At 45.6% G+C, this 72,089-nt stretch overlaps 1 protein-coding gene across 1 annotated transcript; it reads right to left on the bottom strand.

The window, feature by feature from the left end:
• Window positions 1–17,043: 17,043 nt before the first annotated feature.
• Window positions 17,044–51,738, bottom strand: Klhl6 (kelch like family member 6). Its single transcript, XM_042259083.2, has 7 exons — window positions 51,383–51,738; window positions 36,321–36,486; window positions 31,300–31,749; window positions 26,404–26,641; window positions 21,099–21,301; window positions 19,877–20,090; window positions 17,044–18,655 (listed from the first exon to the last, which is right to left on the bottom strand). The coding sequence occupies exons 1-7, from the start codon at window positions 51,670–51,672 to the stop codon at window positions 18,354–18,356; spliced, it is 1,863 nt and encodes a 620-aa protein (XP_042115017.1). The 5' UTR covers window positions 51,673–51,738; the 3' UTR covers window positions 17,044–18,353.
• Between the last annotated feature and the right edge of the window lie 20,351 nt (window positions 51,739–72,089).

Raw genomic sequence — 72,089 nt, 5'->3', positions numbered from 1 at the left:
CAGTAGAAAACGTACCATTGCCTCTTTCAGATACATCATTCATTAACTGTAAGTATTTGAGATGACTGAGAGGATACTTAAAAAGAAAAGGGGGCCTATTCTGGCCACAATGTGTTGGAGGCACAGGGTAACGTAAGTTCCCTTCGGGACTCAATAACTATCTAAAACTTTTTCAAGTGAAAGGACCCACCATTCAGGTCTAGTAGTGCCTCTTTTGGATATATTGCTCAAAGGATGCCTTATTATTTGGGGCATTATCTCTGTACCCATAGGTAAAGGGTTGTGTACAGAAATGAAACTACCAGGAATTGAGAGGGTAACAGGGGTGCAGGTGGTTGTCTAATGGATTGCCAAATTTGTTCTCTGGCACAGACAAAAATCTGAACATCTGGGAAAGACAGAACACCAAGTCCTGAAGAAAAGGAAAGAAGCAACTTTAAGCTTCGGGATTGGAGAGGCCTAATGTAAATTCATTAAATGGACTCTGCCGTGGGTGTTTTGTTTTGTTTTGTTTTGTTTTGTTTGTTTTGTTTTGTTTTGTTTTGTTTTGTTTTGTTTTGTTTTGTTTTGTTTTGTTTTGTTTTGTTTTGTTTTGTTTTGTTTTGTTGAGACAGAGTTTCTCTGTGTAGCCCCGGCGGTCCTGGAACTCACTCTGTAGCCCAGGCTGGCCTCAAACTCACAGAGATCCACCTGCTTCTGCCTCCCGAGTGCTGGGATTAAAGGCATGCGCCACCACACCAGGCCTGTCGTGGGTGTTTTATAGAGCTCTGGGGCTCCCTTTTTACATATTGGTCCTGTTTAGATACCCACACCCAACCCTGTGCCTTCATGTGTTCTTGGAACAAAAGGCCACCACCTCAAGGAGCCTGCTTTCACTTTCCTTGTTTACTTTTGTCCTTCAAGAGCTGTTAGAATAGACAAGAACAAAATAAAGCAAGGAGTATAATTAACTAGGAGTCCTGAGAATGGAAAGAACTTACTGTTTTTATCATATGGGTCTTTCACTTGCTTGGCTAGCGTTCCCCCAAGATATTTCATAATATTTGAGGTGTTGTTTCCCTGATTTCTTTCTCAGTTTGTCATTTGTATATAGGAGGACTATCTATAAATTTTGTGATTTGATTTTGTGAGTTAATTGATTTTTGTGAGTTAATTTTGTGCCCAGTTATTTTGGTGAAAGTGTTTATCACCTGTAGCAGTTTTTGCATCTATGTTCATGAGGGAAATTGGTCTAAAATTCTCTTTCTTTGCTGAGTCTTTGTGTAGCTTGGGGATCAGGCTACTGTGGCCACATAAAATGAATTTGGCAATGTTCCTTCTGTTTCTATTTTGTGGAATAATTTGAGGAGTATTGGTATTAGTATTGGTATTAGTTCTTTGAAGGTCTGGTAGAATTCTGCACTAAAACCATCTGGCCCTGGCTTCTTGTTGTTGTTGTTGTTGTTGTTGTTGTTGTTGTTGTTGTTGTTGTTGTTGGGAGACTTTTAATGGCAGCTTTTATTTCACCAGGGTTATAGGTCTGTTTAAATTGCTAATCTGATCTTAATTTAGCTGTGGCAAGTGGTCAGATACAATTCTTTGCATTGGTTCTCCATTTCCTCCTGTTCTCTTCCTACAATGCTTTGTAGCCCCTGTTAATTCTGCTCGCTCACTTTGGTACAGCACTCCTGGCACTGAGGCTAGCCACTGTCACCTGAATGGCTGGACCTGGAGGAAAAAACTTCTAACATTCTTTGACCTCTCTTGTGTTACAGTTCCTGGCTTCGTCCACTGCTGCCCTTACCTCACCCCTGCTGGGTGCCCCTCTGGTTCTAATTTTTTCTCAGTAAGTGCTTTGGGACGCTCAGCTAAGAGCATAGAGGGGGCACCTAAGGCAAGGGGGGTGCGGGTGTTGGCTCTCCGGGCAGTTGGTGTACTGCCTGCCTGCTCTCAAGGTCCAGCTATGTTCTCTAATTACCCAATTGAAAATATCTTTTTCACTGGCCACAACCCTCCTCTTTTTCCCTCTTCTGGCCACAGTTATGATCCTCCTATGGACTCTACTCTTACCTCTCCCCTTAATCTCTTGCAAGAGAGAGCTGGATACCCCTCTTAAACCAAAATCACCAGCTTTTAAAGGCTTACTCATCCAACTGCTGGGTCTGTCTGCCCACTAAAGTCCAGTGTTCTTGGGCTGCCCCTGTCTCCTTATCACTGTGGATCTACACCCCTCTCAAGCTAATTTTTACATAATGACCAATTCTTCCCAAGGCTCTCTACCCATAACAGACCTCCAAAATCACTCTGCTTTTTCTGACCCCTCTCCATCCCTAACTCTGAGCTATTACTCTCTTCCTACTTATTAACTCTACCAGTATCCTTCCCATTCAGACCCCTGACTCACCTCTGTCAAACACCTCCTATTCCCTGAGACACAATTGCAGATCTTTCCCTGACATTATATGTTCTTACAGGCTGCAAGAATACATCATAGAGATTCAGCTGTGTATTAAAGCTATACCTTGACCAGCCAAGGGTCTGTCAAGAGGCAAGCCATTTATTATGAATATTTGGTGCTATTTCAGCTGTCTTCTGCTATGACATTCCTGCGTGCTCAAATATTTCCAGACCTGCTGAACTTCTAGGTAACTAACTCCCCTGCTGAGCCTAGGAGACAAGCTGGCTGGAGATGCATAGCTTTGCTTCTTGTGCAAAGGAAGCTCAGACCAACCCCCTGACCCAAGACCTAGTAGCTCTCCAGAGCAACTGACTGAGAACAAGAGAGGTTTTTACATATCAAGGTGAGGGGTAGAATAACATTCCTGAGGAGGCAGAGAACCCAAGGGAAGAAAGGGCAGGCATTTTCTGTAGAAACAGACAGAATGGCATGGCCAGAGAGAAGAGAGGATGACAGAGGTTCTGTAGAGGGTAAACAGATCTTGGGTAGAGTTTTCTGAGTGCCAGGAGTAGAGAGCAGCAGAGATGGAGAAAGAGGATTGTGGGCGCCATGGGCCCTGACCCCCGACTGTGAGTGGCTGCAGCCTTGCTTGCCTGACCAGGTGTCCTTCCTATTCAGATTCCCTGCCGGTGTCCTTCTCACCTTAGGATCATCGGAGAGCTTACCGGAGGTTCTTTGTTCCTACATCCTGCTTGTGATGTAAACAACTTAGGTGCATCCTGTATTTGGTGTAAACAACTTAGATGCAAGAATGCAGAACTTTGGGTCTAGAATGTAGATCATTGGTAGCGAACTTCTGCCCTCAGGGGATCCTCCATTTGTGTTGTAAGCCTGTATTTAAGGTTTCTTCCCTCTTGCAATAAATGGCATTCGACATCCAAACGTACGAATGACTCGCTGTCTCTTGTCTCTATTTTTTAATCCGCAGCCCTTCGCTCAGACATGGTGAACGGTTAGCGGTAACGCAGGCGCTACTGCTACAGATGGAGGTCCCACCGAGATTTGAGTAAGAAGGAACAGCTGACGGACGCTCTTGGAAGGCCGGCCGGCATTTTACGGTAAGAGTGGATTGAAATGGGTACAGCTAGCTCACAGTCAGTTAATTGGACTGTTGAAGCAGGAAGGTACCAAAGTTAAGAAAGGGCAAGACAGCTAAGATTTTAAATAAAAAGAAGGAAATCTTCCCAAAAGAGAAGAGGGAAGGAAAGGAAATTTCCCGTTAGAAATGGGAGAAAAATTTTAATCAAGAAAAAAGAATTTTCCCGGTAAAAAGGGGAAAAAATTTTTAAAACTAGGCCTAAAGATTGGGGCCCTGTAGAGGAAAGATAAAGGAAAGAGAGAAGCCTCTTCCAGTGGTAATGGAGAATGTAAAGACTTTTTCCAGTTGTAGAGTTTTCAGGATAGCTGAAAACTCTTGAGTTTTTTCTTCCCGCCAGTGCAGAGCGGCAGCATCTGAATTACAAAGAATCGGCAGGTAGGCCTCATTGTTGCTGGCTGGAGAATAAGCAAGCTTAGAGGTTAGAAGTTTTGCTGTCTGTTTGCTTAATTTAGGTTCAAATGTTTTTTATTTTTTCCCTCAGAGTGGGAATAATTCAATATTTAGGATCCCTTCGTGGGAAATGTTTTTCTGTTTTTCCCTTATGGTGGGAATAATTCATTATTAGGTAGTCCCTTCATGGGAGTAGGAAGTTTAAATGTGAGTTTGTGTGTGCGGGGCACGCCCAGCGGCTGTGGCGGACAAAGGCGTGCACGAGATAGCCCGAAGCAGCGGGCAGACAGGTTTGCGCCGATGGGAGACAAAGCCGTGATGGAATGCGGCCCAGGCAGGCGCTGGCAATAGAGCCTGAGCACTGGGCAGAGCCAGCGAGCTGAGCCTGGGAAGGGACTAGCGCTAAAAGTTTAAACGGGGCCTAATTTCTGGTGAAATATGGTTTCGGTCAGGACACTGAATGCTAAATCAATGCTGTTTGAATAAAGGATGTTCTGTTCTTTTGATTGTCTTGATAAATGTTTGGATAAATGTTTGATTTTCATGGTAGATAAACTAAAGGAACAGGATTCATAATTTTGAACTATATATATTTGGTATGCTCTTGACTGTTGATCATTACTGAAAATTTGGTTCTGCAATTTAAGTTGCTTTCTAGAAATTCTTGGTTTAATTCTATAAAAAATATAACACCTGAAATGGTTTGGGTTATTAGCTTATTAAATAATGTTGCTAAGATAAACCCATAAATAATAATCTCTTACTGATAAAGAGGTTACAAAATTATTTTTCCAGTAAATAAAATACAGGTATATTGTTTGGTCCACATTGTTAATAATTGGCTATTTGTGCTAATGTGTTACTTGAAATTTATAAGAAAGGATCCTCTTTTAAAGATTTTATAAAAATACTCAAGAGTATTACCTAAAGTTTTACCTTTTCAAATCCTATAGAGATTGTATTTAATGCTTTTATAATTGACATATGTAATAAGGACCATGGAAACAAAAGCTGGTGATAGAATTGCTCAGTTATTATTGCTTTCATATTTTAAATTCAAAATGGTGCCGATATATAGAACTGGAGGCTTTGGGAGTACAGGAAAAAAGGTGTTTTAACAAACAGTTATCAATGATAAACAACATAAATTAAAAATGAAATTATATGGGATTGATATTAAAAGATTATTGGATTCGGGTGCTAGATATATCTATAATTTCACAAGAATCCTGAGATCCCAATTGGCCCCTTAAAAATTCTACCTCTAACCTACAAGGTATTGGCACAGCTCAGACGCCATTACAGAGCAGGCTACTTTTAAATTGGAAGGATGAGAAAGGTCATGCAGGAACTTTTCAACCCTTTGTGCTACCTGACATTCCAGTGAACTTGTGGGGACAGGATGTGTTAAATGGTATGAGAATAGTGCTTGCTACACAGCCTGTACAACAGATGCTAAAGAGTCAGGGCTACTGCCCGGGCAAAGGCTTAGGGAAAATGTTGCAAGGAGACCCGCAGACAAAAACTGTGTCACTAGGGGTCCTGGTGATACTAGAGGATTAGGGTCTTTTCCATAGAGGTCACTGCACAGCAGCCTTCAATAATACAACCGATAAAAATCACTTGGAAGAGTGATGACCCTGTATGGGTGGAGCAGTGGCCCCTTGCTAAGGAAAAATTGGAGGCTGCGTATGCATTGGTTAAGGAGCAGTTAGATGCTGGACATATCATTCCTTCCACTTCACCTTGGAACTCACCTATATTTGTTATTAAAAAGAAATCAGGAAAATGGAGGCTGTTACAGGATCTTAGAGCTGTAAATAAAACCATGCTTCTCATGGGAGCAAGCCTGGCTTGCCTGCCCCTGTGGCAATTCCTAAGCATTGGCACTTAATTGTGGTTGACTTGAGGGATTGTTTCTTCACCATTCCTTTGCATCCCGAGGACAGTCCTCGCTTTGCTTTCAGTGTTCCTTCAGAAAATCTTAAGGAACCTTATCAGAGATATCAGTGGGTGGTATTGCCTCAAGGAATGGCCAATAGCCCTACTATATGTCAAATTTATGTGTCTTTGGCCCTAGCTCCAGTTCAAAAAGCCTTTCCAGGTGCTTATATAATTCACTATATGGATGATATATTAATGGCTGCTAAAGATAAAAAACTTGTTTTTGATGCCTTTTCTTATTTACAAGAGGTTCTTAGCTTGGCTAATTTACAGATAGCCCCAGAAAAGGTACAGGTATCTTTTCCCTATCATTATTTAGGTCATGAATTGTTACGCACGGGCATACGCCCACAAAAGATTACTCTGCGTATGGATCAGCTACGCACACTTAATGATTTCCAAACCTTTCTGGGAGATATTCAATGGCTTCGGCCCACTTTAAAAATTCCAACAGGTCAGCTTCGCCCCTTGTATGATGTCTTAAAGGGCGACCCTGACCCTTCATCTCCCCGTAAATTAACAGCTGAAGGACGTGTAGCCCTACAACGTGTGCAAGAGGCCCTGGAACAGGCTCACGTACAGTATATAGATCTTAATTCTCCCTTATTGTATTTGATATTCTGTTTTACTCATTCACCTACTGGAGTGTTTTGGCAAACAGGTCCTATTTTATGGGTACATTCCCCAGCTTCTCCAGCAAAAATCATCACTCCTTATCCACAAGCTGTCGCTCAGATTATATTTAAGGGAATCAAGATCAGTGTTCAAACTTTTGGTAAGGAGCCAGATATTGTGGTGACCCCATACACCCAGTCTCAAGTAGCATGGTTGCAAGCTAATGATAATGATTGGGCCATATTGACATGCTCCATGCAGGGTCAGTTTGATACTCACTACCCCTCCAATGATGTGTGTCAATTTTTTAAATTGCATCCTGTTATATTTCCCAAGATAGTACAAATGACTCCTATTCCTCAGGCCCGTGTGGTATTTACTGATGGCACTTCACGTGGTTTTGCTGTGGTGGTTTCTGGTAACATAGTAAAGAGAATAAAAGTCCAGGGCACTTCTGCCCAGGTGGCAGAGGTACAGGCGCTGTTGCTTGCTTTACAGATGTTTTCTGATGAGAGTGTAAATATTTATACCGATAGTCAATATGTGGCACATGCCATTATGCCTTTGGAAACAACAGCCTACATACCATCCATTTCTTCCATTCATGAATACTTATTGCAAGTGCAAGGACTTATATGGTCTCGCTCTCATAACCTTTATGTGGGCCACATCAGAGCTCATACTCAATTGCCTGGACCTCTAAGTGAAGGTAATCAGAGGGCTGACGCCATTACTCGTATGGCTGTCACATTAGTCTGTTCTGCCTTTGATAAGGCTACTCAGTTGCATCAGCATTATCATCTTAATGCTGGATCTCTCTGTTATCATACAGGCATAACCCGGGAACAAGCCATCCAGATAGTTAAATCATGCCCTATTTGTATGGAATTTTTACCTGTTCCTCATTTGGGAGTTAATCCTCGAGGACTTTTACCTAATCATGTGTGGCAGATGGACGTCACGCACGTGCCTTCCTTTGGAAAATTACAACATGTCCATGTGTCTATTGATACATATTCTTCTCTAATTTTTGCTTCTGTCCATTCAGGGGAAAAGGTTAAGGATGTAAAGAATCATTGTCTTCATGCTTTTGCTTACATGGGAGTGCCAAAATGCATAAAGACTGATAATGGTCCTGCCTACAGTAGTATGGGATTTTCAAAATTCTGCCAAGATTTTTCTATTGTTAATAAGACTGGTATTCCTTATAATCCTCAAGGGCAGGCTATAGTAGAACGCTGCCATCGTACCTTAAAAACTTATATTGCTAAAGTAAAAAGGGGGGAGTTAGGGGCTCATCTCTCCTCTCCACATTCTATTCTTTCCCTTGTTTTATATATTTTAAATTTTTTATCGGTGGATTCTGCTGGAGTATCTGCTGCAGATAAGCACTGGAGGGCTCCTGTTGCAAATCATCCTCTGGTGCGATGGAAAGATCTTTCTACTGGCACTTGGAGGGGACCCGATCCAGTGTTGGTGTGGGCCCGGGGATCTGTTTGTGTCTTTCCACAGGACAATGAAATTCCTCTGTGGGTTCCTGAACGCTGTGTACGCTCTGTGGCTGCTGCTGAATCCCAACATGGCAGAGACCTATTGGGCCTTCGTAAAAAACTCTCCCCTTCTGATGCCAATGGGGATTGAGAGCCCAATATGGCCAGCCTTGGCAAACATTATTGTAAGCCTAGGAACTGTAGCCATGTGGTTGGATTCTTCAGAAGGTAATGTATGGTAACTTTTTTCAAAAAACATTGAGAATGTATCACACCTTGGAGATCAAGGATAACTCTGAAGGTCAATGAACTTCATTTGCTAACAGTAGCATGCCAGCTAAGCTTTTCGCATTTTGCAACCCCCCTCAAGCTGGTGTAGTACCTACTTTTCAGGAATGGCTCTGTGCAACATTTATTTGCCTCCTGAAATTCATCTAGCCTTTCTGAAGATACCTCAAAATTTGTGAGCCTGAATGTAGCCATTACTGAGGCCATTAGTTCTGCTCCTTGTTTGCTGTTTTTGTTTTCTGTTTTCTTTATGTTTCTCAGTTGTTCTCTTGCAGACCTGCCAGCCTAAGTAGTGCTGGGATCAAGAAAAATGGGCCTTGGTGGTTCGTGTTCCTGGAGCCGTGTCCATGCCAGTGGACTGTGGCAGCTAGACACAGATGATGCTCACACGCTCCAGAAGAGACTCTGACATCGCTGTTGCCGTTGCTGCTGTTATAGCAGTGGTGGCCACTGCTGCTATTGTTTCTGGGATTGCTATTTCATAATTGGTTACTACAGCTAGCACAATGGAGACCCTGGCAGCAAAAGTAGCTACCACAGTTAGTTAATCTTTCTTCTTATTGGGCATGATAAATTTAATTCCACTTTTATACATTATAATTGGCTTTGTAAGTTATAAATTATTTAAACTCAAGTTCCATTTGCTCGGGATACCACCTTACAGGACTCCTATTTGCGGTAAGGCTCGTTTAAATAGGGAATGGTTCAATTGCCTGTAGCCCTCTGGCTATGGGTGGGTTAGGACTTCTGCTGGTCTTTTCTGTGTCGCACAGATTGCAAGCCCAGTGCCACTTTGAGATCTTTGGCGGCAGTCACTCTACAGCTCACATGGTTGAGTCTGTATGATAATGAGTATTCAGAGACGGGTAATGCTTGGGCCGCTGCCTCCAACCTAAGACAGAGCACTTGTGTGGCCTGGGCAAGTGTCTCTATGACGGGTAAGGTGGTCTGCTGGTCCCACGCAACCTAAGTCAGAAGCTCATTTAATAAAAAGGGGGGACCTGTGGGCGCCATGGGCCCTGACCCCCGACTGTGAGTGGCTGCAGCCTTGCTTGCCTGACCAGGTGTCCTTCCTATTCAGATTCCCTGCCGGTGTCCTTCTCACCTTAGGATCATCGGAGAGCTTACCGGAGGTTCTTTGTTCCTACATCCTGCTTGTGATGTAAACAACTTAGGTGCATCCTGTATTTGGTGTAAACAACTTAGATGCAAGAATGCAGAACTTTGGGTCTAGAATGTAGATCATTGGTAGCGAACTTCTGCCCTCAGGGGATCCTCCATTTGTGTTGTAAGCCTGTATTTAAGGTTTCTTCCCTCTTGCAATAAATGGCATTCGACATCCAAACGTACGAATGACTCGCTGTCTCTTGTCTCTATTTTTTAATCCGCAGCCCTTCGCTCAGACATGGTGAACGGTTAGCGGTAACGCAGGCGCTACTGCTACAGAGGATACAGAGGACGAAGATGAGGCTGGAAGCACAGGAGTTTAGTTGTTATCAGGACTGTGAGCTAGGGAGCTGGACGGAACTGAAGCTATAGAAACAGGATTTCATCCCAGAGAAATAAAGTAGATGAATATAGAGCTTGGTGTATCTAGTGTTATTCCTGCCCTGAATGCTTGATGCAGCTATAGCTCTATTGATAGAATTTTATCTTAGAGGAATAAAGTTAACAGACATAAGAACATAGTGTATGTAGATTTTTTTCCCTCAGATATCCCACGCCAGACATAGCTAAAACCCTGGGACCCCTGGGCACTCCATAACATGTGACCCCATATCTACAAATAGCCACCTCTCTCAATGGCTCCTTTCTGTATCTCTCCTTCTACTCTTCCTCCTCTACCTCCACCTTCCTGGGCAGTCTCTCTGTTTTGCTCTGTCACTGTGGTGGTTTGAATGAGAATGACCCCAATAGGCTTATATATTTAAATGTTTGAGCAGGATAAGGAGGTGTGGCCATGTTGGAGGAAATATGTCATTGGGGGAGGGCTGAGAGGTTTCAAAGCATGATGGCCATGGACTCCAACTCTCTGGAACTGTGAGGTCCAAATTAAATGCCTTCTTATATAAAAGTTGCCTTGGTCATGGTGTCTTTTCACAGTAAAAGAACGTAATTAAGACAGTAACCAAATCATCCATTTTCGGCCCTCTAATGATTATTTAAATACAGACCTCTCCAGAGACACCAAGTTTTCTGGCCCCCTGAAACACCAAGATGATATATGGAAACCTCCCCGCTTAGATTCTTTGCATGTCCCATGATGTCTCCCCCATGACTGCCACTTGTCCTTGTATGACAACCTTGACCCGTTATCAGACCTCCACAACTGCACCCTGGATACACTGTCCTGATATGGAACAGACGTCAAATTGTTGGGCCCTATCCATTTCTGACTCCTTTACCAGTGCACTCCAGAACTTAACTCTCTACCCTATTCGTTTACAGCTAAAGTCCACCCACAACCAAGACCTTCCAAACCCTCCTTTCTACTACCAACCCCGTTAGCCCTTTTACAATAGCCACAAATAATATAAAATATCCTGGGGTAACTCTAACCAAGCAAGTAAAAGACCTATATGATAAAAACTTCAAGCCTTTGACAAAAGAAATTGAAGAAGATATCAGAAGATGGAAAGATCTCCCATGCTCATGGATCCGTAGGATTAACATAGTAAAAATGGCCATCCTACCAAAAGCAATCTACAGATTCAATGCAATCCCCATCAAAATCCCAACACAATTCTTCACAGATCTTGAAAGGACAATTCTCAACTTCATATGGAAACACACACACACACACACACACACACACACACACACACACACACACACACCGGATAACTGAAACAATCCTGAACAATAAAAGAACTGCTGGAGGTCTCACCATACCTAATCTTAAGTTATACTATAAAGCATTAGTAATAAAAACAGCATAGTATGTGCATAAAAATAGACAGGCTGATCATTGAACGGAATTGAAGATCAAGACATAAAGCCACACACCTATGGACACCTGATTTTTGACAAAGAAGCCAGAAATACATGCTGGAAAAAAAGACAATATCTTCAACAAATGGTGCTGGTATAATGTGTATAGAAGAATGCAAATAGATCCAAACTTATCACACTGCACAAAATTAAAGTCCAAGTTGATCAAAGACCTCAACATAAAATCTGTTACACTGAACCTGGTAGAAGAGAAAGTACCTTGAACACATTGGCGCAGAAGACTTGCAGAACACTGAGAACACAGGCTCTAAGATCAATAATCAATAAATGGAACCTCATGAAACTGAGAAGCTTCTATAAGGCAAAGCACCCCATCAATCAGACAAAGAGGTATCCTATAGAATGGGAAAGGGTTTTTTTTGTTGTTGTTGTTTTGTTTTGTTTTTTGTTTTTTGTTTTTTGTTTTTTGTTTTTTGAAACAGGGTTTCTCTATGTAGCTTTGCGCCTTTCCTGGAAGTCACTCTGTAGCCCAGGCTGACCTCAAACTCACAGAGATCTGCCTACCTCTGCCTCCCGAGTCCTGGAATTAAAGGCATGCACCAGCACCACCAAGAGGGAAAAGATTTTTATCAACTCCACAAGAAAACTGATTTCCAAAATATATAAGAATTCAAGAAATTTGATATAAAAAACCAAATAACCCAATTTTAAAAATGGGGTACAGATCTAAACAAAACTTTCAATAGAAGAAACTCAAATGGCCAAGAAACACTTAACGAATTGTTCAACATCCTTAGCCATTGGGGACATGAAAATCAAAACTACTTTGAGATTCTATCTTACACCTGTCAGAATGGCTAAGTTCAAAAACATAAGTGATAGCTCATGGTGGTGATGATGTGAAGCAAGGGGAACACTCCTCCCCTTGTACAGCCACTATGGCAATCAGTATGATGGTTCCTCAGAAAGATGAGAATTCATCCACCTCAAGATCTAGCTATACCACCCTTGGACATATACCCAAAGGATGCTGCATTCTACCACAGGAACATTTGCTCAACTGTGTTCATTGCTGCTCTGTTCATAATAGCCAGAAATTGGAAACAATCTAAAAGTCACTCAACAGAACAATGTATAAAGAAAGTGTGGTATATTGGCACAATGGAATATTACTTGGCTTTAAAAAAAAATAATGTCATGAAGTTTGCAGGGAAATGGATGGACTAGAAAAAAAAATGATCCTGGTTGAGGTAACCCAGACCCAGAAGGGTAAATATTGTATCTATTTATTTGGTCATATCTGTATATTAGCCATTAAATAAATGATAATCAAGCTACAATCCACAGACCCAGAGAGGTTAGGTATAGAGGAAGGAACTGGGGAGGTGGGGAGAACAATGTATCTCCCTAGGAAGGGAAAATAGAATCGATTTTACTGGAGCTGGGTAGGCAGGACAAGAATGGGAGGATCAAGTGGGAAGAGGGAGGGGATAAGTTCAGAGTCTAAGCTATGGGCCACAGTAGAGACCTTTTTGTTAGTAATTGGAAAAGCCTCTACCTATCCTGAAAATGTAGCTACCATTAATAAAAGATATTTAAACTTTTTTTTTTTTTTTTTTTTTACAGGAGGCATATGGGTAAAGTCCAGTTGCCAGACCATGGCAGGCATTTGGTGTGTAGGAAATGGTAGTGTCTAAGGTTTGAATTGGGGTGGGTTCTCTTGCAGGTATCACGGGAGTTAGATAAGTCCCTTTGGAGCTGTTTTTCTGAAGGTTGGAGGGGAGAGTGTTCTTGGAAAAATTGGGGTAGAACTTGGTTAGAGGGCTGAAACAGAGAGTGTAGGTAGGTGAAGATGTCTTTGGTCAGAGGAACACTAGGGAATGGGGTGGCTTGGGGATGGGAGCCTGACAGGTGTGAGTGATGAGATTTTGTGGTCAGAGGTGGAATCAGTAAGGTAGAGATGAGTGAAGGCAACTTCCTTGAAGAGACTATCAGCGTAATTGTCCTGTGCCAATGAACAACTGAGGCTGTCTCAGTAAAGCAGCATTTAAGAGATTATGGATCTGGGCCAAATTAAAGATGGGAGTTCCCTCTTGGTTGAGAAATCCCCTCTGTCTCCATACTAGGACGTTGGAGTGGATAACATGATAGGTGTGTTTTCAATCTACATGGATGTTGACTTGTTTACTGCAGCCAAGGTCAGGTCTGCAGTTAGGAGTGTGAGTTCTGCCTTGTACAAGGTGGTGTGATGGAGGAAGGGTCTAGCCTCAGCAAGAGTGTAAGATTGGCCCTAGATGATGGGAGAGTCAGCCACAAAATGGGGTGTCATGAGTAAGCTCCCATCTATGAGTGAGCTGAGGGCGACATTTGATGTGGCAATGAAGAGGGGGCAGAAAGAGGGCCTTGGAGGAGGTGGTGGGTAGTAAGATGGTGGGGTTGAGGATTTGGGGAGGGTTAGGAGGTTAGGTTGGGGTCCAGGAGATAGGCATGGAGACCCTGAACTTGTGAAAGTGCTAGGGTTAGGAGATTATCATGGTTAATGGGATCTTTAATCGACTGTGTGAAAAAATAGTGAAGGGACTGTGGAGGGATGTTTTGTTGGCCTCGGGGATGAGAACGGTGGCATTAGCCATGGTCTATAGGAAGGACAAGGAAGACACCCATTAACAAGTCTAGTTGTTTGGATTCAGTTGGGGTTTAAGTGACAGAGGACAGCAAGGGCATGGCCCTGGGTAATGTAAAATGAGAAAGAATGGCCAGGAAGGGTCTGGGAGTGGGAGGTTAAAGACTCTAGACAGAGACTGTTTTCAATTGTCAGTAGTATTAAGGACAGAGGAGGAAGAGGGGAGAACTTCCTTGATAGACCCTTTGGTGGGGATGAGTAATAAAAGATCCCTAACTTAGGGATCCAGATTTAGAAAATTTGAAGAGGCCCAGAAAGACCATAAATTCCCTCTTGGTGTGTGGCATGGGGTAGTTAAGGATTTCCTATACTCACACGAGTGGGATGGACCAAGAATGACAGAGAGGTAGGCTACAGGCAGGACTGAAATCTTGGGCAGAGGAAGTTTGGGCAGAGGGGACTTCAGACCATTTGCCATTTTGCCTGATGAAGTCTGTGAGGACTTAGAAATCAAAAATTCCTAATTCAGGCCAGGTATGGCCATCATCTCATTGATATTCGAGCCAGATATGGAAGGAGAGCAGCCTAAGTCATGAGTCTGAGGCCAATGAGATCTAAAGCTTCAGGGTTTGATTTGAGGCATGTCAAAAAGGTATCCCTAGGCACTGACGATTTGGAACCCATCTCAGAAGGCAAGAGAGGCTACAGACGTTCCACAGTCACCACCTAGGTTCAGACAGCAGCTGGAAGAATGAGCCTGGTTTGCACAAGAGGGCGTCCCCCGCTTGCTGACACCAGGTGGCAAAAGCTGAGGAACTCCTGGGGTTCCAGAGATCTTTGTTTTTCCATACCTTCATCCTTAGCTGCTGACCTCCACCTCCTCTCTATCAGGGATGCTCGGCCACTCGGGATCTGCTTCAGCATGTAGACTGCAATACTGAATGTCTTGTGGCATCCTCATTGAGACCTGGGGTACTCGGGCTCTGAGGTAGTCCCCAGCTCTCCCCATAGTGGTAATGTAGGTTAGAATAGTTAATTTGCTGATGATTTTGGTAGTTTTGTTAGTACTGTTTGGGGTTTTTGTTTTATTTTAGTTTGGGTTTTGCCTTCTGTGGCAGTTTATGTAAGAAATACCCCCCCCCCATAGGCTCTGCCAGGTATTTGAACATTCGGTCCCCAAGCTGGCGGCACTATTTGGAGAGATGGTGCAGCCTAGCTGGAGAAAGCACATGAATGGATAGGCTTTTGAGTTCATAGCCTTTCCCACTCTCTTTTCTGCGTTTGTGGTTAAAGATCGGGCTCTCAGCTTCTGGCTCTGGCTACCTGTGCCATGCCTCCTCACTGTTAAAGACTTCCTTTGGAACTGTAAGCTAAAAGAAGTTGATTTGGGTCGTGGTGTATGTATCACAATGTGCTATTTTATCACAACAAAAGAGCAATGAGACCTCTTAGAAAAGAAACCCGGTTAGTACGGATGTGGCAGGAAAACAGTGTAAGAGGAAATTCCAAAGATTAACAAAGGCTGACATCAGGGGAAAGCCTTTGGTCTAACTTCATTCAGCCAAGAAAGCATGCTGGGAAACCTGTGTTGTGTGAACTTGGGTGATACCGGTACTATGGCACTAGCTCCCTGGAGCCTCACTCCAGCCCTTCTCTCCCTTCCAGCACTCTTGGAGGCAGGTCACCCGCACACTCCAGGCCTTTCTGTATCTCCCTTAACAAGCCAGCTCTTTTCCGGAACCATTCTCGTGTCTCTGTAGGATTCACCATAAAGAGGCACAAGAACCTGAAAGCCTTAGCGCCTGCCTTTGAGAACCACGCCCACACCTCTGACACCTGGAAACCCACAAAACCTGATTGCTCTACAAATTGTACTCAGAGTGACAATGATTTTTCTTTTTTCATGAGCTGGGCAGCTTCAAATGTAGAAGGCTAAATCTTTTTCACAAGAATGTGTGTTCCCACTCCCATGCACTCCTGAGGATCCTTGTTTCTTGAGTACAAACAAGTACCTGTGACTTTGCTACAATTCACATGCTTTTCTGGTAGTAGAAAAATCACACAGCCCTTCCTTAGGAGCTCCTATGAATTCTGAACTAGTCCTGAAACTCAAGACCTCTGCTTTGAGTGAGATCTGTAAGTCGGATTCAAAGTCCGTACCTCCTCAGTGTGCTACAAACTCAGAACTGTGTACCGATCAATCTCATCTAAAGGTGGACACCAGCTCTCCAGAGGTCTGAGGGAGAACTCTCTGTACATGCTGATGAGGTTGCCATGGCATTTGCTCTTCAGCAGCTCTTCCCTGGACCGGTCTTTGGACCAGACTGACTTTTCCTGTGCTCACAAATGGATTCCACCCTCAAGCTCAGAGAGAATCACATAAGCAACTCGACTAGCTAACTTTAATGCCTGAATTCCAGAAGGGACCCACAGAAGGCAGCCAAAACATGGGTGCAGCCTCATGAGTTCATGCGCCTCTCACTTTCAGTTAACTCAAGGAAAGGGTGAATTAGAATATTGTCTGGTGAGCCTTTTACTTATTTTTTGAGTGTCTCTAGGGAAGGGATTTGTCATTCACTAGTCAGACCTGAGTCTCAACAAGCATGGAAGACTCCATGAATACTTGATGAGTTGAACTACAGCGAACTGTTTCAGTTGAGAATACTGTGGATGTGGTTAGTGCTCATGAGTGACAATGTGTTCTAAATGTATGAACATGGAGGAGAAAGAACATACAAAGGTATTGTCCCATCTTCCATCCCATAGCCAGGAGCAGAACTGTCATACTTGACGAGAAGATAGAGCAATGCACACACTGATGTGATTTCTGTTTATCCTCAAAAATCTAGGTAGAAGTAGAAATAACTGGAATTTCCAAGGTTTCAAAATCTAGTTTAAACAGTAGTTTCTTCCAGACATAACTTTTTAATAAAAATTAAATTCACTATCAACTCTAATTCCACTAACTTCTCAAACTGCTGAGGTTTGAGCACAGTATGACCCTCTGACATGAAGTGCAACTCTACAAAGAGAGCTTCTGCCATGAGAATAAGGCATCTTGGATAATGGAGCACTGTTTAGAAGGCGTGGCCAGTAGTCTGAAGGTGTTCCCGAGAGCTGGGGAGAGAAAACACAAAACAGTATTTGCACCCTGAGAGGCCAGGACACCAAACCATTGAGAAGGTAAGGTAATACTTCAAAAACGTTTTTAAATTTTTAATTCGATTTTATTTTTTTAATGTGTGTGTGTGGTGTGGGTGTGTGTTCACAAGTGTGAAGACCCCAAGTTGACGTCAAATGACTTCCTCAGTCACTCCCCACTTCCCACGGCTGAGCCCTCTTCCAGGCAATCACACTCGGTTTTCATTCACGGACACGGTCTCCTGACTGACTGACCTGCCCAGCTTGCCCTAGGGAAGCCCTGGGTGTGCTTCCCAAGCACTGGGACTTCAGGCAGCCACGCCTGCTCTGCTTCCACGTGTGCTCTAGGCTCCGAACACTGGTCTTCAGGCTTGTACAGCAAGAGCTGTATCCACGGAGCCAGCCACCCCCAGCCACTAACTGGCTGTGATAGTTCTAGTCCAAAATGGCACACACATCCTGTAATCAAAAACAACAGTTACGATGTGGGGGAAACGGGACATGTCTTTCCCTTTTTTCAAAACAAATGGGCCTTCCCAGGCTAGTCCCAGCAGACGTGTCCGGTGGGAGATCGTCAGAGATGCTCTTGACCAGCGGCCCAAAAGGCTCCAAGACCAGTGTCTCCTACGGACAAGGAATAAAAGGAGGACAGCACAGAAAAACTCCGTTATTCCTTTGTCTTCAGCCACGCTGCCAGGAGACACCAGCCAAGTTTAGGGTTGGCTTTCAGTTTTCCCGAGTTCAGCCGTGTGGTGTGAGAGACGCCGACTGACATGGAAAGACCTGGGGTTTATTCTGGCTTAGCTGCTTGCTCTCTGAGTGAGCTGGTGAAAGCTGGCCTGTCTGAAATTCCTTTTCTTCACCTCCAAGGCAGGCGTGATACTATCCAGCAGCAGGTCATTACCACGGTTCAGCGAATTACCATGGATGAGTGGCTGGCACAGGCCAGGGCGGGTAGGCATGTATGGAATGTTAAACATTACCCTTCATCCTGAGGTAGGTCGGTCACACAAGCATTCCCGGCTGGTCTCATAAGGTGCCCCCACGATAAGCCTTAAACCCAAGCCAAGCCTAAGGCTCGCAAGGGACCTGAGCGAGCCAGGGTGCTGAATCCAAGCCAAGCCTAAGGCTCGAAAGGGACCTGAGCAAGCCAGGGTGCAGAATCCAAGCCAAGCCTAAGGCTCGCAAGGGACCTGAGCCCTGAGCGAGCCAGGGTGCAGAATCCAAGCCAAGCCTAAGGCTCGCAAGGGACCTGAGCGAGCCAGGGTGCTGAATCCAAGTCAAGCCTAAGGCTCACAAGGGACCTGAGCGAGCCAGGGTGCCGAGTCAGCGCTCAGAGGCTCCGAGGGCACCTCCTTGAGGGTCCCCTGGCAGTCACACAGACACGGCCCCCGGCACAACCCGCCGGATGTGGGTATACGACTTCCTGATGGTGACGCTGCCATGGTGGGACACGCCGCGCGGCAGGACACATTCCTCCGTCAGCTTCCGAGCCTCGGGGTCCCAGCAGAGCACGGTGGCGATGACCTCGTTCTTCTCGTCCCTGCCGCCGGTGACGTAGAGCTTGTTGTTGCAGGGCGCGATGCCGCAGCTGGCCCGCTCATGACTGAGCTGCGTCACCAGGCACCAGCTGTCTTCCAGGGGGCTGTAGGCATAGAGCGCTCGCATGGCACCGCCTGCAAGGAACCAACAGGCACGCTGGGTCTTTTCTCACTAGTCACCAGAGTTCTACTTCCGAGTAGGCCAGCTCTACCACCTCACCAGAGAAAACAGTAGACTGGCGGCTTTCTTCCCAGAAAGCCAGAATGGACCCCCCAGGTTAGTAATGTGGGAGAAACCTCATCTCCTTTAAGTTCTGACCAGGATCGAAAAGATGCCTGACCAGCACAGCTGCAAAGCACACCTTAAGACTGGCTCCCTGGAGGAAGCCCAGCTGATGCCTCGGGTACCTCAGCCTGGCTGCGTTCTGATCTGTGACCCTAAGCACTAAAACCACAGTGTTTATAAAGTAACACAAGGATCATGCGCAGAGGCGGTTCATCAATCGGGCATTAACTAGGAACAGCATCTCTCTAGAGATTACATCAATCGAAGACATCGACCTAGCAGGCCCATCCTAATACTGGACTTTTGAAATCTTTGGGAGCCTGACCACAAGCAAAACTTCAAGAGACCTGAAGCAAGGCAGAGCTTGGTTTTCTACAGTGGATCCCAGTGTTTTACCCCTCAATGCCTTCGCTGATTGGCGCTGATTAATCACGGACCGAAGCTATTTGTATTCTGGCATCTCTTGAATCAGTAGTTCTCTATCGTGGCTGCACATTAACATCAGCTGGAGTTTTAAAGAACACAGCTGTACTATTCCCAGAGACCCCTCTTCCCCTTCTCATTTCACATGCCTGCCATAGGCCTGGCTATTGTAATTTTATAGAGTGCTTCCTGGTGATCCTAAGGAATGGGCGGGACTGAATCACCAGTCTTTAACAATCACATGCCAGCTGTGGTCTTGCTGGCCAAGGGTTCCTCTCAACCGACTACATTTTCTAGGCCCCTAAAACCAAGCAGGAGAGGAACATTCATTCCCATGATGTAAACTAAAACATACGAATGTTTCCTATTTGCTGGGCACTTGTTACAGGGCATGCTTCAATTTCTGTGTATTTGCCGTGTTTGCAAAACAACTTCACTCGCTGTGACTACAGCTCCCATGCTTTGTGTGCCTGTTTCTACCTCCCGGACTTCAAGGGGAATCCCAACAAGGCCTGGTCCAAACCCACCTTCTCTTCCTTCCCAGCCTTATCCACATCACCCAGGCATTCTGAAAACGATAGTATCTTGTCTCTCAGGTGGCCACGGGGGCGAGTGGCTACAGATGTAAGAAGTCATCACTGACTCACCAACAACATAGATGTGATCCTGGAAACTCACTGCATTGATGCATTTAGCCTCTACTGGCATGGCCGACTTCAAAACCCATTTATTGGTCGAAGGATCATAACACTGAGTCTTGTCTGTGGCCAGCTTCCCATTGGGTCCTCCTCCAATGACATACAGCTTCTTCTTGTGGCTAGCAGCCGCAAAGGAACTGACATGGACAAGCAGGGGTGCGGCCTGCAGAGGCAGAGGGCACAAGAAGTCGGTGCGCTGCTCAGATTGCGGGAGAACCTCACAGAACACATGCTTGGGCATGCTTCGACAGAAATGACCAAGCCATGGCTCCCAATAAAATGCAGAGAGAAACAGAACCCACTGTCTCTACAGGCTCCAGGAAGCCTGGAGCAAGCTGTGTCCGAGCTGCTCCTGCTTGTTTACGCCAGAGCCCAGCTCTCAGGGAAGGAGAGATACAGGCCAGACTAAATGTCTATGCACACGAAGCCAGCATATTCACAGTCATTCAGTGGTCAGTTACTAGGGGCCAATGTCGGTTTAAGGTTATGCGCATATGCTGGTGAATCTGTGGGGGATGTCATGGCAACATGATGATATCCTTCCCTTGTGCTTACAGTGACCACGTTTTAAACTTTCTGAAGCTGGAACAAGCTCTGACCATAAGAAAGGAAATCTGCACTTGAGAATGGTCTGGAAACGCTGGTGATAAGGTTGTTTTCTGATCCTGGGGCAGTTTTTAACCAGAGGTAGCTTTGCTAGAGATTTGCACAAAGGCCTGTAAATGGCTGTCATTGAGGAGAAAATAAACACGCCCTGAGTTCTAATTATAACCAAATGACCCTGGGTTCACAAAAGGTGGAGGAAATGGATCCTCGGGCTTCTGGTATGAAGAGAGGGTGGACAGAAGGAGTCTGAGGAGACAGATTCTGGGCCAGGACATGCGACCAAGGGAGTTAACCATCTTAGAGTAGGCTCAGCCTCCCTCCATGTCTGGGGCTCTCGCTAGCACAGGACAATGGCCACACAGAGCCCTGCCACTTGGAAGAACGCTATTACTGGAACTGGATCAGTAATGTTGACTCATGGCTCCTAGGAAGGGAGAAGCTCAGAGCCAAGAAGATGATTTATAGGAGCAAAGTGACCAATCACTAGCCACCACCATAGGCAGGGTTTTTGTTTTGTTGTTGTTGTTTAAGCTCTGAAATTACTCACAGAAACAATCTCCCATACCTCTGACCAGCAGTTGTGGAAGGGGTCATAAGTCTCCACATTGTTGATCCTTTGTAAGCCGTCAAAGCCCCCAATTACATAGACTTTGCCACCCAACACGACCATCTTATGCCTCCAGCGGCCTATGTTTAAATATTCTATCTGAATCCATTTGTTGATTGAAGAATTATATTTCCAAACATCATGCTGTGTTTCTTTGCCACCTACAAGAGACACAAAGCATTTAAAAACATCAAGCAGATGTTTTCCCCCAGCATTCTCCAAACTCTAAAAGTACTAAGTCTTCAGCTGAGTCTCAGCTAAGGGGAGAGAGGGAAAATCCTGAAGTTCTGATAGGAAAGACAAAACAAACTCAAAAGAATGAGAAGCCACAAAAGCTAGGAGTGTGGGCTGTGCCACAAAGGCAGAATGGTGGGCTGTACCACAAAGGCTGGGAGTGTGAGCTGTGCCTCTAAAGCTCAGGAAGGGTGCCCAACCAAGTGAAAGGACCCAGAGAAGGCTTCAGTGACGTCAGTCTGGATGGGTTGGAGCCAAAGAGAGTCTAATCCAGTGTTTGTGACCCCAAGAAGCAGAGAGCAAGGCTGAGCAAGATAGGCCTTGACAGCCAGGAAGTTAGAAGGTAGTTTATGTTCTAACAAAAAAAAAAAAAAAAAATAGAAGCAGCAACAGTGTGGAAGAAATTACCAAGAGATCTTACAACATCATTTTCACTTCCATCTTCAATCTATGTAAAAGAGTGAGTAGTACAAAGAGTGGAATCTACCTCTAGGTGGAGACAGGCCTTTGCCTCCTCTCAAGGGTTAATCCAGTGGGACAGGCCGGAATCGGGCCTGGCGATCCTCCCAGGAAGGCAGGTCCACCTTAAGACAATGTGCCTTTTCCTTCCCAGAATTCCCACCCTAGTGCCCTCCCTGAGTCAGGCAGCCCCCTGCGCTGGACCACCCTTAGGTGGGGCTGCCTCTGTGCCCTTCTCGGTCCGGCTATTGCTGGTTCTTTTCTCCTGTCTTTTTCTGGCAAATGCAGGCCAGAACTTTAACAAGGTTTAAACTCCCTAACCAATGCTTTGGGAATCCACACTCTTTCTAAAGGCATTCCCCCACTCCCCACCCCCCACCCCCAACTCCAACCCCCCAACCCCAACCCCCAACCCCCAACCCCAACCCCCAACCCCCAGCCTCGGAGCTGCGTGTGCCCAGCTGGCTGACCTCCACGCTGTCTTATCCAAAGCAGTGTGACTTTTGTTTTTCTCTCCTCGGTTCCAGGCAGCTGCGAGAGTTACAGCTTTCCTCTCCTGGCTTTTTCTTTTCAACTCTAATTAACTGTTTAATGGCCTTGAGCTTCATTTGAGTCCGTTCTGAAAATCTTTTTAAGGACTCCCAAAGAGAGAACAGGCTTCCTGGGTGCCATCAGGCGGCTCTTCTGGGGCTCCCTAAGATTTCTCATCGCAGTCCTTCCTGCCTTATTACTTCTATAGCTGGCAAAGCAAAGGACCCCATTCCTGCAGCCCTAGATGGCAGTGGGCCTTGTCCTATTTTTTAATTAATTTTTATTATGGAAATGTGAAATGCTTACAATTGATCATTTGAGAGGAAAATGGCCAATGTTTTCTTTACAACTCTCTTAGAACATAAAATTATGTCTAGGTCAAAGGCACATGCTTGTGAATTTTTACAGATGCTTCCAACAGTCCTTCAAGATTGCCCACCCAACCTCCCTCCCTCCCTCCCTTCCTCCCTCCCTCCCTCCCTTCCTCCCTCCCTCCCTCCTTCCCTCCCTCCATCTCTCTCTCCCTTTTTCTCCCTCTCTCTCTCTCTCTCTGAAATAGAGAACAATGGCACAATGATATAACCCCCATGGCAAGAATGAAGCTACTCTGAAGAGATATTTGTGCCCCTCAACCTCTCTTACTACTGAATGAAACCATGGACCCCAGAAATGAGAATTTCTCCAGGAATCTCACGTTGAAAGATGAAAAAGGATGAGAGCGAAGCACTGGCTGGGAGGAGAACGTGTCTGCCACAAAAAGATTCCACAGAGTTCTAGCAACTTTTCAGACAACCTTGTCAGGTCAGACTGAAGCCCCACCAAGGGGTGGGTTATGGATGGGCAGGACCACACCTTAGTGGTCCTTAGGGCTGCTTGCTCAGTACCATGTCCTTGGGCCTCTATTCACGTTCATCTCACCAGTACGGTGGTACCATCTCTGTAATCCCAGAACTCCGCAGGCAGAGGTGGTTCGGAATCTATGAATTTGAAGCCAACCTGGTCTACACAGAGAGTTCCAAGGCTGCCAGGGCTACTTAGTGAGACACTGTCTCACCAAAGCAAATCAAGCCAAAAGCCTGTAGCTTTAGTTTGGGGCCGCAGATATGAACTTGAGCAGGGTCACTGGATCACTTTGTCCCTCTTTCCAATGTGGCCTCACATCGCCTCTTTCTGCTTTTTACTATTAATTTGGGTGTTTTACTTGGCTTTTACTATTAACTGCTGTTTAATTCCTGGGTATAAATGTGGCCAAGCCTGGCTCCTTGGCGTCTAGACTGTGTCCCCAGTTTGGTGGGTGTCACCGTTTGCTCCCATGACTGTGGAGGGGCTGTGCTTCCTTTCCTAGTACTGTGCTCACACGCCTTGAGCATTTGTCTTTGTGCTTTTCAGAGGTCTCTACTCAAGACATCGTGATAGTGATTCCATTTGGGTGGCACTGGAGATTAGAAAGCACCATGAAAACCTTCAACGAGATCTTTATTAAAAGAGAACAAACGCTATGTTTTCCTTAGTGACTTAACACCTGGTTAGTCTGGAAAGCATATTGCATGCAGAGATGAGGAGAGCTGCTGTGGCCGCTGTCCAGGCCCCTCGGGTGTCTGTGTCCTCGGTTCTCTTAAGAGTGTTTAGGGAACGCTACAATTCTAAGATTCACCGGGAAAGGCTCTCTCTGGTGCAGGTGAGGGAGCACACACCAGGCAAGTGTTCCACCACTGCCGGAAGGACTTTTGGGAAAAGCAGAATAGAGAAAGGCTTCCGTTACCAAATATGAAAATATGCTGAAAGCATTAAAAATAAAAATAGTGCGAGTCCAGGATTAGATAAACTGACCAATTAAAATTGAATACAGAAACCAACTCAAATATATAGAAATTATTAAATGTTATTTAGCAGTTGGCCATTTGGAGACAAGTTAGATATAGCAATGTCACTTTATAATTTAAACAGCTTCCCAACGTGACTTGGGGGAGTAACTAGAGAATGCAGGAGACTAACTCAGTGATTTGGAGAACATGACATGAAATTAGAATCTCACAGCAAAGAAAGTTGTTGTGAAAATATAAATCAAAGGTAAAAGACAGCCACCACCTGAAGAGGAAGTATTTACACCACAAAGCAAAGGATATTCAACAAGGAATGCAAAAAGTTAGTAAATAAAAGACAAACATGAAGCAATAAAAAAACAGCCAAAGAGTATGTATGAGCAGACATATTTTAAAATAAATCCAGTTAGCCAGTATTCTATGAAAATCAACCCAACACCACTAAAGATACAAGAGTGTAAATGTATATATTTAGTTTATTACATCAGAAATAATTGGTGATAACAACTGTTATTAGTGATATAGAAAATGTGCACTGGTTGAGCTACAAAATGTGTAATCTGGTTTTTTGTTTGTTTGTTTGTTTTTGTTTTTGAGACAGGGTTTCTCTGTTTAGTTTTGGTGCCTGTCCCAGATCTCAATCTGTAAAGCAGGCTGCAGGCTGGCCTCGAACTCACAGAGATCCGCCTGGCTCTGCCTCCCGAATGCTGGGATTTAAGGCGTGCGCCACCGCCACCTGGCGAAAATGTATAATCTTTGTAGAGGACAATATAGCAACTGACAAATCCTGCAATCACTTACCTTACGACCACTTCTAGGAGTCTTTCCACAAGTGCAGAAACTATGTGTGTGCAAATGTCTGCTAGAGTATTTTTTTTTTCAAGTAGATTACAAACAGCAAATACATGTGCAGTGGCAGAGATCAATTCTGATTACCAAACCTTCCTTCCTGGACAAGTAACTAAATGACATTGCCAACCCCACATCTATTCTGGGAAAGAAGGGCACACTGTTGGCTCTCGCCAGTGGACTATTTGTGGCCTTTGCAGGCCATGGCTTTGTGGAATAGATGTGTCTTCTCTTTCAGGCCATGTGTGGGAGATGGCAGAATCACAAGTCAGAGGGAACCCGAGCCCCTGAATGCCTAAGTTGAGTGATGGCCTCCTGACCCCACCACTCCCACATACCCCTGTGTTCATTCATTAGATGGGACTTAGGACTTGTTAAAAATAGCTAGTATTACTCATCCCAATAGAATATAAAAATATTTTATGAAAACATGGGAAATTATCATGGAACCAAAAAACTGCCATATTTTACTTTCTATTCTCCGTATTGTTCAAATCATATGGTATTTCTGTAGTAAAAAGAAACTTATAGCCTAATCAATATTAAGAACAGAACCGGAGAACAGCTAACGTTACCCTCTGGAGGACACAAATACATAGGATTAGGAAGGGAATGTTTGTCTTCCTTTGGAGATGAGTGAGAAGGACTGGGCTTAGCCCTGGATGGTGATCCTGTCCAGTACCAGGATGTAACCTACATTACCTTCCAGAACCTCTCTGAGTCCCATTTTCTCCTATTTCATCATCTGGCCTCCCCTGCTGTGACTGGTAATTGCATGCCATTGGTTTACCTACTAAGCTCTAAAGATGACAGTGACTGCATCATTAACAAACATCTACTGAGCATCTTCATTGCTAGGTAAGAGAGAGAGTGTGTGTTAACGCTCATGGAACTTCACATCTAAGGAGAAGGCGAGCACAAAGAACTGTTAATGATTAAGTTAGCAATGAAAATGAATACGTGTTCATATTACTTCAGTAGACATGTATCATAGAATGTCTAAGAAATTAGGGAAGGTTGGGTTTATGGCGGGATAAGACATTTCATTACTAGTCGTATACCCAGATCAGTGCCCGGCGCCTACAACAGACTGAACAAGCCCTGACATTACTCTCATTTTTGTTCCTCCATGAGGTCTGGAGCTGTCTGTGCTGCTCACATATCAGTATTTATTAAGTGATAATGTTTTCTCCAGGACAAGACCACCTACGCTCCTGGCCGCATATCCTGACCCACAGAGCTAGACCACGGTGAACTCAGACATTCTTGCAGGGCGGTTGGTTGGTTTCCATTTAGGAAAGTGTAGGATGCTATGGGGGGGGGGACACGGGGGGGGGGGACTGCTTTGATCCCAGCCTCCCGCTTACCTGAGATGTAGACCTCGTTTTTTAATGTCACACAGGCAAACTCCACCCACTTCTTATTCTCACTCTCCAGCTCATGCTCTGTCAGTGGGAGCTTGGCCACCTCCAGGCGACTGCGCCTCAGGGGATCCAGGCAGGTCACCTCTGCCACAAACCGTTCCTCTTTGGTACAGCCGCCAATAATCATGAACACCTCAGACTGGAACTCGTGCATCCTGGGCTTGGTGCGCTCTGAAATAATCTAGAAATCAAGGAGAGGATGTGTGGGCAGGTGGAACACAGCACGATGGAGCGGAGCTTAGGCTGCGGAACCACAGAAGGCGGGTCCCAATCCCCACCTCGACCATTGTTGGCCTCGTGACTTCTCCTTGACCATGGTTTCATCCTCTGTGCAATGGCTTTTGATGCTAACTACCCGGTGGGTTTGTCATATTAAATGGCATAGTTCACGGAATGTGTAGACCCAGGGCCTGCTGTGTAACAGGTACCGAATAAACTGTTACCTGTCGTTTTTGTTGCTGCTGTAAGACAAAAGTCTATTTACCATCAAATGCACTTCCTGCCTCTTCTCTACTGCCTGCTCTGAAACCTGAACTCGTGGAATGAAAGTCAAAGTTAACATTTACTCAATACCTATTGTCATAATGTGAAAAAGGAAGACTAGGGTGGCAGGCCCATGGGGAGGAGCTGTCACACATCACCCTTCAGAAGGTCTTCATTGGGAGAGAGAGAATGTGTGTGTGTGTGTGTGTGTGTGTGTGTGTGTGTGTGTGTGTGTGTGTGTGTGTGTGTGTGTGAGTGTGTGTGTGTGTGTGTGTGTGTGAGTGTGTGAGTGTGTGAGTGTGTTATGAGGGGTTGGGGAGACAAAGACAGAGAGTCTTTGCTTCAAATCCCAAGAAGAAAAGGTGTTTCTGACTCATGGATGTTCAGGAGCTAGGCAAGCTCCACACAGGCACTACCGTCTGTCCTATCCTACCTGCCAAGGGTCATGGAGCAGGCAGCAGGAAGGACCAGAAGCTTGTCCTGCTGGTACAAGGGGGAGGGCCTACCAGCCTGTAGCACAGAATGCTTTTTTTTTTTTTTCTTTACCAACTGTTTGTCCTAGAAAGATAGCTGGGGGCAGGGGAGGCTCATTTGGGGTGGGGGTGGGGGGAGAAACAGTAAGAGGATCTGTGTTCTAATACTCACTATACACCAAGCCCTAGGCCAAGCCCACTATATAATATTACAGTGACGAGTTTATGGAGATGCTCACTGATGCTACTAACATTCCCGAGTAGAAGGAAGAGGGGCCTTTATCTGGGAGTCCAATTGTCTCCTGCTCTCCTCCATCTGCAAGTGATCTTGGGAAACGCTACAGCAAACAGGAAGTCATTGGATAAGTGAAAATGGGACTCTATGGTGCAGTTCGCACAACATCACCATTCATAATGAGGTGAGACCTTTCAGGGATGCAGCTGCTCGGGGGTCACCCCTCACCTATGCTCTGTAAGTAAGTACAATAAACTATTAGCTCACCAAGTTGAACCTCAGTGGAACCGTTATTTTGGTCTGCCATTAGTGCCCTCTCTAGAGTGAATCTGGTAGCTTGTGTCTCCCCATGAAAAGCTCACAAAGCATCAGCCAACACCCCACCTTTGCTCTTCCAGAAATTTTGTTTGTTATTTGTTTTTCTGTGCGAAAGAGCCAGATCCAGTCGATTTTGCATCCCCGGTTTTTCACCTCTGACTGTGGCCATAACATTTGTTAGCTGTGAGTTCAAAGGAAGAATGGGGAGACACGAGGCAGGATAAATCCTCACCACTGTGCTGAGCCTGAGAGCATAGACAGAAGAAAGTCCACAGAGTAAGGAGGGGAGCAGCGGACCAGAGAACTTGGAGACACTTGAAGGTACCAAGGACTTAAGCAATGAGTTGGCACCATAGACAAACTCTGCTTCTCTGCAGCTTTCTTCCCAACATCAGTCTGGTTTCTGTCCCCAAACCTTCCCTCCCCACAGCTGAGGCACAGGCTACAACACAAGCTGGTCATCTTTGTTCAGCGAAGATTTTGGTGCTGTAGGCAAGGCTTCAAGGACAGTCTTATAATTTACTATGAGGACATCCCTTTTTCTCTAATGGATTCTTAGCACCAAGAACAGTATCTGGGTCTTTCAGATTTCTAAGAGTCAGTGGATGGATGGACAGATGGACAGACCGACAGACGAATGGATAGACGGATGAATAGATGGATGGGCAAGACAGGTCACCAAGGTAGCTGTCTACTACTATTTTTTACAATACAAATCACTGTGGTACCCAGTCTCTACAATGGCCTCAAGTAATGTCTTCCTCCCGGAACTCAGAGCCCACATAGTTCCTTCTATACTGGTCCAGAATCAGTCTCTCTAACCAAAAGATTACAGCAGAAATGGTGTTCTACCAGACTAGTAAAGGCACTAAAGCCTTCATATCGATTGCTTTCTTAGTCTCTCTTAGGTAAGTTGCTCTGGAAGAATGCCATCTGCTATGTAGATGACCACATGGCAAGAAGCCACAGCTTCAAGCCAATAGCCAGTCAGGAACTAATGCTTGCCCGCAATACTGTGAGTGAGTATCATGTGAAAGTTCTGATCTCATCTGAACTTTGAGATTGCTGAAGTCTAAGCCAATAGATAATAGATGGACCAACGCCTGGTAAGAGACTTTAGTCAGAGCAACCCAACTGGGTTTGACTTTCTTCTTTTTCCTTTTGCAGTGTAGGATTGAACACAGGGCATCATGCATGTGAGGCAAGAATTCTACCATGGATCCACATCCCTGCCTGCTGCTTTAAACTGTGAAATTGTAGGGTAATTCATTATGTAGTGATTCCATATGGGGTAATACTGGTAGGAGAAAGAAAGGTCTCAAATCAATGTCTTCAACTTCTTCTTTAAGAAACCAGAGAGGGAAAAACAACAAATCCAGAAAGTAAACAGAAAAAAAGAATTCTATCAGGATCAAAATAGAAAGAAAATTAAATAGAAGAAAACAGAGAAAATAAAATGAAATCAGAAATTAGTTTATTGAGAAAAGTCAACAAAATGTATGATATATCTAGCAAGACCAATGGTGGGGGGCACAGAGAGCCACTATCTGGAATTTAAGATGCTACATTACCATAGATTCTATAGACAGTACAAATCCCCATCACTACATAGTCTACAGATAGTATTAATGATGAGGGGAAATTATGAACAGCCTTATGCCAACAAATACGCTACTTGTATGGATGGAAAAATTCTCTGCAACTCAGTTTGAGAAGAAACAGCCAACACGAGCAGCACTGTGCCTGTTAGCATGATGTGATTTGAAGTGAAAATCTCCTCTCCGGGTTGGCCAAACCTGTAATACCAAACACTCAGGATACCTGTGAAGGACAGACAAGAAGCAAACTGTTCTAAGAGCAACCAAGAAATACGGAGATCCACACAGATAAAGGACATCCTCCAGAGGAATAGCAGACAGACACGATTCCTGAACAACTTTGGGCTGAGGTTTCTACTGTACCCTGCAGATGAGGTTTGGAACTTTCACACGGTGATAGGCACATATGAGGTTTCATGAGTGTAAATCAGCAGCAAACTCTCCCCACACTATAGCTTCCTGGTGAGCTTGCTCCTCCACTAAAGCCGGCCTTGTCTTTACAAGATTCTGAGTGAAAAACATCTTCAAAATTTGCAAAGGAGAACAGTTAAGAACAGATGCTTTCTCGGTGCCCATTTTGTCGTCCATAAACATCGATGTTCACAACACACCAGAGATTCCTCCTAAGATCTAGAGATGAAAAGCCCAGGAGCACCCAATTCCTACTATAACAAGCTGCAAGTTTAGAAGATTTACGAGATGATGAATTCAGTGGTTACCATGTGGCATTTGGTGTCACGAGCAAAGATTGAGCCAATGGCCATAAGAACACAAAGGGTCCTCTGGAGAAGGTGACCTCGGATTGAATTTTGGAGTAGAAGCCGAAGTCAGGAATAGGAAGAAGGAAGCATTTAGACAGTATCCGCCTTGTCCTGAAGGCTGGAAAGACATATCCTTTGGGGGAACTGGACACAGTACGTCAAAACCGCAGCAGAATGCATACATCAACAACTAAAGAAAACAGAGACCATGAATTTGAGCATAAGGGAGATACAGGAGAAGAGCTAGAGGGAGTTCATGGGAAGGGAACATTTTGTGATTGTATTTTAATTCAAAAATGGATTTTAATTTAATTTGTTTTTAATTTTTAAAAGCAAAATACAAACATACGCAGTAAAAGTGTGTGATAAATGATGCCAGAGACCTGGGTAGGAGGTATTTTAGTGGATCAGAGTTCAGGGAGCTTTAGGAGAAAGAATGGATGGCTTCCTCGAAGTGATGGAGAGCCAGTGAAGAGGTCAGGCCAGGAGCAAAGTTCACACTGCATCTTCCACCATCCCAGGAGTAGGGATGAGTTGGCGGGAGACCAGACAGGGAGCACAGTGATGAGGTCTAGAAAATTTCTATGAGTTCAGGAAAGAAATGATAGACTCTGGATCTAGGCAATGTCAGACTAGAACAACAGATACAAATTCTCACGAGAGTGGGAGAATTTAAGGAAGTAGAACCCCTTCCGAAGGGTGACTGAACGAGACCACACACAACTGAGCAGAGGAAGGTCACAGGCACCGTGTCGAGAGGTTTCCATTTCTCACTAAATCCTCCCCACAGCTATGTGGAGATGTACTATCATCCTCACTACACAGATCAGGGATCCCCAGCTTCTGGGATGACTGACTCCTCTGTTTGCTGTCCTGGGAATTTGTGAGCAGGGGTCACTTGCATTTCTGAGAGCCCTGGCTAACTCCTTACATTGGTGATGAAACGCAGCAACCTCTCACATCCAACCTACCTCATTGCCAGAGAGGTGGTACATCCTGGCTTCCTGCAGCAGTGGGAAGACCTCAGGACACTGTCTAATGAGAGGATCTGCTTCAACCATCTCCACGAAGTACCACGGGTCCAGAAGCGGTAAGCGCACATTCTCGAGAACACAAGGGAGGAGGCAGAGTCGTTCTGACTGTTTGTGGCGGACCCAGCTCATCACGGTCTCAAACACCTGAGCCTCCTCCGTCACACAAAGGTCGTCACTCTTCAAGATGTGATACAAGGTATCCACCGGAAGTTCCAGGAACTCCTCAGAGTTCAGAATCTGAACGAAGTTTTGAATGATGTAGCTTTGAACTTGCGTCTTTAAACTGTCCAAGGAGTGTGTGTCCGCCAGCCTCAGTATTCCAATGCAATTTTCTGGGTTCAAGGCTTCTGTGAGGAAGCTGGCACAGGCGTCCACCAGCTGCAGAAACTAACAAAAGGGAGGGAGCCAGGAAGTGATTAGTCCACAAGAACATTGATCAGTGTGTGCCAGCAAAAACTTAGAAACAGCCGAATGTCCAACAGTCTCACAGCCAACAACTCCACGAATAATTTAAAAACATAAGATCACATTAAGTCACGTGGAAAATGTAACGTGTTGGGTTTTCAAATCAGTGCACTAAACCTGATCAAACGTCTGGATTTATTTTTGTTTATTTTGTAGTGTTGGGGGTGGAACACGCAGCATCGTGCCAAGCGAGTGCTCTGCCATCGAGCTATTTTTCCTAAATTTAAGCCTCTAGATCTAATCATCAATTTACAGAAAAATTATAGAAGTAGACATATGATAGCGTGAACATACATCCCGCCACATCTAGATGGTGGGAAACTCCATGGAACAACGGGTTTGATTTCTTCTGTAAATATGCTACAGGTGCAAAACAGGCAGAGAAGGAGGAGGCAGTGTAGATCAAGAGCTCTGCCTGCATCCATGAGTCTGTGTGGAGCACAAACTGGGTTCAGTGGCTTGTTTTTAAAAAGGGGGGATCGTGAAGTTGGGAGGAGGGATGAAGGGTCAAGGGTGGGTCCTGAAGGAGTTAGAGGAGAAATAGGGTGTAAATATGATCAAGAAACATTATATGCATGTATAAATTATCACAGAATAAAAATATTAAAGAGGAGAGATTTAGGAGATATATCAACTTACTACCAAGTATGGACCATATTGGGATGCTCGATCTAAGCAACAAATTAAGTCAGAGAAATGTTTACAAGCACTGGTATTTGGAGACATGAAAAATGATTATTAATTCTCTGATGTGGAACCAATCCTCATCCCTTCCTCAGCCTCACCGTGGAGGTGCCTGTAACGGCTCGGCTGGGTGCTCGGCCCAGCCAGGTCAAGCAGTTCAAAGGTTCTAGGTCATGATTTTGTTTTTATTTCCAGCATTATCTACTACAAAAGTCTGACAGCGGGCAAGCTGGAAAGGCCAGATAGAGGAAGAAGACATGTACTAGACATCAGGAATGCACTTAGACCCGTGCGCTTCTTCATCTGTCATTGCACTTAACAAACTATTTTTGGTGGATCGCTTTTATTTAATTAGTAAATAGGATATTCAGATCACATCTGTAGAGAGGAGGAAATAGAGAATTTGGAGTAAAAGACACTGCCTGAGGATACATAGCGGGAGGCGAGATGTTCCCTCAGCTGCCTGCTTGCTAAGGAGAGTGCAGGCTTGCACTGCCGAGCTAAGAAAAAGCCAGGAGACTCTCAAGAGACCTTACGACCACAGGGGAAGGCAGATTTCTCTGACTGCCTAAGTTCTCCCCAAATATGTGTCAGCAAGCACTTCAGAGTGATCCAGCCAGTAGCTAGGAATTTGCTGGCACGCAAGGCAGTCATGAGAACAAGAAACCGTGTTTTATATTATTTGCCTTTGGATAAATTTTCAGCATGCTGTTCCTGGAACTTGGTTTTCAGAAGAGAGAGATGACAAATAATGGCCACAGGTAGCCAGTTTCCTGTTTAGAGGGATGAGTGAATAAAAAGTTACAGTAAACACCTGACTCTTTGACAGGAACTCCTAAAATACCACCAAAGAGACACGACCACACAGGAACTCCTAAAATACCATCAAAGAGACATGGCCACAGTTACCAGAAGAAATGTCTGCCTTAAAAAAGCCATTGATAGGTCTTCTTTTGAGGAGTATCTATTTAGATTATTTATTTATTTTAAGAACTTTTCAGTGTGTGTGTGCGTGTGCATGTGTGTGTGTGTGTGTGTGTGTGTGTGTGTGTGTGTGTGTGTAGTACGACACCTGCATAGTATATCAAACATCCAAATGTCAACGTGGTCGCTCTCACAATTAATAGCCCACTCCAACAGTAATATATAGTTGACACCAGGCCTTCTGAGATGCTGGACTATGGAACTATTTTCTGAACACTCAATTCTACCACACCTAAGTCTCATGTGAACATTGCAAATACTTCAACTAAAAGAACACAGCAGATAAAAAAAAAAAAAAAACTAAACCACGCAAAGAAATAGCACCAAGTACACACAGTCCAAGGACGTAACCTGTGAAAAGCCAAGATAGCATAATTCCTCCAAAAGTTAATTCCACAGTACGACATCTAGTGAGGGTGAATTAAATGAAATCCCAGACAGAGAGCTCAAACGAGTGATTGTAAGTATGCTCAAAGAAGAAGCAACACACCTGGGTTAGGATACAAACGGGTGAATGACGTAAGCAAAGCCACTTGCTGCTGGGCACACTCCCTGACCCAGGAAGTAGGAGGGTGTGCCCTTCTGACAGCTAGAGTACACACAGTGCTCCTTACACACCCCAGCTAGTAAAGCTACAGGCTGCAGGAGGCCCCACTCCGATACACGCTTATCCCACACACTCCTGTGAACCCCAGCTCTGCAGATCAGCTGACATGCAAAGCAGCTGCCCCAGTACAACCCCCCAACACACCCCGGAACTGAGTCTGGGGGTTAGGGTCTAGAAAGTTGGCTCAGCAGGATGACCCAAGTTTGGTTCCTAGCATCCTCATCAGTCAGCTCACAACTGCTACTAAGTCTAGCTGCAAGGAATCTGACACACTCTGCTGGTCTCTGTTGGCATGGGCACACACATCACATTACACACACACACAAAAAAAAATACTACAAATAAAAGTACTAAAAAGTACATTTAAAGAGAAAAGTAGATCTTTTTTATTGTGTGACACCTGCTTTGAGACTGTGAGAGAATCGGGAGACTTGATGACTACTCCAGACTTGGTCATTCAGAAAAATAGAATTTGTGTTCATTGAGCATCTACTTTGGTGCCAGACACTGTATCTGTAACAATAAATGTCACAGCTATTACCATTGCCAGTTCCCATCTTTAGACAAGTCGGCATCCCTCCCTACGTCCCAATAAAGGAAATGAGCATGAAAATAACAAGGACTGCTGGAGCTTCCCTGACACAGAATCCTTCCTCGACACAGAAAGATTGCTCTGAGGGTAGACTGTTGGATAGTGGGCAGGAGCGGATGAACTATAAACACTGAGCATGAAGTTGGTGAGTGCCCCCTCCCCATAAGGAAGAACGGTTTCCTGTCAATCAAAGAGGCTGATGGTGAGCACACAGAGAGAGAGTCGGGGCAGTGAGTGTTAACTGATTTGGGGACATCAGAAAATCAGCCCAGCCGGAAATAACTGGCCTGGCATCTTCAAGATGCCCTGAGGAACCGAGCCAATGAAACTTACTAAACTGGTGGCCACCTGTTACTCAAAATCCCTCAGGACTGCTTTGGAGTGGATTTTCTATTTCCTTTCCCTGATCCTGTCTTTTGTCAGACCTTACAAATCCCTCCCTGACTCTACCCTCAACAGAGCTAATCCCCCTGCCAATAGTCTTGGACCCTGAGCCCCTCGGAGATACTTACCTTCTCAGACTCTGGGTTCTGTTCCCTTCAACTACCAAGTTCATTATGACACAAGCCGACACCACCTCCACAAGAAACAAGCCATGCACAAGATTGGATACTTATCCCCGGTCCCTGGAAGTGACCTGGACTACACCTGGACTCTGTTTCTTCCACTTCTAGGCAATGAGACAACATTAATTCAATGGAATCAAGTTAAATAGTATGATCCTAGACCTAGGCAAAGATGATAACTTTGGGTGGGACCCTTGTTATAATTATTGATGCAACTGATATTATCCATAGTCTAATTATTTTATGAAGCTAGTGTAATGGCTACAATCATATGAAGGGAATATTACTGAATAGAAACAATGTGTCACTTTAAAATAAAGTGTAACTCTCAAGTCCTCCCTCCTCTGTGACACTTCTTGCCTCTCAACGCTCTTCTTTCACAGACACCACAAAGTGCTTGTCACACAGTGTCTCGGTTCCCCCATATCTAGACAGCATCACCCGAAAGCTGCGTGCTGTGGCGGCAAGCAGCAGTCTCTTCGATCAGAAAATTCGGTTTCAAACCACAGCACTTTTAGGCGTCCTCTGCATCGCCTTAATTCCGTGTCTCACTTACGATAAGATCAATGCATGCAGGAAGAGCTGCTGGACCACTGGCTCTAGCTGGGCTGCAACACCTGGCAGCCACTGGGCTGCAGTCAGATACCTCGGCACCACACCCCGCCACACCCCACCCCCGTCCCGGCTTTGTATGGCCATGCAGGCAACACCCCACCCCATCACCTGTCACTAAGTGCCCAAAGAATAAGCATCTTCTGACCTTCAGGTAAGCTTGCTCGCTCTCTCACTCCCCCTCTGTGTGTGTGTGTGTGTGTGTGTGTGTGTGTGTGTGTGTGTGTGTATGTGTGTGTGTGTAAATTCCAGATACAGGTCTGTAGGCCAGCCTAAGCAGGTCTCTCTGTTCTGTGTGTCTGTGTGTGTGTGTGTGTGTGTGTGTGTGTGTGTGTGTGTGTGTGTGTATAAATTCCAGATACAGCTCTGGAAGCCAGCCTAAGCAGGTCTCTGAGGGCTCCCTGCTTTCATTCACTTCAAAGAAGAGCACGGAACTTGGTTCACACACCTGGAAAAGATTGGCAGCCTCCAGAATGCGCTGAACATTCTGCTTGGTGATCAGAGCCTTGCTTGTGTACGTGTAGTTCAGGAGAGCGTGCATGGTCTCAGCGTCCACCCCTTTAATGATGATCCTCTTCTCATACTTCTCCTTTAAGTCGTTGCAGAACATGGCCCTAGAAGAGAGACCTGTGATGTGAATCCTCCGGGACTCTGGGTTCCAGACCTGAACAGATCCCCTTTAGAGTCATCTGCCTGCTGCAACAGTGAAGTCCTGAATCAGAGCCTGAACCGGTTGCCAACATAGAAATGGAATCATTTGACACGCCGACTTCTTGAAATCTTCCCCCTTGGTTCTTAGGCTCTCCTTCTACATGCAAATTCAATAAAGAAGCATAAAGAAGAGCTCTTGAATGAAGTCAGTGTGTTTCAAGGTGACACATCACTAGCCTGACAGGGATCACCTGTACTCTGAACTGAGACGTCATCCCTAAATATGGCTTCTGAATTCTCTCTCAGAAGCACACACAGCGGATAATGTCCTACTCCAGTGTAGCGCACACCCGTATTCCCCAGAAAATCAAGGGGAGCAGGGAAACAGGGAGCAGTACATGGACAAACAAGCAGGACTATATCCACAGAGAAGGCCGCTTCAGCCTAATCCTGCAGGGACTAGAGGGTGCACTCCACAGCTGTCCCAGCAAGAGACAAAGACACTGCCGTGGCACTGTGGGACCACAGACAGCCTTCGGTCAAGGACCGCTCCAGGAACAGGCCATTCTCAAGCATCCTGGTTTTCCAGAAGCCTAGGAGAAAGCTGAAAAGGACTGCTGCCCCATGGCTGTGGTGGGAAGGGGGAGGCTGGAGTCCAGACAATGCTTGAACTCACCCACTCCATAGCATGAATGAGAAAACACAAATCAATGCGTCCGTTTCATGGTTATTGGTAAGTCCCTACCTTACTGATGTCTTTGAAGAATAAGTAAGATACTATACATCAGCCAGAGCTCAAACAAGCAGGATATTCCAGATCAAATCGGGGGAATTTTAGCTGGGGAGAGACACGGGAGTGGATGAATAGTTACTCTTCTTGCTGCGGCAACCAAACACTTAACAAGAAGCCACTTAAGGGAATCCCCCAGCTCCGGGTTTGAGGGCAGGCTACCTTGGGAGAGAAGGTACAGTAGCAAGGGCAGCTGGGGGAGCAGGGGTGCGAGCCAGCGGCTTCCTTGCATTTTCAGATCAGACAGCAGAGACAGGACAGGAAGTGGAGCAGGGCTGCAATTACCAAGGCCTGCTCCCTGAGACCCACTTCCTCCAGCTAGGTCCCACACTCTCCCTAAACAGCACCGCAGCTAAGAACTAAATGTCCGGACACACAGGAGCGTGCTGGGGATGCTTTACATCCAGACTCTGAGAGTGGGTCACACCCCACTGCAGCCTGAACTTGCCAGCATGGGTCCTGGTCTCTCTCAGGTCTCTGGTGTCAGAGTTTCTGCGTGCTGCCCACCCTTAGCACCGCTCTGAGGACACTAACTTTGTAACTGTTTGTGGGAGAGGGGAGAAAAGGAAGTGTAAGGGAAGTGAAATGCCATGATGAAACCCACTCTCTGTATGTTAACTTAAGGCAATGAGAAGAACAATTGTTAAGAATTACAACAGATGCGATGATACATGCCAGTAGAATATGCCAAAGAAGCAGAGGTAGGCGGGTCAAGGAGTTCAAGTCTAGCCCGGGATATATATATATATATATATATATATATATATATATATATATATATATATATATATATATATATATATATATTTCTGGATTTTTTAGGTTAGGTGTAGCAGCACACAACTTTAGTCCCAGCACTCAAGAGACAGAGAGGCAGGTAGATCTCTAAGTTCGAAGCTTGCCTGTCTCAAAAAAAAAAAATAGAAAGAAAAGAAAAAAATGGATATATATACATACACACACACACACACATATATATATATATATATATATATATATATATATATATATATATATATATAGAGAGAGAGAGAGAGAGAGAGAGAGAGAGAGAGAGAGAATAGGGGCCTGGTGAGAAGGCTCATGGGTAAGGATGCCTACCACCAAAAATGACGGCATGAGTTCAATCCCTAGGATCCACATTGTAGAAAGAGAGAACCGACTCCCAGATGTTGTCCTGTGACCTCCACACGTGTGCCCACACACATATTCTTCCGTGCCCCCACCCTCTCAATAATAAAAAGAATAAAAAGCTCACCCCACAGCATGTAAATGAAATATTACATAGTAAGAAGTATTTTCTGGAGCTGGAGAGATGGCTCAGAGGTTAAGAATGCTGACTCTTCTTCCAGAGGACCTGAGTTCAATTCCCAGCACCCACATGGCAGCTCACACCTGTCTGAAACTCCAGTTTCAGGGGACCCCGACACCCATGGCAAAAACACAAATGCACATAAAACCAAAATAAAATATATTTTAAAAAAAAAAGAAGTATTTTCTTCAAAGATATGGACCAACAGTTTCAGAGCAGTAAGCTAGTTGCCCGATAGAGTGAATCAGGCATGTCTCACAGCAGAGCCCAAGTCATCCAGCATGTGTCTCTCACCACAGCCATGGACATCCCCACAGGCTCAAGACTCACCTAGATGATGTCAGGCCCCGGATGAAGACACTCAGCTCTCCAGTGTCTACGGGGATTACCTCTCCATTGAGGTCCCTTCTCAAATGTCATTCCTTCAAAGATGTTCTGCCTCATCTGTACCCAATCTAAAATCATCGCCCCACATTTATCCACTTTCCTTTCCTTCACAGAACTCTCACAACCCGACATTGCCCTGTATACCTATTTATTCGCTACTATAACGTCCTAGCTACCGCATGAACTGAATGGACTGACTGTCGTGGTTACAGAGTTCCCCGTGCCTAGAACAGCGCTCCCAATCCAGTGGAGATTCGGTCTCTAAAGAAATGAGTAAATAAGTGAGTGAGTGAGATCCTTAGAGTGGTTTTTTTGTTGGACATCTGACACTCCAAAAACTGTCAAACATCCTCTAGCGGATGAGGAGGAGCCCAACCCTGCCTGCCACCAAAAAAATCCTATCCTACACCCAGGGCCCGGAATTGGAAAGGGATAAACCTCTACACGTATTCCACTTACTACTCCTGAATAGCCTGAACGACGCTACTGGGATTTTTCATCCATCCCAGATAACCTATGGTTTACCCTCTCCTGCAACCTCCATGCCTCAGAGCTCCCAGCCTCAGCACCAATCGACCCTATAAACAAGCACTGCCCCTCTCACCTCTGCTGTCAAATGCATTTTAACCCCTGCCTGTCCTTCCTTAGGGCCCTGCTCATCCCTCCCCCGCCCTCTTCATGCTAAGAGTTAACTTCTCTGCTTCACTAAGATACTCTGTGTCGTGGCACTAACGTTAACTGTGAAGTGAGTAAAATTCAGCTCAGGCGTGCAGCTGTGTGTAGATGGCTCACATCTGTAGTTCCAGAACTCAGAAAAGGGAAGCAGGAAGATGTTAAGGTCAAGATCAACCTGAGATGAAGAACCTGCTTCAAAGTGTGTGTGTGTGTGTGTGTGTGTGTGTGTGTGTGTGTGTGTGTGTTCACATACGTGTAACTGGGTCAATGAAGAGACATTCTTTTTAATTGTTTAATGTCATCATGTGACGCCCAGTGAGCAGTGCTCTCAAGAAAGGGTTATTGTTCCAGGGTAGCCAATCAAAGGGGTTTCCACGGCAAAAAATCAGGGAGTCACCAGATGCAGCTGTGATGGAAGGTAGAATGGTTTTGCTGGCTATGGTAGCCAGAAACCCTGAGCTGCGGGCATCAAAACCTTCCACCTTCCATTTCCCAAACCAATTCTTACATTTTTTTTTATTAATTCATTCATTTTAACGTGTGTGGGTGTTCTGCCTGTGTGATATGCACTATGTGTATGCAGTGCCTATAGAGGCCAGAAGAGAGCATCAGACAGCCTGGACCTGGAGCTAGAAATGGTGGCGAGCTGCCATGTAGATACTGGAAACTGAACTCAGGTCCTTGGAAAGAGTAGTCAGTGGTCTTAACTGCTGAGGCATCTCTCCAGTCCTTTCCCCAAGCCAATTCTAACCAAAGAAAGCATGCAGCCATTCAGCTCAGTCCAGTTTCTGATCTCTAGCTATTCTCTAATGCCTATTACATCACCTCCCACGTAACTGGAGTCCAGCTTACATCCTTAGCCTCAAGTACCACAGCCTCATGGGATGAGTCACAATGTGAGCACCAAGTCCGGCCACATCTGAATACTGTGTGTGCCTACTAAGAGCACAGAACCCTCAATTTTTACCAACCCCAAATCAAATGAATTAAAATCTTTGGTAATGGGTTTAGCCAGATACATGTGATTAGATCTTAGGTTGGCTCTCATGATTCCTCAGCAAAACAAAACTTAAAAACTGCTGCTCTACTCTGAGCATGATAGCACATGTCTATAATCCCAGCATGAGAGACTGACGCTGGAGGAGCATACATTGAAGGCAAGCCTGGGCGGCTGCCTGGTTACTTTTCTATTGCTGTGTTAAGACACCATGACAAGGTAACTTACAGAAAAAGTTTACTTGGGGCCTACAGTTTTGGAGAGTGAGTCCATAACTGTCACAGCAGGGAGCATGGCAGCAGGCAGGCAGGCAGGCACGGCCTTGGGGCAGCAACACTGAGGACTTAACATCCTGATCCACAAACAGGAAGCTGAGAGAGAAAGCTAACTGGGAATGGTGTGGGCTTTTGAAACCTCGAAGCCCACCCACAGTGACACAAGTTCTCCAGCAAGACCACGCCTCCTAACTCTTCCCAGACACTTCCACCAAGTGGATATCAATCATTCAAATATTTGAGCCTATGGGGATGTTCTCATTCAAACCACCAGCTACAAAATGAGAACCTGTAAAAAAAATGTTTTTAGCCGGGCGTGGTGGCGCACGCCTTTAATCCCAGCACTCGGGAGGCAGAGGCAGGCGGATCTTTGTGAGTTCGAGGCCAGCCTGGGCTACCAAGTGAGCTCCAGGAAAGGCGCAAAGCTACACAGAGAAACCCTGTCTCGAAAAAACCAAAAAAAAAAAAAAAAAAAAAAAAAAATGTTTTTAGTACCTTAACACAGGCCTCTTTGGCCCCTACCTAACAAGAAGTCATAATAATGATCCAGGTTAAGGAAACAGTTGGCTTGGGCTAGGACAGGTATGCACCTGGAAATTCCTTTTTTCCGCTGTAGAGGTTCCCTTCCATCTTTTGAGATCCAGAGCTCCCGGGATCCCATCAGGCCTGGGGATACTTCACAAAGGAAAGGGCCTAGTAACAGCCTCTTCCCGGCCCGGAAAGCTCTCGATGCCCGTCTCTCATGTCTCTAGCTAATACCCTCAGAGAAGGCGCTGCAGCCTGCACTCAGGTAGCACAGATCATTGGAGCTAGGAGTTTCCATAAACAGCCTGACACAGAGCCTTATTAATAATAAATAGCACGCGATTTTGTACTTGTCCGTTGTGAGCATGCAAATCGCTCACACCTGCGAGAGAGCCTTACCGTGGTTTACTCCCTCAGGGTTTGTGTGTTTTAAGCTTCGTCCCCGGTGTGGCGGTGTAGACAGTGTAGATGGTGTAGACATACTGGGACCTTTCAAACACCAAGCACTTAACACAAGTTTGGTCTCTGAGGACACCGCCCTCAGGAGTTCTGATGTGGTTCTCATGGGACACGGCTCAGTTCTCAAAAGAGGGTGATTTGGAAGAGGAAGACGGCCCTACCTCCATGCTCTCTGGCTTCTTTTCTCACCCTCAAGCAAGGGACCTTGCTCTCCCACACATTCCCACCACAATATCACCTACTAAGTGATATTGACTCCATCAAGGCCAGAGCCAGGCCAATGCTAGCATCATGCCCCTGAACCTCCAGGACTACATAACCCTTTATGCTTAAAGTTCCCAGCCTCAGATATTTGTTATAGTACTTAAAAAGTAAAAAAATAAAAAACCAAACATATATATATTCAGAGTAGTACTTGGAAGTACACAGACATCTTTCTTTCTACTGTAGACACAAATCTGATAAATAGCATCCACATTTCTCTCTTGAGCTTGAAGTCACTCCAGCCACTGAACAAGCATTTGAACTAAAATGATAGAAGAGCTTAAAACTGAGATTCCCTCCACAGACTTTAGATGGCATCAGGCCTTGAAAGAACTTCTGTTTGTCAACCTTCTGGCTCACATTTACCAGGCCTCAGTCACTACACACGGCTTTGGGGAAGCAGAAGCCAACTTGCTTACTGTGTAACCAGAACCCTCAAAAGCCCACTGAGGCACTATTGGTGACTCGGCAAGCCATGGAGCTCCGATCATCCAAATTTAAGACAGAAAGCCTTCTTCTGTCCCACAAGATCAGACCCAATAGAATATAACAACAAGTACTTGTGTCCAGGCTCCGATGATGATCCAGACACAGATGTAATGGCGATCCTTGTTTTCTTGCTCAACATCATTCTTACACTGGTTAGTAGGAGCAGCCATGCTTCCCAGAGTGAACTGCCCCTCCTCCTACACTGTCTTGAATGTCTGTGAACAGAGCCTCAGCGATGCCCGTTAATTCATGTGCTGAGTGTTGGCACCGAGACCACACGGCCCCAAAGCCTGAAACCTGCGCTTCCCAGCCCTTGACAGAATAACACTGCGTCAATCCTTTACCTAAAATAAGACGCTGCAAAACTGAATAATCCATGCTTTATCATTCTTCCTCAGTTAATACGTGTAGATAAGAGATTTGGGTCGTTTTCTCACACACCCCTTCCCCTGTCTCAACCCTCTCCTTCTCGTGCTGAAACCTTATTCCCAAGTCCCCCTCCTAGTTAGAAGTTTCTTTCCTGTGTGTGACCACTGAGTTAACTGGAGTTGTTCCACGAGTGTGTGTATGGGGGAGGGGCGGTGGGGGAGTATTTACTGGAGCATGGGCAATTCATCAGTGGTCACACCACTGAAAACGTGACATTTCCTCCAGCACCCATTAACTGTCAATAGACCCCAGGGAAGGCTGGGCCTACGGCCCCTCCCACGTCTGTGATGCGCTGTGCAGCTCACTCTCATGCAGACAACCAGCGCTGCAGTGAGTCATGAGTGCCAGGGCTACCTTGTGTCCGAAGTCATCTGTGCTGCCCATCTCCCTTCCTCTGGCTCTCGGAATCCTGCCACCTCCTTTTCTGTGACGTGGGTGGTGAGATCCTGGGCCCCAGGGAAACCACAACTACTGTTTTGCCAAATGGTCACATCAACCGGCCTTCTAAATTCTCCAGTTTATATCATCACATCAGCGCTACTCTCAGAGAGGCTTACTGTATTGCTGGTGGTCAATGGAGAAACCACTACCTGACCAAAACGCCAGGAACGACCCATGTTTTCTTTTTATTTAATTTATTAACATTTACTTAATTTTTATTTTCTATGTATGACTTTTTCCTGCACGTATGTGTGTATACCACATGTGTGCCTGGCGCCTGAGAAGGTCAGAAGAGGGAATCAGATCCCCTGGAAATGCGATTACAGATAGTTGTGAGCTACCATGTGGGTTCTGAGAATTGAACCTGAGTCCTCTGGAAGAGCGACAAGGGCCCTTGATCACTGAGCCATCTCCCCAGCCCTGAATAATCCACGTTTTTAATTAAGTTGAGGTGCGGGTTCAGAACTGAGTGAAATTGCTTGTTTTGCTTCTGGCCTTGTCTCTGAATGAGCCAAAGGACTGGCAAGGGCACCCTCTCTTATCTGTCCCTTCCCGATCTGTAAACTCAGAGCCGGTCTCAGGGAAAGCATCACATCAGCTCAGTTCCCTGCCAGCCCTTCCAGATGTGCGCTGTAGTTCTCCTCCTAGGCAGTGGGGGCGCCAGGGGATGTCTGTGGTCTGCCTGCTTTCAGGGAGCAGTCTAAAGGATCCTTGAGATCTCGCCTCTGCCTTCATCCTTCATTCCAACCCACATCACTCTCATTGCAACTTTTTTTCTTAAGATAGGATCTTGCCACATGGCTTAGAATGGCCTCCTATTCCAGATCCTCCTGCCTCTGCCTCCCAAACACCAATGTCGCCATGCCCAACTACACTGTAACTTCTGAAGGGTCTCTCTGATGGGGCTCTCCTTACTTGCAGCCTAATAGGGTATTTTCACAGAGATGTCAAATCGTGTCTTTTTTTTTTTAATACTCCTCCCTGGCCTCCTTGCTGGTAAGATACATTGTACTCCTCAGCCACTCCTAACAAAGCCTTTCCTGGGCTGACCCTAGCCTCTCGGCCATACTGCTGCACATCGACTGTACTTCCTCTCCAGCGATCTGCATGTGTGTGTACATGCTACTTCTCCAGGTGGTTCTCCCCTCCAGCTCCAGGTCCACTGCAGGTCTGCCAACTAATATGCTATCCTGAGTCTTAGGATGCTGCTAGCAAATTGATACTACCCCTTCCTCATCTTCCTTGTTTGTGCATGCTGCTGTTGCTGCTGCTGCTGCTGCTGCTGTGTGTGTGTGTGTGTGTGTGTGTGTGTGTGTGTGTGTGTGTGTGTGTCCCTGTGTGTGTCCATGTATATCTGTGTGGGGTTGGGGGGATATGTGTGTGTGTGTGTGTGTGTGTGTGTGTGTGTGTGTGTCCCTGTGTGTGTGTGTATGTGTGTGTGTCCTTGTTTACTAATCCTTCTTTCCAGGATAGTCACTGGGCTCTGACCTTCTCCAAATTCCTCCTAAACCAAAATGTCCCATCAAACTCACTCTATACGATTAAGGATCCCACGAATCTGGGAAGTTTTTTTATTTGATCCAGACATGGATCATTATATCTATCATGTTAGTTTTCCATTTTATCATACTAATATCTGTCATGTTAGTTTTCTGTTTTATCATGTTTTAAAGTCATAGTGGTATCATCACCCATGTAATTAGTATGGGCTCTTCACTGAGACTGAGAGTAAGGTAATTAGTGCACGGGCTTCCAGACAGCCAAGGCAAGTGCAAAGTTACAGTAAATTGGCCACTAAAAGGAAGAAAAGCAGATTTATTATCTGTCTGTAATGTGCATTTACTTCTTTTCCTTTTGTTGAGTGTGTCCCTTTTCTGGGGCACAGTCTCTCCTACCCAGGATTCACTCAGACTACACTGCTCTGTGGAAGCTCTCACTCTTTGGATTTCTCTCTCTCTCTCTCTCTCTCTCTCTCTCTCTCTCTCTCTCTCTCACACACACACACACACACACACACACACACACACACACACACACACCTATCTCCTTCTTGGACTAAGCTCCTAAATTAGGCTGATCATTGTGCCCTAATTCCTTGACACAGTGATTGGTCTAGGAATCATAACTGAGTGGATCTAGGCCAATCAGCATCTTTCCCAGGGCTTTTTATATTAAAAGTAGCAAAAATCTCTTAGGCTCCCTCTGGAGCCAAAGCTGCAAGAAGTGTGTCTCAGATCTACCAAAAAGCAAACGTCAACCTTGTGGCAGGAGTTAGATCTGAAAGGTCTAACCGGAGGTACAGCCAGGCAGAAGTGGAGAGCGAGCGGGCAGCCTGACTGCACTGAAGGCCTGGGGTTCTCCCTGGTCTCTGCCACACTCCAGTCTTTCTATGATATAGAAATGTGCTAAAGCCAACCTCATTTGAGTTTCTATCCCTTGAAACCAGAATCAAACAAAACACAGTCACACCCGCCAACCCACCCACCAAAACGAGCAAACAAACAAAAACCAAAAACAGTGCTGACTAATGCGAAGCATGATGGACGGAGCCGCAGGCCCATCTATGAAAAGCTCAGATGCTACACACAGCCAGCTCTCCTCGGGGACTAGCTGTTCACCATCACACTGCCCAGTCCTCACACACAGTGTTTGTTTGGTTTTTTTTACAAAGGACTGGTTGCACACCCATGGGAAATATTTCTCTATTGTGCTTTAATTGAAAAACTGCAGGGAAAATATTCAAAACTAAAGGACTAGACTTCCTGTTTTTTTTTTTTTTGTTTTTTTTTTAAAGATTTATTTATTAAGTATACAGTATTCTGCTTGCATGTATCCCTTCAGGCCAGAAGAGGGAGCCAGATCTCATTACACATGGTTGTGAGCCACCATATGGTTGCTGGGAATTGAACTCAGGACCTCTGGAAGAACAGCCAGTGCTCTTAACCTCTGAGCCATCTCTCCAGCCCACTTCTTGTTCTTTAAAATAAATACTTTGAAGCCGGGTGGTGGTGGCGCACGCCTTTAATCCCAGCACTCAGGAGGCAGAGCCAGGCGGATCTCTGTGAGTTCGAGGCCAGCCTGGGCTACCAAGTGAGTTCCAGGAAAGGCGCAAAGCTACACAGAGAAACTCTGTCTCGAAAAACCCAAAAAATAAATAAATAAATAAATAAATAAATAAATAAATAAATAAATAAATAAATAAATAAATAAATAAATAAATAAATACTTTGGCCACATTCATTTGCTGCATTTGTGTGTACTTATGGACATGTGTGCATGCCATGGCCGTGTGGCAGGTCAGAGGACAACTGGAAGGAGTTCCCTCTTTCTACAATGTGAACTCAGGTACTCAGGCTTGGAGGCAAGCACCTGTGCAGAGCCAGGACCCCAGGACACTAGTTCTTGATTGGAAGAAGACCCAGATGCCCCAGACACCGGGTGTGGGCGTCAGTCTATTTTAGTTAAAAAAAAAAAAATCAATGAACTTATGACTCTTGCTCTGGAGCACACCACCACTACCCACTTCCCCCTACAATCCCACCCACCCCACACACCTCCTAGTGAAAACCAGCACTGCAAGAATTACTGTGTGGGCAGAGCACACCTGTGTCCACATGATTATGTAAGTGACCTATCGATTCTGTAATATTCTGAAGCATTTTAGATCTGGGGCCTGTGTGCGTATGTGAGTGAGTGAGTGAGTGAGTGAGTGAGTGAGTGAGTGAGTGAGTGCGTGCGTGCGTGCGTGCGTGCGTGCGTGCGTGCGTGTGTGTGTGTGTGTGTGTGTGTACAGACCCATGGATATATGTATAGAGGCCAGAGGTGGACATGGGATGTCTTTCTCTGTTGCTCCCCCATCATATTTTGAGTCAGAGTCTCTCTCTGGATGAGTAGCTAGGCTGTCCCTACCTCCCAGGACTGGGATCACAGGTTTGTACTGCTAAGCCTGGCTTTTAACACGAATGCCAGGGATCTGAACTTGAGTCCTTCTGCTTGCCCAATAAACACTTGACCCACTGAGCATGAATTTTGGATTTTTTTTTTTTTGAGACAAGGTTTCTCTGTGTAACAGTCCTAGCTGTCCTGGAACTCATTATGTAAGCCAGGCTAGCCTTGAACTCATAGAGATCCATCTGCCTCTGCCTCCCGAGTGCTGGAATTAAAGGTGTGCACCACCACCACCCGGCGAATTTTGGATTTTAAATTGGAAAATTTTCAAATTTTTCCTACAATGACCAAACTTCATCATCCTTCCTTTTTCTAAAGCATACAATGGCCTCCCAACCTTGTGAGGACTTCTACTTAATCAGTGGCTCACACTGTAGGAGGACTTTTCGGGTTTTTCCGACTTTGAATATATATGGGGTACCTGCTAAACACCAGCTACTGGAAATGGCACCAAGGACAAAGGAATGAAGAAGGAAGTCACTGCCTTCACATAGCTCACTCTGCATCCCTGGCTGGCCTCGAACTCAGAGATCTGCCAGCCTCTGCCTCCTGAGTGCTGGGATTAAAGGTGTGTGTCCACCATAGGCAGCTCAGTCTGTTCTAAGTCCACCAATCTAGACGTTGCCTTCAGATAGACAGATTCACAGAGGATGGGGAGAGGAAGAATGAGAGTGTGAATGATGGCCGTTTTGCCTGCTGGGACCTTAAGTCACACACCTAATGCCTGTGAGACAAGACTCACAGTGTCTTCTGAAGTTGTGGCCTTGTCAAGATCCCATAACACCTGTTCTTCATCTAATCCAGGCCTGGCCCACAGAAGTCATGTTGGGGTTCCCCAGCATCTGGACCCCTCCATAAGGATGGCAAATTCTCCCTTTTGAGTGGGCCATGTGGCAGGGGCCTCCACTCCACTTCAGAGGCTCGATGCCACTTCTCAGCTCCTGTCCCAGCCAGGCATCAACAGGCAATCAGAGCCGTGAACTTTGACGTGGGACGACAGAGAAGCAAGGACACGAGAGCCTGTTTGTGTAGAAGAAACAGAAGCACCAGCGACTTCCAGTTTCTAGGAATGGGCACAGAACAGGCAGGGAGCTGAAGCTCTATACTGTCCCTTCAGGATTCCCCTGCAGCTGGGCTTCCAACACAGGCACAAAAGGCTGAGATCTTGACTCCCGCCTGACACGTAAATTTCTCTTTCCACACAAGCCAGAGACCACTTCTGATCACAGAAAGTGAGAAATCTGACTTAGTGCCACATGTGACGTGTTTCTAGGCAAACAGATCAAGAAGTGAACTGCCGTATTATTTGCATTCCATGACAACTCACTAGTAAATGCAGCCCCGCAAATCCTTAACTGTGGATACCGGTGCTGAGCCTTCGAGGTCAAGCAGCTCCTCCCAGATGTTATGGAGCCAAGGAGCTAACTCTTAAGGCTTACCATCCTTTGTTCATGTCTCAGTCTCAACAAAGCGTATTTTCCTCCAACTTCCTCATTCTTCCCCAGACGTTAAAATAGATCCACAAAGGGAAATTCGCTGTCTGAGTGACTAATACTGCCCCTGTTTGGCTGACACATTCCGACCCTGCCATCCTCCTGGCACACCACTGAACTCTTGCAACTGCTTGTCTGTGTGTGTGAGATGGGCAGAACCAGCAGGTTGCTTTGGGTTAAATAGCTCCGGTGTACTGACAGGCAAGGGGCTGAGTCTGAGGGAAGTGATCCCTACTCTACCACCAACAGAGGCTGCTGATTTCAACCTGCTGTGGTGTGCTGGCCGCGACAGAGGTCTCACCCCTTTCGAAACCTTAGAAACAACGCAAAGACGCACTGAGTCACTGCCAGACCGAATGTCGGTCCTCAGTCTCAGGACACAAGTTGGCTATTTTTTTTTTTTTTAAGCTGGCATCCTAGACTTCATCCCCGCATCTGCAAGATGGGCCCTATATCCCACCTCATTAGGTTGGGGTGCACTTTAAACGGGCTAGGTGCATGTGACACTGGGCCCACACAACTGCTCAACCAACAAAACAGAGTCCTGTCTCCAGAACTGTGTACCCGGATAGGAAGAAAACTGTGTTGGAAATGCCTGGATGTAAATCTAAAGAAAGAGTAAGAATAAGACCAGGCAATTTGGTTAGAAAGTGTGCATCAGCTTCTCACCACCACCGCCTGCCCCGAGGACCAGCAGAGTGTTTTCTACATCAGCAAACATAGAAGATCTGAGCTGAGGCACCTCTGTTTACGAGGAGAAACCCAAGGACCAAAACAAAGAGATGTCTCAAGGGCAGAGGGCCAGCAGTCCTGTCTCATGAGCAGGCAAACACACTTACAAAATTAACAACTAAGGACAGCAGTTTTTCAGTGACTCACAACAGGAAGAATAAACGGAAAACAAGTACCCAGGACACCGAGGCAAACTGGCTGCCCTTCACTCCTAAGCGAGAAAGCTGGTGGCGAGCACAGCGGCAGGCAGGCGAAGCAGTGTGCGGGGTCAGCCCATTTTCACGACTCAGCTTGCATTTTCCCTAGGTATCCTGCCCACAGAAGGATGCTCCAAACCCAGTGGCAGCCTTGTTCTGCCGTTAAAACAAGGGCTTTTAGAATGTGTGGAATCCCTGCTCCAGCAACAGCCAGGCACAAGATGCACGGCTTCATTTCCTCATCTAAAAAGGGGCCGTCTGTCACCTTCACCATGCCACTGCAGACTGAAACCAACCGTTGTTTGTGGTACAGAGCAGGCGTGACTTCCCTCAAGTTCTCACAGCCCGCTGCCCCTTGCCATGTCAATCTAGGAGAGCTATTTACCCACAGCAACCCGCTGACCCTGCCCTTTGAACTCCAAAGAATTTTCTCCTAAACCCACCATATGATACTTTCTTAAAATCCGCAACCAGAACTGAGAGGTAGAAAAATCTCACTTAAAATAAACAAAGTGATTTCCCACTCCCCTGGTTTCCAAAATACCTCCCTCATTTACACCATCCTTACACGCTAGTTCCCTGTCACGTCCATGCTGATGTGGACAATGCGGGTGCAGCTGTATTCACTGGGGATTTGAACAAAGATGCTTTGAGCAAATGTATCTGCCAGGCACCGTACAAGACCTTTTCACTTCCCCCACAACAGTGATGAGAGAAAACCGTCACTGTCCCCATCTTCCAGTTCACGAGACAGAAACGCAAGAGCACCTGGGACACTTGTCTAAAACCTGCCAGCCGGGGAGGGCCCAAGGGACATGGAAGCAGGTCTTCTGGCCCCAGGTCCCCCACTCTGACGCCCCAGGAGCCTTTCACGCCCACAGCCTTCTTGCACTATTAATCCTTCCCACCTCTCCTTGCACAACAGAAACCCCTAACTTTCAGCAAGTCATCTGATAACTCCAAGAGGCCACATCCTTTTTCTCTACCTCTACTGATGAAGACAGACAACATCATGTTTCTAACACTTCGGTCAAACTGAGGAAAGGGAGGGGGGAAAAAAATCCCCCTGACTTAAGTAATTTCACATCCTTAAAACGAAGGACATACTTTCCTATGTCAAGTTCACCGTGATAAATAAGCACTGCTTCTAAAGGGTCCCAGTTTCTCTTAGAACGTGGCCTACATCCAAAACCTAAAGTTTGATAGTTTCCTTTCTTATATTTTAAGTAGGCACACAAATCTTAGTATATGTACATACATATTTGCATTGTATATAATGTAATATATGATCTAATATATAACATTGTCATATATTATAATAATCAATAACCATAAACTTAACAGTAAGCAAAACGGGTTGAGCTCGCACATCTACAGCTATTTTCCTTGCAGCACGCACACACGCATGCACGCACGCAGGTTGACTCTGATTCAAGGCAGGCTGACCTGAAATAGTTGCTGGCTGCAGCAAGTACCACACGATGGCAAGAAAACTCCTGGACGTCCACACACAGGATGACATCTGTCAAGGCATTTTCCTCTCGGAGGCTCTCCAGGCCGTTCTGAAGAATTAAGGAAAGTTTCGTGTCGTCAAATTTCACCTTCTCCCCATTTAATATTTCCACCACGTCTCCCCTTTTCTGGGAGGGCTTGTCTGTAGTGAGTGTCGAGGGTCCTTCCAAGCTCCTCTCTACCATGTCGTCGCTCATGGTGCAGGCGCCTCTTTGTCCTGCCATCAACGTCCAGACTAAAGGAGCTGCCCAGTTTCGAGGAGGTCACACTGCAGAAGCTGAGCGGATTTCCTGCACGGCCCCTCCACTTATCACCAGCTGTCACACATACATAACAGGAAGTCTCACACTTTCTCATCCTGTTACTACAAACGCCAGCAACAACTCCTCCTCTTCTTCTTTCTGTGGATTGTCGCAGGGTTAGGAATCTCTTCGAGTGGGTGTATGGGACAGGAGAGAAAGGGTGGCCTCTCAGAATCCCCTGGGAGTACAGTTTGGTCATCTCCTGCCTCGCACTCACAGGCAGCAAGCCTCTGGTTTGGGGCTTTACCTGTTTCCTGGTGCTCCCGTAACCCACGACATCAGTGAGAGGTCTCCCATTGTCTGAGACCCCTTTGAAGCCTAACAATCCCCCTTCAGTCAGCACTACACATCTGTCAATCGTTATGACAGTCATCAATACCTCCCACACAGAGCAAGCATCTCCTGACTCGAACATGCCTCTATGAGAGAAAGAGGAGCAATGGTGTCCGGAAGCCCCATCCCCAGAGTCTCATCTCTTACCTTAGGGTAGTAGGTCAATACGTGAGTGCCCTAGCAAGTCTCAGTGTGGCCTGCTCTTACCCAGCATTGACCAACCGTGTATTTAATAGTAGATCACGAACTGTCTTCATTATCTCGGCAGGTCTGTATTGCTTAGTAATACTGTAAGCCCCCAATAAACTGTGTGGTGTTTTGTTTTGTTTGTAAGTTCCTTGGTCACAATGTCATCACAGCAATAGGAATGTAACTAAGGCATAAGCCTTGTAAGACTTTTCCCCATTCACACTGGCATGTCAACTGGTGGTGTCACTTTGCTGGTTTTGTTTAGGTAACCATATTGTTAAGATTTCATGGGAGCAGCTTCCCTATCATATTAGAAGACACTATCTCTCAGCAGATGTCCTGCTCCCCTGGCTCTTACAATGGTCCACATCTGCTACTGCAAAAAAGTGGTTTTTTTTTTGTTTGTTTGTTTGTTTTTTATGGAGGGTGAGAGTTACAATTACCTGTGGGTATAAGGCTAAGTGTTTTTAAATTTAGGAAAGTGATAGTAATAAGTTCTCCGAGGGGTTATGATGTCACCAACAATGAATAGTTGGCTGGGTTTATAGTCTCAGGCATGAATTCCTTCCTATTGATCAGGTCTCAAGTCCAATCAGGTGACCGTTGCTTACTCCTGAGACATAGGTACCATTTTTGCACCTTTGAAGACATCTTGCCATGCTGGTCCTTGTTGTGGTGCAGGCTTTACAGCTGGGTGAGACTGGTTGCTTTTCTCCATCAGCAGAGTGCACAGCACCTCTGAGTGCTATGAAAGTCTTCAAGGAGAAGGCTTCCAGGTTAATTCTAGCTCTATTCCTCCAAGTCCTATGTCTGAAGTCTATTTTGTGTTTAATAATACAATCTTACCTTCAAGTTCTGGGGGGGCAACCAAGAACAATGGCAACAGCCTATACCACTTAGGGAGTGTCTCTGACCATCTGTGATTGCTGGCTTTTAAATTTTTCTAAGGTGTGTTTATTTTTATTTTATGTGAATGGGTGTTTGGGCCTGCATGTATGTCTGCGCACCATATTTATGCAGTGCCCAGGGAAGCATCGGATCCCCTGGAACAAGAGTTACAGGCAATTGTGAGCCTCCATGTGGGTGCTGGGGAATGAACCCAGGTCCTAGTAACACAGAGGAAGTGAGAGAGCTGTTGTTCCCTTAAACTTCCATACTTGCCAAAGGGCGCCCACCATTCTCACGTTTCCTGAAGGAACTGCCAAGAGGCTTGGCTTCTGCCTACTGGGATGCATTATTATCTTTGCATCATTCTGATGATAATCCAACAGGACAACTGTTGTGGAATATTTAACTGTGTAAAGACGGGTTACATTTATTTATGCTGTGGAATATTACTTTAACTGTGGAATATTTAACTGTATAAAGTTGTGTTATATTTGTTTCTATGCCTTTGTTAATGTTGTAAAGACGTGTTACATTCAGCTATACTGCATTTGTTTAACTATGTAAAGATGTGTTGCGTTTGTTTCACCTTGCCTGCCTAAGGCTCCTGATTGGTCTAATAAAAAGCTGAATGGCCAATGGCTAGCCAGGAGAGGAATAGTCAGGGCTGTCAGGCAGAGAGAATAAGTAGGAGGCTAGAAAGAAGGAGAAAGAGAGGGAGATGCTCAGGGCCAGAAGCCAGGCAGCCACCAGCGAGACATGGAGGCAGCAGGAAAGGAAGACACACAGAAGGAAAGAAAGGTAAAAAATCCCTGAGGCAAAATGTAGATAAAGAGAAACACATTAAAGTAAGAGCTAAGCGAAGGCTGAGCATTCAAAACTAATAATAAGTCTCTGTGTCATGATTTGGGAGCTGGTTGGTGGCCCAAAGGAAGCCTGGTACAAACAACTTCAGGACAAAAAGATACTTTGACATGTAGTTACAAAGGTTTCAGTCTGTCATAGCAGAGAAGCCATGGTGGATTCTGTGGTGGTGGAAGCCCCTGGCAAGGGACCAGGAGGCAGTGAATGAAGATAGAACCCGGGCTGAGCTATAGTCTTCAAAGGCTTCCCATAAGACCTCCTCCTGCCAGCTGGGTCCCAGCTCCTAAATGTCCCACAGCCTCCCACAGCAGTGCCACCACTAGGGAATAAGTACTGGCAGCATGAGCCCATGGAGGAGGCTGATTTCACCTCTGCCATTTCTTAACGTGAGGTGCATATAGTCCAACTTTCAGAGTCCTCCACAGGCTTAGTAGTCCCATACTGTTCCAAAGTCCAAATCTTCTGAGGCTCAAGACAATCTCTTAGCTGTGAGCCCCTGTAAAATGGCAAAGAAAAGTTACCTACTTCCAAAACAAAATGGCCCAGAGCAAACATTTTCGTCTCAAAGGGGAGGAGCAAGGAAGCAAAGAAAAGCAAGGCCAAAGCCGGCAGACCCAGTATGGCACCTCTGACCTCTCTCTTGGGCTGGTCGCAGTGTTTGCCTGCAGGTTTCCCCCGAAAAATGCCCCATGTTCCCGGTATTTCAAACATCCTGCCGTCTACATTGCAGCTCTGCCTTGGGACTCAGCATTTCAGGAATCGGCCTTTCGTCTGCTCCCTGCAGGAACTCTGCTGCATGGTCCCCGGCTACAGGCTTTCCTTAAACATCTGGGTACAAGCAAGCCTCCATGACATGACTCATGCACTCCATGTAACTGCAAAACCAGCATGCCATGAGTGGCAGCAAGTTCCGCTGCCTGCTCAAGCAGTGCCCGGGCCCGTGAGCTGCAGCTGCTTCTGCGTCCTTGTGAAGCTGAGCCTGGAAGGTACTCGACCAAGTGGTCCTGCTTCAGCAAGAAATACGTTCTCTCTTCTTAGAGGCAAGTCTGTGGAGCGGTTTTAGGGTTTCACACCTTGGAGCCTTGCCAAATCCAAAAAGGCCCTGGAGGCACATCTCCTGTTGTCCCAGGGCAAGTCGTCTGGCATCTGTATTGGTTTGCTTTTTGTAGCTGTGATAAGTCCTTTTTAACAAAAAGCAGCTTAGGAAAAGGGTTTATTTGGCTCACACATCCAGATCATAGTCCATCACTGAGGGAAGGCTGTAGATGTAACTAACCGTCTTATTAAATAAGAGACACAGAAACAATGTAAAAGAGAAAGCCGAGAGGTCAGAGCTCAGAGCTAAAATCTCACCCTTCTGCCTGTGGTGTCCCAGCTTCCCGAAAGAGAGCTACTTCCTGTCTGTACGCCTTTTTTATAGTATTATTGTTCTGCCTTCTCATTGGTTGTAAACCCAAACACATGACTGCCTCGTCACTGTCTGAATGTACAGCCCCCTAGGTCTTAAAGGCATATGTCTCCAATGCTGGCTGTATCCCTGAACACACAGAGATCTATGGGATTAAAGGTGTGTGCCACCACCGCCACACTCTGTCTATGGCTCTAATAGCTCTGACCCCCGGGCAACTTTATTTATTAACATACAATCAAAATCACATTTCAGTACAATTAGAATACCACCACAGAAGGCAGGGCAGGAACTCAAGGCAGGAACCTAGTGGCAAGAACTGAAGCAGAGGCCATGGAGGAGCGCTGCTCACTGGCTTGCTCTCTCTGTCTTGCCCAACCAGCTCTCTTACACAGCCCAGGACCACCTGCTGAGGGGTGTTACCACCCGCAATGAGATGGACACTCCCACATCAATTATTAACCAAGAAAATGTCCCATAGACATGCCCACAAGCCAGTCTGCTGAAGCATTTCCTCAGACCAGGTTCCTTCTTCCCAGGTGACCCTTGTGTCAAGTTGACAAAAATTAGCTAGCACAGCTTTTTTAAATTACGTGAATACCTTTAAAGTGTGGGGCTTCTCTGCCTCAGCACTTTAAACACTCTGTCAAAATTGTACGTTTGATGTCTTTCTGTTCCTCCCTTTGCTCCCAATTCTCACTGTAAAACTGGCTCAAGAGAGCCCGCAGACATCATATGGGCAGTCCAAATGCTATGCTGTCTTGCAACTTCCTTCACCAAATTAATCAGTTCATTATTTTGGATTTCAGACTTACTCAGGTCTTCAGGACATAGGCAAAATGTAGATAAATTCTATCTCAGAGAGTGAAATGAAGAGAGTCTGCTCCAGTTTCCATAGAATTCTTATTTTAATCTGAAACTTCATGAGTATGATTTTTCCTGTCCATATTTCTGTCAGTTTTATTATCTTCCAAGTTCCTACCAGAATCACCCTGTAAACTTTCTTCCCTTATTTCAGGGCTTCTCTCACATACATCTCCAGACTTTTCCACCTTCCTTCTGCAAATCAGTTCCAAGGACCTAAGAAACATGCTCAGATTTAGTCAAAGCAATGACCTTACTCCTGGTATCAGTTTTCTGTATTAGCTATATTTGCATCATTCTGATGACAATATCTGACAGAGAAATATTTAAGGAACAAAAAATTTATTTCAGTTCAGGATTTCCCCCCTACCATTATGGCAGGAATTACATAGGATAGTGGGTCACTCTCCAACGTTAACATCACGTGGCCTATGTTTGTTCACATGATGGTCAATCAGGAAGCTGAGAGAGAACCAGCAACCTTCGATGGCCTGCCCCAAAATGACCTACTTAAAACAATTAGACTGTACCTCATAAAGTTCCCCAAATGATACCTGTCAGCTGAAAAATAAACATTCAAAACACAGGAATATGGGATGACTTTTCAGAGTCAAACCATAACTATGATTCTAGCTATATCCTCTGGTAAGTTTAAAGAGGATATATAACCACACAACCCAAGCCTCTTCATGGCAACTTGTATCCCATAATCTCTCAAATTATAAACATGAGGCCCAAAACTGCTCTCTCTACCTCCTTACCTCTCCTTCTCACACACACAAAAAATAGAAGAATAAAATTCACTTTCTTGACAGGTAGCGGCAGTGGCAGCGGCAGCGCGTGCCTTTAATCCCAGCACTAGAGAGGCAGAGGCAGGCGGATCTCCATGAGTTCGAGGCCAGCCTGGGCTACAGAGTGAGTTCCAGGAAAGGCACAAAGCTACACAGAGAAACCCTGTCTCAAAAAAAAATTCAATTTCTCTTTCATGATAGATTCTGTCCACCAAACTCCTTTATTGATTTATCTTTATTTTTCACATGAGTCAAAAACCATTAACTTGCCTGTCTCTGCCTCATTCTCTCTCCACAGGACCTCTCTATTATGTAGCTCTGGCTTTCCTGGAACTAGCTATATAGACAAAGCTGGACTCAAGCTCACAGGGATCTGTGTGCCTCTGCCTGAGAGCTGAGAGCTTGGCCTCAACTCTAGTACATACAACTTCTTCCTCAAATCTCTGTGCAGTGCTTCCATACTCCGAAAAGTGGCAATATGCTGGAGGAGGATCAGAGGGTTCGCAAGTGCTACAGGTCTGCCTTGAACTCAATACAGCCTTGGATAACGATCAATTCCTGATCTTGCAGCCTCCATCTCCTGAGTGCTGAGAGTATAGGCCTGTGGCACCAGGATGTCTCCATAATATTTTTTTTTTTTTTGCAAATCAGAATGTATCCCTAGCTCCAAGAAAATGACTTCAACTCTAAGATCTCAAAGCTACAATCTCTACTCTTTGCTCAATTCTGTATTTTAAAAGGCTTTTATGAAGAATAACCACCTTGAATTTAATTAAACATCTTTGTAATATAAAAAAAAACCACTAACTTAACCAGATGTTGGCTCCTTCCCCTTACATATCCTTTACCTAGTAGGCAGGCACATATAAAGTTGTATCATAGGCCTAAGGAGCTCTGTTGGTAAACAGTAAAAATCACAATTACTCTATTTATATGTCAACCTGAATGTGTTCTAAGATTCATCATTAACTAGTACATAGTCTTTATAGACACCAATTCCATCCTGTAGATTTTTTTCTTCCTATAAGGCAATAAAATACATAAGCCACTAGCAAAATTTTGCTGTTTGTTTTTGAGACAAGGAGAGTTCCACCTGCTTCATCCTCCTGAGTTCTGGTATTAAAGGTGTGCTCCACCATGCCTAGCTAGCAAAAGCTTGAATACTGCACAGATAGTCTAATATATATTTCTATGCCAGTTAGATTCATGACACTCATACTAAATAGATTATGTTCCCACAGGAGTAGAAGCTGTGATGCTTAGTATTGATCATCAAATTGACAAGATCAAGAATCACCCTAAATACAAGCCCCCCACTCAGAGCTGTGAAGGATCGTCTAGGTTTTAGTGGCTATTGGGCATACCTGTGCGAGACTGTCTTGAGTAACTAAATTGAGGAGCAAGACCCACTCTAAAAATTGGCAGAAAAATTCCCTGAATATATATTTTTTTAAAAAGCCTTATGAAAACCCACTACTTTGTAAGCCTTTTTAAAAAATATTTTTTAAAGAAGTTTGAATGGAGGTGCCCTGAATGGTCAGACAATGTTGCTCTCAGAAGACACATATCATTACATGGAAATCTCAGTATCAGGCACAGGATACCTTCCCATGAGTCAAGGAGGTGCCTAAGACCTGCAAAACAACAGGCTATTACCATTGCTCTTGGCTCTTGTGCTGTTAATTTATTTTTACCTCAATACCATCTGGAGTCATCTGAGAACAGGAAACCACAATGAGAACATTCACCAATTAGACTGTCCTGTGGGCAAGCCTGTGGGGCATTTTCTTGGTTGATGGTTGATATGGAAGGGGCTGGCCCACTATGGGCAGTGCCTGCCTGAGGAGGTAGTACTAGGGTGTAGAAGAAGGCAAACTGAGCAAGCCAATAAGAAGTATTCCTCTACCATCTTACAAGGACTCCAGTTTGCAGTGAGGCTCGTTAAGGAAGGGAATCTCTCAGTTGCCTTTAGCCTACTGGCTATGGGTGGGTTAGGACTTCTGTTGGTCTTTTCTGTGTCGAACACACAGATTGCAAGCCCAGCACCACTTTGAGATCTTTGGCAGCAGTTAACTCTGCAGCTCACACACGATTGAGCCTGTATGATAATGAGTATTCAGAGACGGGTAATGCCTGGGGGGTGCTCACCAACCTAAGACAAAACGCCTGTGTGGTCTGGGCAGGCGTCTCCATGATGGGTAAGGTGACCCGCTGACGTCCCACACAACCTAAGTCAGAAGCTCATTTTTTAGTAAAAGGGGGACCTGTAGGGCCCTGGCCCCCATTTTGGGTAACTGTTGCCTTGCTTGCTGACCTTGACCTTGATATCCTCTCTACGCTAATTCCCTGCCAGGTTCCACCCTCCTGAATGCTTAAGGGAAGATCCTTGTCTGTGTATCCTGCATAATGTGCGTTAACAGCTTAGATGCAAAATTGTAAAACATCAGTAGCAAAATTCTGCCCTCCAGGGTTCTCCCATTGTGCCGTAAGCCTGTATTTAAGACCTCCTCCCTCCTTCAATAAATGGCATTGGGGGGGGGGGAATTTATACTGTATAAAGCTGATAATAGAAAAATAAATAATAAATAAAAATGAAAACTCCTCTATGGTTCCTGCTTCAGCCCCTGCCCCAACTTCTCTCAGTGATGGAACGCGACCTTGGAGTTGTGAGATGAAATGAACCCTTTCCTCTCCAAGTCTGTTTTGGTCAGTGTTTTATAGTGTTTGGTCAGTGTTAACAGCAACAGAAACCTAACTAAGACCGTGGCCTACCATCACTAGACATTAAGACCCTACTGCTGAAGACCCCACACACTTGAATATAAAACAGAGAAATCAGTATCACACTGATCTGAAAACTTCCTCCTGGCTGGCTAGGTTTCATAGTGTCAGAAGGTGATCTTCAGGCTTCTGGGTCTGACCCGTGCTGAACCCTGCACTCTACAGTACCTGCCAGGACAATGTGCTCACTGTGTGATACTGACATGATGGTCATGAGAGTAACCAACTGCTTTCTGGTTAGATCTGAGGCCTAGTCCACAAGAGGGAGCTTATGCCTGACGCTGTAAACCTGGCCAGAAGCCCATGCATGGCTGGAAAAGTCATGGGCTGTAGAGGGGACATGTTAACCAAACTGCCTCCTAGATGTTTATGTTTATACCCATAGATGAGTGAAGCTCTCAGCCTTGATCAGGGAAGATTCTTTCTGCAGAGGACAGCAGTTTATGCAGAGGCTTATAACTGGCCAGAGTGCTAAAAATGACTAACTGTTGTAACAGGCCCCTAGACCTTAGTTAGGCCCCAGACCTGAGCACAACTAACACCATGATGGAAGCACCGTTCAGGCCATAAAATCTGAATGTAAGCAGTGCTACCAGCCAAAAGGAAAACAAAGACCTACTCCATCAAAGCCCACAGTTCTGGGAAAGTCCCTAGATGTACTAACTTGCTTTTTGGCTTCTGTAGTTCTGCTTCTGGGTAACTGTTCTTGCTAACTGAAGTATCTCGATGGTTTCTGTGCTTACAAGCTCATCCTAAGAAAGGATCTGGGATATATTGGGATCCTGAACACCCAGTGTGGTCACAGGCCAGCTAATAAAGACTTTCTATTGGCTTAAACCCATGTCTGAGCAGTCTTCTCTGGTGGATACCCCCACAACATTTCTGGGGGTCCCCTTGAGATCCCACAGACCAGATCTCAAGACACTGGGGATCTGGGATCAGCTTAGAGAAGGGAAGGGTGCAGTGGTCAAGGAGTTCCTAGAGTTTGTGAAACCTGAGGAGTCCCAGGCCCTCAGGAGCCCCTTTGATCAGTTTCTGCCTGATGCTTCAGAGGAATCTGACACATCCTCCATGAAAGGAAATAAATTACAAAGTTGCCTGGTCTGTCACCTCCAGAGGTAAGTCTGGTTAGTTAGTTAGTAAGTCTGACAAAAGAGGTCAGATGTAGCCACTGGTCCAGTGTCTGGGATCCGTGTAAGACATTACTAAATCCCTGTCTGTTCAGGTGTATGAATGTGCAGTAGCCACCCCTAGTTATCTTTACTGTGTGTGTGTGTGTGTGTGTGTGTGTGTGTGTGTGTGTGTGTGTGTGTGTGTGTGTACAAGTGCGTGCATGTTGGTTGGTTTGGTTTCTCTGTATTGACCAGTGGCTTTCTCTGGCATGAGATCCCCCTGCCTTAAGACTTGTGCCCTCCTGTTTGGGATCTGAATCCTTTTGGCTCTGTCAGGTCATCCAGGGAAAGATTAAAAAGAAAGGAAAAAAAACACCTCTATCTGTTCCACTCCTGGAGCACTTATTTCGTAGCTTGACTCTCACTCATCATCAGGGTCATCCAGGGTCAGCCCCAGTCCCAATCCCGGTCCCAGTCCCTGTGTGGGGTTGGGGAGCCAAGCCTCTCATCCAGGGCCCTCTGCCATCTGTGTGGAAGACACACATGGAGGGAGAAATAGTTCCCAGCTCCAAAGAAGAGAGACAGGTTCTAGAGTTCCTGGGTGTGGTTGGGTTTTGCTGCCTCTGAACACCAGAGTCCGTGGAAATAGCCAGGCCTCCTACACCAGCGCAAGGGGGGGCACCGAGCCCCTAATCTTGACTGAGAGTAAACAAGAGGCATTGGAGGCTTCACAACAGCTCCGACTTCCGCTCCAGCCCTCACGTTTCCAAATGTCTCACAACCTTTCCATCTGTTTGCCATGATACAAAAGACAAAGGGGGTTTTACCCCAAACTCTGGAGCCATGGAAATGCCCTGTGACATGCCTGTACAAACCAAAGGACCCTGTAGCCACAGGAAGGCCCACCTCTATTGGCTACTGTTAGTCTAATGGGGGGGGTGCAGCTAGTTAACTCTGGGTCAATATCTTCTACTCACAGCATCCCATGCCTGGGGCCCTCCTCCTAGGAACACCAGAATGTTAATGTCTAATGTCTGTGTGACCCCAACTAGGCCTTACTCCTGGACTACCCTCAAGTCCAGTTTGAGAAACCCACTGCGATTAATCCTGCTACCCCCCTGCCTGATAAAGACCCAAAGATGCTCATCTGTGACTGTTACAGATGAAGCAGAACTGATTGATCTGACCCAGGCTCTCAGACAGGGAAAAAGAAAGTCCACCACCATATACACGGACAGTGTGGGTATGCTATGCTTTTACTACCATGCATGTCCACAATATGATCTGTAAAGACAGCTTCTCACCACTTGAGGAAATGACATTTAAAACCAAGAAAAAAATCTTGGCCCTCCTAGAGGACATTTGGCTTCCCCTAAGAATCACTGTCCTTCACTGCCTGACAAATAGCCCTAAGATTGGCAGGACCTATTGATATTCTGATGACATACCCCAACCTGGAGCTTCCAGAGACCCCATGGTAAAGAAGAAATGTATGGCTCAGACCCACACGTTGATGGAGGACACCAGAGGGAAAGATCATTCTCCCAGAAACAATTTGCAGGACTCTGGTAACTGATATTCGCCAGGCTACTCATCTGGCATCCACAAAACTTTCAGAATTGCTCAGACCGAGGTATGTTATACCTAACCTACACAGCCTAGTGTAGGATGTCTCAGCCAGATGGCAGGTTTGTGCTCAAGTAAATCCAAACAAAAAATCTTTACCCAGGAAGGGGTCTGAATGAGATGCCAAGACCCCAGTACACTGACTTTACTGAAATCTGGCCTGCCAGGGGAGGGTACAAGTAGCTGTTGGTCTTTATAGATACATTTTCAAGGTGGGTAAAAGCATTCCACACCAAGACTGAAACTACTAAATTAGTAGGTATAAAGCTCCTCCAGGAACTGGTCCCCTGATGTGGCCTCCACCTAGCAATGGGGTCCAACAATGGCCTGCCTTTCATAACCAAAACCTTTCAATTAATAGTAAAAGCTTTCGGGGTGAATTGGAAACTTCATTGTGCATATAGACCTCAGGGTCCTGAACAGGTAAAAAAAAAAAAAATAAACAGGACATTAAAAGAAACTAACAAAACTCTCATTTAGTCAGCCCATTAGTACATGCCCACCAAGCAGTCTCAGGGGCCCAGTAATATTCCTAATATCCAAATGAGTTAACCCACAAGACAGAATAGCAGGCATCAGAATAGAGGGAAGTTCCTAAGTTAAAGGTCTGGGGTGTTAGACAAGTTTTAGCTCCTTGTAAGTCCTCTCATGTTCATTTGGGCTGTCCCCAGTCACAATGAGTTTTGTTCGTCAATGGGCTGACAGTCTGGTTAGTTCCTATTCCTATGTAGTATAGGGGCTGGAGGTCTAAGCCTAACCAGCAACCCTGGCTGGGAATGATGAACTCAACTAGGGAGTCCAGCTGCAGGCATGTATACATTCTGTATTTTTAACTCCAAAGATAAACTCGCATCTTTCCTTTTTCCGGACAACCAGACACATAAAGTGACAACACATCGGTGAGCCAAGGTGAAGATGAATGTGGGTTGCTGGCCGCCAGTCACACTTGCTAACAGCTTCCCTCTATCTGTCTTCTGCAATTGCCAGGCCTGAGGGCAGTGAAGGTTGAACCATAACCCTGTATTTATACCAAACGTAAGACTGAGGAGGAGGTAGAGGGACAGGGAGTGGAAGGGCCTGGGTCCCACTGAAACCTTCTTGGTCCACAATCCAGAGACAGTCCATGTGGCTCTGCCATCTGCAGTATCTACTGTCTTGACCCAGGTGTGGTGGGTCCAGGGTGTCACGCCAGCTACCTCCACAGCTGCAGGAGTGGAGGGAGTCACCGTGTAGGGCCCCTGCGTTGATGTCAGTCTCATGGTCACCCCAGCCAGCTTCTCTCCTGTCAGCACTGACTGGGCCTTTAACTCCCATTCTGATTGGATGAACAGTGGGGCCTGCATGTTAAAACTATATGGCCAATTAAAGATCATGTCAGTAAAATTAATGGTCTTTAAGACCATTCATCTTTAAAATAGGATGAGTCCATGATTTAACCCATTCAGTAAGACTAGTGGAGAGTGTAGTGGGCCCCCAGACCTTTGCACAAACTGACTCCATGATAGGAGTACCATTCGGGCCACAAAACTCAGCATGTAGACAGTACCACCTGCCAAAAACGAAAACAAAGGTCTAATCCATCAAAGTCCACAGTTCTGGGAAAGTCTCTGAATGTACTAACTAACCTTGCCTTTTTAGCTTCTGTTAGTTCCACTTCTGGGAACTGTTCTTGTTAACTGAGGTATGTCAACATAGAGTATGGTAATTCGTACTTAAAAGCTCACCCTGAGAAAGGCTTGGGGCTACACTGGGATCCGGGACACCCAGTGCAATTGTCAGCCAGCTAAAACGGACTTTCTGTTTGCTTAAATCCATGCCTGAGCTGTCTTCTCTGGTGGATATCCCACAACAGTGTGAGTGTTTAGAACTAAATGGTACGTCTATATCAGCCTTCCCACCAAACCCCAGGAGGACAGGGGTAAACCCAAAGTTAGAGGGTAGGGAGGAGGGTCTGGGCTTTTTGTTTCCACCTTTAGTTTTGGTTTAGGTTTTCAAGACAGGGTTTCTCTGTGTAACAGCCCTGGCTGTCCTGAAACTCACTCTGTAGACCAGGCTGGCCTCGAACTCAAAGATCCACCTGCTTCTGCCTCCCGAGTGCTGGGATTAAAGGGGTGCACTACACTGCCTAGTGAGTGTTGTTAAACGCGGTCTTCCGGACACAGCTGTTGCACTCATGAACTCACAGTGGCTGCAGTTACCTAAATAAGACTTGTGCAAGATGGGGCTGGAGAGGTGGCTCTTCTGGAGACCCCAGGCTTGTTTCCCATAACCCTCAGGTGGCTCACAACCTCTGGAACTTCAGTTCCAGAGTAACTGACCCATGCCCTCTTATGGCCTCTATAATCACCAGGTATGCATGTGAAGCACAGACATAAATGAAGCAAGACATCTACACACATCAAATAAAATAAATTTGTAAGCCAGGCGGTGGTGGCGCCCATCTTTAATCCCAGCACTCGGGAGGCAGAGGCAGGCGGATCTCTGTGAGTTCGAGGCCAGCCTGGGCTACAGAGTGAGTTCCAGGAAAGGCTCCAAAGCTACACAAAGAAACTCTGTCTCAAAAAAAAAAAGGGGGAAATTGTACATTCTAAAAACCAAGACTTGCACAAGGTCAAGCCAGTCAACATTCCAACTTGGACAGGGGAGGTGGCAGGGGGCAGGAATCTATAGGTCCTATCCCTCCACGTTCCACTGGTAGCTACACGTGGAAGAGTCATCGTCAGGCAGCCTGTTAGCCCTGTTTAAACTGTCAGTCACACACACCAAAAGTGTGAAAACAAGAAGGGATTTGTTGAGGAGAAGTAAAGTTCCAGCAGGAAAAGTGGGGTAATAAGATAAGGCAATAGAGGTTAGGCGAGAAAAACTAAAATTCATTATGTATATGTATGAAACTATCAAAGAATAAATAGGTTAAAAACAAGACAAGCAAATAAATAATATCAGATGAGAAATTGAGGAAGACACTTGATTTTAACTCTGGCTTATAAGCACGTACTCACACATGCACACATGAACCCACATGAATATACGTGTGTGTACACACACACCACACACACACACCCACATACAGACAATTAATAAAAACCATAGTAGTAATGTCATAAAATTAATATATACAAAACAAACACTCTGAATCCTGATCTATAATCTATAATCAGCTTGGAGGCACCGCCTCCTGTGTCCCTGGTAGCAAAACAACTTTAGGGAAGGTGAATGGGCTGGTCTGAATGAAAATGGTCCCCAAAGGCTCATACATTTGAATGTTTAGTCCCCAGCCTATAAATGTTTGGGAAGAATTAGGAGGTGTGGCCTTGCTGGAGGAGGTGTGTCACTGGGCGTGGCTTTGAGGGTTCAAAAGCCCCTATCAGGTCCAGTGTATCTCTCTCTGCCTATGAATCAGGATGTAGCTCTCAGCTACCTCTCCAGCACCAAGCCTGCCTGCTTGTCAGCTGCCATGCACCGTACCAGCGATGATAACAGACTACAGCCGTCAGCAGACCCCATCACAGTCGCCCCTCCCACGAGGCTGAGACTATGAAAGGGGAGAAAGCATCACTATGCCCTCGGTAAGAATTGAAAAGCCGTATGGAAGGAAGGAAGGAAGGAAGGAAGGGAGGAAGGAAGGGAGGGAGGGAGGGAGGGAGGGAGGGAGGGAGGGAGGGAGGGAGGGAGGGAGGGAGGGAGGAAGGAAGGAAGGAAGGAAGGAAGAAAAGCAGGCAGAAGTAGCGGAACCTTTTTAAGGGAAGGCTATCTCCTCTGGTAAAGGACAGTAATTTGGTAGATTTCATTTTGTTTTCTTTCTTTAATTCTTTCTTTTTCTCTCCCCCGCCCACCCCGCCACTCCCACCCCGACAGGGTTTCTCTGTGTAGCTTTGCTCCTGTCCTGGAACTCACTTTGCAGACCAGCCTGGCCTCGAACTCACAGAGATCCGCCTGGCTCTGCCTCCTGAGTGCTGGGATTAAAGGCGTGCTCCACCACCACCTGGCTCTTTAATTCTTTCTAATCTAGTCTATTTCACGATTTTTTTTTTCTTTTTTCGGTCACAAGAATGAGATCTGAATTGTACCTCTGCCCCTGAGTGGAGACATGACTTTCGGAATTACCAGGAAGATTGTGAAATTACTGCCTAGAGAGAGATTTTCTAGTAAGGAAGAAAACTTTACCTTTGCCCCCTTCTTTAAGAGTTAATCCAGTGGTTGTGGGGACCGCTCAGTGGGTAATGCGCTTGCAATGCAAGCAGAAGGACCTGAATTCAGACCCACAGCACCCACACGGAAGCTGGGCGTGGCAGCACACCCCTGTAATCCCAGTGCTGTGGGACAGAGGCGGGAGTGATTTAAAAAAGAGAGAGAGAGAAACCAGTCAGGCACTGTTAGGACAGGGAACTCACTCAAAATGATAGGCCAACCCTACACAAAGACACGAAGAACTCCAGGCAGCTAAGGAATGCTCAGAGTGGAAGAAACAGTCTTCCCTGAGGAAGAGCACACCAACAGATAGAAGAAAGAAGTGATGTAAGTGCATTATCATCTCAAAAGAAAAACATTTGAAGCAAAATAAATCTTTCAAATGTATTAAGAAAAAAAAAACCCAGAGGGTCTGAGGACAAATAATTTAGTACTGGTCAATCTGGAGCCACATTGTATAATCGTTACATTATTCCATTAGCCTCCTCCTGGTTTGGGTACCACTAAACCAGGGCAGGCCTTTGCTTCCTACCTGGTCTTTTTTTGTTTGTTTGTTTGTTTGTTTGTTTGTTTGTTTTTCGAGACAGGGTTTCTCTCCGTAGCTTTGCGCCTGTCCTGGAACTCACTCTGTAGCCCAGGCTGGCCTCAAACTCACAGAGATCCACCTGGCTCTGTCTCCAGAGTGCTGGGGTTAAAGGCATGCGCCGCCGCCGCTGCACCACCACCACCACCACCACCACCACCACCGCCACCACCGCCACCACCGCCACCACCACCGCCCGGCTCCTACCTGGTCTTAAAACTGCAAAGCGGAAGAGACATTAGAATAGTCATCTCTGTTGTTAAACAATTTCCTCTGAGATAAAACATTCACCTTGGAAGAAAGATACTTAAGAAGAAGAACCTTCTAAATGGGGGTGAACATTCCATCCTTTGGGGAAGCCCCTGAAGCTCAAAAAGGAGAGAACTCAGACAAAGGCTTTGGAAAGTCCCCGGAGCTGACCAGATCCGCCAGGTCCTCTGTCCCCAATCTATACACACAGGACGGACAACTGAGAGACCCTCAAATTGGCCAAGTTTCCTAGAGGACTCTCAGACCAGCCTAGACGGGCATCTACCAAGCTGCCTGGAAAAGATGCTCTGCAGCCTGCTGAGCAGAATGGACGCTGGGCGGTGTGCTCCAGCCTTCCAGCTTCTCTGAGCTGTCACCCATGCTGGGTGGCCTTTGGTGACACAGCTGACTTTGAATCGTTCCTGCTCCTTGAGTAACCACTCACCCAGACTCCTGTAAGGAACCCCAGTAAAGCTCATTGGCTCACCAATTGCACCTCAGTGGTACCCTTATTTTATACATTTTAGTTTAGTTTTGTTTTTTTGAGACAGGGTTTCTCTGTGTAGTTTTGCACCTTTCCTGAAACTCACTCTGTAGCCCAGGCTGGCCTCGAACTCACAGAGATCCGCCTGCCTCTGCCTCTCGAGTGCTGGGATCAAAGGCGTGCGCCACCACCGCCCAGCCCGGTACCCTTATTTTAGTCCGTCATTGGTTCCCTTTCTAGGTGAGGAGACATTTGTTCATGTTTCCCCAGGAATAGAGTCTCACAACAGCTCCCAGAGGAACAAGAAGTTGGACCTGCACCTACACTTTCTGATTTCTCACCCACCCTTCTCCTTGAGGCAGAATGAAGGGGGGACGCAAACGCAGAAGGACAGAAATGTAAGGCCGGGATGATCAGAGACAGGAGACAGCGTTTGTGCTCAGCAACGCCTGCTCCGAGTTAACGTATTTTGTGTTGTTTGTTATTCAGACTCAACTACGGACACGCTGCAAAGCTGTACTGTGAACTCTGGGGTAGTGCTGAGTCTCTAGTAAGCTGTAAAACTCATCACCAACTGACTTTTAGCAGAAATAGTGTTCATAAACAGACTATTTGATGTGTAATTCTTATTTGGATCCTGAATTTTAAAAGGGAAAATAGTAAAGTGACAATCATGTTCTTAGCAGTATTGTTTACATTTGCCAGATGGTAGCAGCAAACAAGTGTTACCCGACAGATGCATGGATAAATAAAATTAGCATATACATGGAATGGAATATTGTTCTCCCTTTTCAAAGAACAAAATTTTTACATATGCTATAATATAATGAACCTTGAGGACATCATGCAAGAAAAAGAATCCCATCACAAAAAGACAAATATTGTATGATTCTCTTCATATGAGTACCTGAAACTGAACATTCTTAAAATAGAAAGTATAGTGGTGGTTGCCAGATGCTGAGAGAGGGAGACATGTGTATTCTCATTTAATGGGTACAGAGTTTAAGTTTTACAAGATGTACAGTGTTCTGGAGATTGGCTATTCAGCAATGTGAAAATAATTAACACTACTAAAATATGCACTTCAAAATGTTAATTTTTATTTTGTTTTGTTTTAGAGACAAGGTTTCTCTGTGTAGTTTTGGTGCCTGTCCTGGATCTTGCTCTGTAGACCAGGCTAGCCTCGAACTCACAGAGATCTGCCTGTCTCTGCCTCCCAAGTGCTGTGATTAAAGGCGTGCACCGCACCGCCCAGCAAAAATGTTAATATTTTTACAACAACAAAATAAAGCACCTAAAGAGGAGCTCTTTCTTTCTAGGTTGAGCATATTTAGAACATTGTTAAGTAGGAGTATTCTAAAGTTCCAAAAGTATTAACATCAAATGTTGTATAACTGACAATATCTGGGGTCATGAGAGCGGAAGAACTGGCCCTGACCCCCACCGGCTGCCACACTGGCAGGGTGTGGGTGAGTCTCGGCTCTGAGAGTGGGAGAGCTGACCCTGCCCGCCCCTTGTCTGCTATGTGGTAGCTTGGACGAGATAAAGAGGCCCCTCCCCCCTCGCTCCTCCCCACCTATGGCAGGCAGGAGAGTTAGCCTCGGGGACATGAGAGCAGGAGAGCTGGCCCTGCCCCTCACCAGCTGCAGCACTCAGGAGCCTGCTCCTGCTCCTACACCTCACCTGGGCAACACGGTAGAGCTGGCCCTGGTGGTGTGGGTAAAGGAGAGCCAGGGCCGGGAGAGCAGGGGAAGGGGCCCCACCCCTTGCTGCCTGCTGCCTGGGATGAGCTATAGCCGGGCAGTGCTAAGAACTCTCCCTAATGGTGAGGATGAAGGAAAGCTGGCAGGCTGACCAACCCAGCTACCACCCAGGCCCAGAACCAGGGCTGTAAGCTGGCCCACCCCAACCTCCACCTCATCTATGAACTACTGGAGCATGTGAAGAGGCCGGACCTGCAGAACCAAAGCAGCAGGACCTCCACCACACAGGGCAACCACAGGACATCCAAGAGGAGCCCCAGTGAGGGCCCAGCATCGATAGTGCAGCAGAAACCAGAGGCCTCGAGCCAGACCAATGACTCTGCAGTGAACACTTGCAAGTAAAGATGTGCGAAATAAAGGGTTTACTGTGTGACTCACTGTGACACACTACAGCTTCCACAATGAGATTTTTTTTTTATTTTTTTTTATTTTAAATTTTATTTTATTTTGCAAGGGCAGAGGGCATACACGAAGATACAGGGAGATGAATGGGATCAGGATGCATGATATGAAATCCACAAAGAATCAATAAAAGTTAAAAAATAAAAAAGAAAATATCCTTAGATAAAATAATGTTAAACTTAGATTGGAAATAGAAAGTTGATGAAAGTTGAATCTTGGAACATCTAAAATCACCAAAGATGATTTTATTCATGAAAGTGGTCGTAAGTGTTTAAAGGCATTGCTTAAAAAGTAACTGGTAAGGACATTAGTAAATAAAGAAAACTTGAGTGTGAACTGTATTCCACGATATTAATCAGTGTTGCATTTCCAACATGCGATGACGGCATTATGCCCGTGTCCTTCTCCTGAGGAGACATATGTCCTTATAAAGGTGAAGCACCATGACATCTGCCTGCCACCCACTTCCCAGTGCTCCAGCAAACAAAAGCTGTTTGATACAGATGTCAGAAGCAAAATATGAACGGAAACTCACTACACTCTTATTTAATATCTCAAACTTAAAATGCTTGGGAAGCTGCGCAAGGACCACAGGACACCTCCAGCATGGACAGTAACATGGTTTATGTCTAACTTGTCCCCCAAATGTTCAAAATGGACACTGGTCACAGCACAGCACTGTTGAGAGCTGAGGGAATCTTTAAGAGGCGGGTCCTAGTGTGTGGGGATTAAGTCTTTGTGGAAGATTGGTATTTTCCTTGCAGGCTTGTGTTCTCGCTCTCTCAAGATGCCCCACAGACCAAGTCTTTCTGGGTGAGTCTAGCACTGTCCCTAATCTTTCTCGGGTGTACTACTCACCACTCTTGCTTGTACCCCCAGAGTGATGTCACCTGCCATGTGGTCTTGATGAGAGCCAGGCAGATGCCAACATCGTCCTCATGAACCAAAAAATTCTTGTTTCTTCACAAATTACGCAAAGTACTGCAGTACTTTGATTAGCATAAAACTGACCAAAAGAGATGAAGGGTCCCCAAAACTGCTCACACAGAGTGGTTGGTTTAACTACTGCCCACGCCACTGTCCCTGCCTCCCCAATAAGTCAACCCTACCAAAAGTTCCAACTGAGTACAAAGTCTCTGGAAATGGTCACCACTGGGTATACCGCCAGGTGAACATTCAAGAGGGGGGTACAGGAGGGAATTGGGAGCTAGGGGCTGGGGACTTCCACCCACTCTCATTGTGAAACAGACAGGTGGCCTTTCACCCTTAAAATACATCAGCCAGGGGAAAGAGAGGTGATCGAGTCTGTGGACTCTCAAGCTGCAGAATGTCAACACACCTCTAGATAAGAGTTAAGAAACGAGGAAAGTGTTAGGTAAATAAGATCTGCTTCTCCATTTCTCCATGTCCTCTGCATCTACGGGCTTATGACATACTGAGATCCCAGAATCTGGATTAACTGAAGTTTTTCTAGACTCGATACCTTACTGATACAGTAAATATGATCCAGTCATTCTAATCGTGTGAGGGTCTTTAAAAATATGGAGAAATATTTAGCACATTCCAAATACAGTTAAGGTCTTTCAGATAGCTCTGCTTTGTGTCAACAGCACTCACTGCCCAGCATTGTGGATGTGCATAAGTAAGAAGAGGAAATATTAGTGAACTGTGCTCACTAGTCAGCCTAGTTCACCACCGAATGGATTTTTCCAGGTACAAATTCGGCTCGAGAAGTTGAGCGTGGTGAGATAGAAACGGTAAACACTCCACGGACATTGTACAAAGTGTCCCTTCGGTGTAGGGAGGTGGGGTGTATT

This window comes from Peromyscus maniculatus, chromosome 12 (assembly GCF_049852395.1).
Source record: "Peromyscus maniculatus bairdii isolate BWxNUB_F1_BW_parent chromosome 12, HU_Pman_BW_mat_3.1, whole genome shotgun sequence".
In the NCBI taxonomy this organism is placed as follows: domain Eukaryota; kingdom Metazoa; phylum Chordata; class Mammalia; order Rodentia; family Cricetidae; genus Peromyscus; species Peromyscus maniculatus.
The sequence above is the reverse complement of the archived record's forward strand: the minus strand, read 5'-3'. Positions and strand labels throughout refer to the sequence as shown.

What these genes read in the sequence shown, in the direction of transcription:
- Klhl6 (XM_042259083.2), bottom strand. Translation starts at nt 51,672, where the DNA reads ATGGCAGGACAAAGAGGCGCCTGCACCATGAGCGACGACATGGTAGAG. An exon ending in GCAGCCAGCAACTATTTCAG is followed by an intron (nt 36,487 to 51,382) that starts GTCAGCCTGCCT and finishes TCTCTCTTCTAG; the next exon opens with GGCCATGTTCTGCAACGACT. An exon ending in GGATCACATCTATGTTGTTG is followed by an intron (nt 18,656 to 19,876) that starts GTGAGTCAGTGA and finishes GGTTCCTTGCAG; the next exon opens with GCGGTGCCATGCGAGCGCTC.